At 45.3% G+C, this 72,089-nt stretch overlaps 1 long non-coding RNA gene across 1 annotated transcript; it reads left to right on the top strand.

Annotated features, from left to right (window-relative positions):
- Positions 1-21,380: 21,380 nt before the first annotated feature.
- Positions 21,381-30,727, top strand: LOC129494661 (uncharacterized). Its single transcript, XR_008661371.1, has 3 exons — positions 21,381-21,472; positions 22,396-22,639; positions 30,499-30,727. It is a non-coding gene; the product is annotated as an uncharacterized LOC129494661 (long non-coding RNA).
- The last annotated feature ends 41,362 nt before the right edge of the window (positions 30,728-72,089 follow it).

Here is a 72,089-nt window from a genome sequence, read left to right as displayed (position 1 = left end):
GCAGCACAAAACCACTGAGCCACCCAGGTTGCCCCGAAGCTTCTGGAACCTAAAGCTACACTAAACAGTCTGATTCCTAGCCAGACCACCATAAATCCTCACATTGAGAAACTATTTATCATATTTCTTGTTATCTGATGCCAACGTGTCTGCCTTACAAAACATGCCAAAACATAACAAAAACATAGTCTGAAGTGACAAAACTAGCACCAGAATAGCCTCAGTATGACATAGCTGTTTGGGGAACTATCAGACAAGGACTTTATGTGCATATGTTAAGGGCTCTAATGGAAAAGGTATACAAAATGCAAGAACAGATGAGTAATATAACTAGAAATGGAAACTAGACAAAGAAGAGAAGTTTAAGCCTAAAGCAAGCAGAAGAAAAAGAATAATACAAATTAGAGCTGAAATCAATGACATTGAAAACACGAAAAAAAATGGAAAAAAAAACAAAAACAAAGCTGTTTCTTTGCGAGGATCCATGAAACTGAAAGCTCTAGCTAGGTTAACCAATAAAAACAGAGAGAAGATATAATTTTCCAGTATTAGAAATGAAGGGGAGGTCATGAATATTGATCCCATGTGCATGGAGAAGAGACTAAAGGAATATTATGAAAAAAAAACCTTTATGGCCAAAATTTAACAACTGAGATGAAATGGATCAATTCTTTGAAAGGAAAAAACACAGAGAGAAATATATAACCTAAATATACTCGTGTATGTTAAAGAAATTGAATCAATAATGAACAATCTTCTGAAAAAGAAAATACCAGGCCAGCAGAGTTTCACTGGTGAATTCTACCAAATATTCCAGGAAGAAATAATATCAATTCCCTACAATGTCTTCAGTAAATAGACACTGATGATTGGGGGGAGAGGGGAGACAGTTTGCAAAATAACTCTATGAGACCAGCATTACCTTAATCAAAACTGAACAAAGACACTACAAGAAGAGATTAACTACAGACCCATATCTCCCATGATCATAGATGTGAAAATTCTTAACCAAGTAATAGCAAATAAATTCCAACACTATATAAAAACAATGATACAGTATGACCCAATGGAATTAATCCTAAGTATGGAAGTCTGATTCAACTTTTTTTAAAAATTTTTATTTATTTATGATAGAGAGAGAGAGAGAGAGAGAGAGAGAGAGGCAGAGACAGAAGCAGGCTCCATGCACCGGGAGCCCGACGTGGGATTCGATCCCAGGTCTCCAGGATCGCGCCCTGGACCAAAGGCAGGCGCTAAACCGCTGCGCCACCCAGGGATCCCTGATTCAACTATTGAAATCAATGTTATCAACTATATAAATGGATTAAAGAACAAAAATCATATAATCATGCCAAGTGACACTAAAAAAGCATTTGAAAAAAGCCAACACTAATTCATGATAAAAATACTCAGAATATTAGGAATAGAGAGGAAGTTCCTTAATTTGATAATGTACAGCTACAAAAATCCTATGGTAACATCATACTTAATGTTGAGATATAGTGCACTCTCCTCTCAAGATTGAGAACAAGACAAGAATATTGTCTCTCATCATTTCAATTCAACCTCATAATGGAAGTCCCATCAAGGGCAATCAGAAACGAAAGAGCCATAAAAAGTACACAGATTGGGAAGGAAGAAGTGAAACCAACCTTATTCTCCAGTGACATGATTATCTATGTAGAAAATCCCAAAGAATCAATAAAAAAATGTCCTGAAACTAGTACGCGATGATAGCAAGGTTTCAGGACACAAGAATAATACACAAAATCAACTGCTTTCCTATAAACCAGTAATGAATTTTACTATAAAAATACCACTTACAGTAGCACCCACAAAATGAAATATTAAATATAAATCTAACAAAATATGTTATAATATCTGTATGTGAAAACTACAGAACACTTATGAAAGAAATAAAAACAGAACAAATAGGGGATCCCTGGGTGGCGCAGCGGTTTGGCGCCTGCCTTTGGCCCAGGGCGCGATCCTGGAGACCCGGGATCGAATCCCACATCAGGCTCCCGGTGCATGGAGCCTGCTTCTGCCTCTGCCTGTGTCTCTGCCTCTCTCTCTCTCTGTGACTATCATAAATAAATAAAAAAATTAAAAAAAAAACAGAACAAATAAATGAAGAAATATTTCATGTTCACTGACTGGAAGATTCAATATTGTTAACATGTCAGTTCTCCCCAACTTGATCTATAGATTCAGTGTAATCACAACCAAAATCCCAGCAGAGTATTCTGCAGATATTGCAAAACTCATCCTAAAATGTATGCAGAAAGGCAAAAGATCTATAATAAACAACACAAAATTGATGAAGAATGAACTTGGAAGACTCTACTCCCTAATTTCAAGTCTTATTATGAACCTACTGTAATCAAGACATTGTGGTATCAGTGGAAGAAAATAGATTGAGCAACAGGATAGAAAGAGCCCCAAAAGAAACCTGCAGGAATACAGTCAACTCATCTTTGACAAAAATGCAAAGGCAACTTAATGAAGAAAGAAAGACTCGTCTTTTCAACAGGTGGTGCTGGGTCAAGTGGACACCTGTATGTTAAGAAAACGAAAAACAAGAACAAAACAAGAATCTAGGCACAGACCTACCACAAAAATTAAGTCACAATGGATTTTACACCTAAATTTAAATGTAAAATCATAAAACTTCTAGAAACGAGAGAAAATCTACATGACCCTGGATTTGAAGTTGAGTCTTTGGCTATCATAACAAGAGAAAAAAAATTAAAAATGAATGATCCATAGAAGGAGAAAAATGATGTTAATCTTCATTAGAATTAAAAAAAATTCCTCCACATATCACATTCGTGAGAGAATGAAAAGACAAACCACAGCCTGGGAGAAAATATTTGCAAAACACATATCTGAACTTGTATCCAAATATACAAAGAACTCTCATAGATGGGGTAATAAGGAAACAAATCAATTTAAAAATAGGAAAGGATCTAAACACGCTTCACCAAAGAAGACATACAGATGGCAAGTAAGCATATGAAAAGACGCTCCACACAATTTATCATTAGGAAAATGCTAATTAAAACGAGAAACCACCACACACCTATCAGAATGGCTTCGATCCAAAAAGCTGACAATACCAATGTCTGGCAAGAATTCTGTGCAACAAGAACTCTCATTCACTGTTGGTAGGGATGCAAAATAATACGACCACTTTGGAAGACAGTTTGGCAGTTTCTTGCAAAAGCTAAACATAGCCTTACCATACGCTTTAGCAATCTCACTCCTAGGTATTTACCCAACTGACTTGAAAACTCATGCCACACAATAACTAGCATTTAAATATTTATAACAGCTTTATTAGTAAATGCCAAAAAAACTGATATCAACCAAGATGTCCTTCAGTATGTGGGTGCACAAACAAATTACGATAGGTCCGTGTAGTGGAATATTATTCAGCAATAAAAGGGAATGAGCTTCCTGGCCAAAGACATGGTTGGATCTTAATACGGTTAAGTGAAGGAAGCCAGTCAAAGAAGGCTAAAAATTGGGCACCTGAGGGGCTCAGCGGTTGAGCGTATGCCTTTGGCCCAGGGTGTGATCTTGGGGTCCTGGGATCAGGTCCCGCACTGGGCTCCCCACAGGGATCCTGCTTCTCCCTCTGCCTGTGTGTTTGCCTCTCTCTGTGCGTCTCTCATGAATAAATAAATAAAATATTTTTTTAAAGGCTACATAGTGTACCATTTCTTTTATAAAATGTCCTGGAAAAGGCAAATCTACAGGAAAGGTAAATAGATAAGTGGCTGCCAAAGATTTGAATTAGGCAGAAGACAAATAGGTGAAGGACGGGCCATACTTTAGGACAGTGGAACTGTTCTGTATGATACTCTAACGAGGGATATATGACATTAGGCACTTGTCAGAACACACAGAGCTTTATGGCACCATACGTGAACCCCAACGCACGCAGATTAAAAAAAAATAATGTGGGAGTAAAGAGAATCCCAGGATGAAATGCAGAATGTCACAGAGGAATCTAATTATTTCACAAATACATGACACAACCTCACCGAAGGGAGTTGTGGTGGGGGAGAGGTGTTAATAGGGAACCTTGGAAATGAGTGAGGGCAGAGGACGAAGGGCAAAAGGAACTGTACATAAGCACTGTACCCTAGTTGAAATGTTGTTTCCCACGGAGGACGAATTAGCCCTTGGAACCACTGTGACATACACCGAAACTAAAGAATGAAGTAAATGATGGCAGAGAGTAGGATCCAACTTTCCCTCTGTTCTCTCTGGCGGGGGAATTATGGACCAGCCAGCAGGGGCTGGAGTGATAGGATCAGAGTCAGCAACATCAGGATGGACTCACGTTGCTTAATATGGATACAGATGGTCACAGAGAAGTATTTATAGATGTGAGTACACACAAGGGTGAGCACACCAGCTATGCGTCCTTGCTGTGTCAGCCGAGGGGCTCTACAAGACGAAACCCCAGGAGCATCAAGCATATGCAGCGCCATACATTTGTTCCTAGTACCATTCTCCACCAACAGTAACCAGGGCCCTTGGAGGAAAGTCTCACTCGAAGACTGGCAGGAAATGCCCAAGATGAGCCTGGGAAGTCTCATAATTCTAGAAATGAAGGCCTGCACACGTGTGCTCGCACACACATGCACACACACGCACACATTAATGGGGATATGTCAAAGGGACACAGGAGCCACTAGTAAAAGCTCCCAGTGGCCAATGTCGTGACAATTGGAACACAAGAAATTTTACGTGAGACTTAATTAGAGCCTAAAGTATTACATAAGGATCCATGAGTCACACTGATGTAAATAAATGGTTTAAGGGGATAAATAAATGCAGGGATATAGACAAATCTCTTGTGCAGAAGAGTCTCAGATAATTTTTGTGAAAAATCATGTACGGGAAGGGGGAAGAGGGGGGGAAGTCTGGAAAGAGAGGAAGGGGAACTGTAGAGTGGAGGAGCCCGAAAAGCACTGCCTTAGCCATGTGATCAAGCTGAACGTTATCAGCGATGAGTCCTGTTGATAACATGCACCCTCCAGATGAGGTGATGAAAACGGCATCTCATCTCCGAGATCTTCCTCTCCCAAGCCCACACGCCCGGTCCAATCACGAGGAGAACATCGGAAAAATCCCCACTGAGGGCCACTCAATGAAATTGCCCGAACAGAACCCCTCCAAACTGTCAAGGTCATCAAAAATAAGGAAAGTCTGAGAAATAGCTCAGGGAAGGAGCTAAGGAGACCCGACGAATGAATGCAACGTGGAAATATGGGACAGCCGCAGGGTGTTAGGTGAAAGCTAAGGAAGCCTGGGTGCCGCATACCTGGTGACTGATGCTAACGTAGTAATGGCTGAGCTGTGGCTTGCTGACGTGAGATGCCAATAACAGGGAGCGCCGGGGGTGGCTTCTATGGGATCTTTATGGGTTTTGTGTACATCTGAAAGTATTCTAAAATTTCAAAAGTTCATCTAAAACATGCTGGGAACCGCAACAAGGTTGGCGAGGGGAATATATATATATATATATATATATATATATATATATATATATATATTTTTAGGTAGAAGAGGAAGCCAAGGGGATCAGCATAGTGTATGGATGTTGGGCAGTGCTGGACGGATCTGGGTCTGAGGTCAATCCTGCTACTATCGGGACGGGTGCTGCTGAGCATCCGACGTAGCCTTTATTTCCTCATCTGTTAATTGGGTGCCATGTGATGATTACAGCGGAATTGTCTAGGGCATGTGGCACATATGCCATCTAGCTGTGGCTAGGGCTGGAACTGCCACTGTCATCACGACGTGACGCCTGTTGGTTTGGCCACCCTTGTGGATTATCAGCCTCCACTGGGGCCATGTCTGTGCGTCCTTGGATCACTGCCGCATGAAGAGAGGCCTTCCTGGTATTCAGCCCACGTCCTGTCTGCTGTCCTTCGAATGCGTCCCCTCTCGGGGAGACAGAAAAGCAGACGCCCCCCTTTCCTTGAAGGAAGACATGGTTTATGCAGTCAGATTTCTATGCAGACTCAGGGCTTCTCGCCTATCTTTTGCGTTCCTGTAAGCGGGTCCCGTGACTATTACCACCGAAAGAGACTTGAGGCCGAAATATTTATTATGATGTTATAAATAACTGTTCAATTGTTTTCCTTTTTACAAAAACAACAGATATTCGCCGTAGCAAGTCGATAAAAGGCTAAGAATCACAAAGAATGGAAAACCGCCCATAATGCCAATCGTCATAAAGTCTTAACCACCCGCTTTCAAAAACTAACGTGTGCCTTGTACACACACGATCGTGTTTGCGTGCCTAGATGTCGTCACACCGAAAATTTCCAACTGCTGCACGGAATTCCACGTAGAAATGGCTGTGCCATAGTTTATTAGTTCAATCGCTTACTTTTGGTGTTTGGGGAGCTTTATTTATTTATTTATTTATTTATTTATTTTTGTATTATAAATAGTTTGGTGATAAACATCCTTGTAATTATATCTTTATGTATGTTCTTAATTATGTCCTTGGGGTGGTGTGTTATTTGTCATTGTTACTTGGGATCACGAGGATCCTAAAATCAGCACCCTTCTTAGGCCAGAGGAAGAGGGAGATGGAAGATGAGAGGGAAGGGGGTTCAGAAGGAATATTTGCATAATTCGGGGTAAAACAAAACGAAACTTGTCTCTACGCGAGGATGGACTGCAAGTCCCAGTGTCTGCGCGTCTGTCTTATTCTGGTGGCAACCATTCCAGCTGCGGCACCTTTTGTCGTCAATACGCTTGGCTATTAATCTCAGTTATGCACACCAGCAGCGTGACTCATTGATCCATCTGCAAAATGGGCTTGTCTTGGGAAAACTCAAAGAAACAAATACACATAAATCTCCCTGCATCTGGTACAAGCCCAGTGGACAACGGATGACCTCCACCTGAGTGATGCTTGGGTCTTTCCCCGTCCCACAGCAAGGCATTTTCACTCTCAACTTTGGAAAGCTTATTATGCCCAGGCAATATTTTCCTTCTGAGAAAATCAAAAGCACATGTTTCTCCTTCTTCTTTCTGCGTCCTCACAGCTTCAGGCCTTTCTGAGACTCCTACGACCGCGAAGTCACTTCCATTATAATCAGGACTAGAACAGTATCTACCCTTGACAAATAGGGTTTTAATCCAGCAAGGGCTCCCCAATATCCCAGGGTCCAAAATGCTTTATTTGGCATTTTCGTAGCCCGTGTGTGGGTGAGGAAGAAAAGGCAGGATGGTATGCACAGTTGAAATCTAATGAGCCCTGAAAAATTCACCCCTTGCTTCTCCCCATCGCTTTTATGGAGAGCTACCCATTTTCAAAAATTTCAGTTTTACATCAGAAAGGACCTGAGAGGGGGCACCTGGGTGGCTCAGCAATTGAGCATCTGCCTTCAGCCCAGGGCGTGAACCCTGGGTCCTGGGATCGAGTCCTGTATCGGGCTCCCTGCATGGAGCCTGCTTCTCCCTTTGCCTGTGTCTCTGCCTCTCTCATGAATAAATAAATAAAAATAAATAAATAAATATAAATAAATAAATAAATAAATAAATAAATAAATAAATAAATATTTTTTTTTTAAAAAAGGAAAGGACCTGAAGGAAAGGACGTAAGCCGGGTAGTCAGGCATATCAGAGCACTACCCTATGACCCCTACTTACTTGCTTTGGGATCCTGGGAAAGTTAATTGAGGTGTCTGAGCCTCAGTTTCCTTAAGTGTACAGCAAGGTTGATAACAGCTGCTTGGCAGCGAGTTCATGGTCGTGTGAAATGCAGAGCGCAGGGCCCGGCCCACAGTAGCGCGTGCCCATCCGCTGGCTCTCATCCATCGCAAACGTTCCTTACTATGCCTCTGCCAAGGTTATCCGGGATATGCAAGGGCTTGGCAAGGCCTTGAGCAGGGTCACCTAACCCTTGTTGGGGACCGCGTCCTGATACAGAGGGACAGCTGAGCTGAGTTTGACGATCCAGGATGAATTAGGTTGATAGCGGTTCAGTCGTGTGACTGAGCTTTGTGACAAATCCGAAACATACTTTTATTTTACAAAGGTAGACCCTAAGGTCCAAAGAGATGGACTCACCCAAGACTAGCCAGAGTGTGCACGTCAATAAAATCTGCAGGAATCTGGCTCCCGAGCTCAGGGTCTTGCCCCTGGGCCACGCTGCCCCTTCCAGGCCCAGAACGTGGCCTTGGTGGTGCAAGTCCCAGCGCCGTTGGGGCGGCTGCAGCCCAAGGAAAGGAAGCCCCGTAGCATGACTTCCAGCTTCCTTACACCCCCTCCCTTCTTTTTTTCATGCCAAAACTCTTCCCTGTCAATGGTTATGCTGGGGATTTAGAGAAGGCAGGGACTCAGCTTTGCTTCCCATGCCCAGCCCCAGACGTGGGTTGTGGGAGCCTTGGCCACCCCCTCAGTCATCATTCCTTCTTCCGGGGACAGAGTTATGGCCCCCGGGAGAGGCCTGTTCCACCAGAGTAGTCAGTTAGTAATGAGCTTCATGCTGCTTCTCCGCCCGGCTCTCCAGCCCTTCCCCACCCCCGCAGCTCCTAAGTCACCTTCATCTGGCAGCTGGAGCCTGGGGGGAGTGTATGTGTGGGGGCGGGGGCGGGTGAGGTGGCCCAGCGGCAGGGATGCCCCCTAGGTCCCCTGTGGGTCCACTGGGTGTGAGCCAACCCCAGAGGAGGGGGCTTCTGCTCCGTGGACCCCTGCTGAGGGCAGACAGACCTTGGAGCATCAGATCTTGTGCCTCCCTCCCTCTTGAGCAGCCTGATGCCCACCAGGCCCTGGTCCTTCTCTGCAGGAATCCCAGGAGCCCTCTGCTGAGCTGTTCCTACTGCATGATAGGACTACACGCTGTCACGTGCATTCCAATAGGGCACATCAATAGCAGCACGGCCACCATTTACTGGGAACGTGCTACACGCAGGATAGTATGGTCATTACCTCTCTGTTCTGTACATGCTGAGATTACGGCTCAGAGAGGTTAAGTAGCTGGTCCATCTTCCCAGTTGAAAGTGATAGATTCAGGACTTTACCCCAGCAGCATGGCTGCGGACCCTGCACCCCCACCGACCGTCACGGAGGAAGAGGAGCTACCGTTTGAGCACTTACTGTGCGCCAAACGTTGGGCTGAGCCCTGGGCGTGGATTACCTTCGTGGCTTCCCTCAACTAGCCTAGGAGGCAGGTACTGTTATCATCTCTGTCTTAGAGACAAGGGCCCTGGGATTCAGAAAGGTTAAGAGATGTTTTAGGTCACACTGCAGACGAGGGTGGTGGATCTGAGAGTAAAGTCCCAGGCAGCCTGAGCCCGGAGTCCGTGCTCCTAGGCCCCATCCTATTGCATCTGTATTGGGATGAACAGTGTCCTCCCAGAGTTTACATCCGCCTAGAAACTCAGACTGTGACCTTGCTTGGAAATAGCATCTTTGCAGATATAATTTGGTTAAGATGAGATCATTCCGGATTAGGGGAGACCCTGGGTCCAATGGCCGGTGTCTCATACAGAAGAGAAAGAAGAGGACGTTTCAAACACAAAAGCACAGACGCCCAAAGAGGGAAGATGCCCGCATGAAGACAGAGGCAGAGATTGGAAGGATGCAGCTACAAGCCGAGGCTTGCTGGTCACCGGCACGTGCTGGAAGGAGGCAGGGAAGCATCCTCCCCTGGGGGCTTTTCGGGAGCACGGCCTTGCCAGCACCCTGATTCTGGACCTCTAGTTTCTAGACCTGTTGGCAGAACCAATTTCTGTGGTTTTAAGCCACCAGATATGCGGTTGTTTGCACGGCGGTCCTGGAAACTAAGGTGCCATTTGAGTACCATGTTATCTCCTTAAAAACAGGAGACTAGGCTTCGCGCTCCCATGGAGTTCTTTCTGGCCCCAAGAAGTATGATTTTATGGTTCTCAATTAAACCAAAGGTTCTGGGGCTCCTGCGGTAAATGGTGTTTGGGAAGCCATGGCTACGACGTCGGGTTTAGCAGCACGACTCCCTCCTCCACCATCACGTGGTGTTCTCTGGAGTCAGGAGGATGGAGCTGAGTTTTCCAACGGAGAGGTCTTGGATGAGTCAGTTCACCTCTTAGCCTCAAGGTTCAAATCTATAAAAATAGGAGCCTTGAAATCGTGAGGGTTGAATGAAGCAGTGGATGTATAGTACCTGGCACGTGGAAAAGCAAAATACGTGCATCAGCCCCCCGCCTCCACTTCAGGCAAGTGTGTTTGGAAGGAGGTGGCATTTTTGCGAGGACGTTCCCCACGGGGAGGGGCCAGGGCTGGCTGGATGTGGCGAGCAAGGATGCCCAGGCGGTGTCACGGGGGGGCCTGGAGACGCCTGCTGCTGGAGGGTGGGGGCAGCGGGCAGGGTCCAGGAGGCCAGGGCAACGAGACGACTGCACCCCAGGCCCTGGGAGAGATGCCACGGCAGGGGAGGGATCCCCCAGAAGCTGCGCCAGCTGGGCCTGCAGCTCTGCCGTAGCGTGTCGCCGTACCTTTCTATATTTAGATTCTATCTTTGTCAAGCTAGAAGACTCGTTTGACAGGGCTCTGGCTTTCCATGTCTGAGAAGCCACTCATCCACAGAGCTCGGGGTCCGGGGTCCGGGGGAGAGGGAAAGGGGAGGGGATCTGGCCCCTCTCCCCCGCTCCGAACAGATGGGATGGGAACAGGGCCCTTCCACATGCCCCGCCAGGATGCCTGAGCCTTGGCAGCCGTCCCAGGACACGGACAATGGGGTCTGATGGCAGCATCTCAGGCCTGGCTCTCCCCGGGCCGGAGGCCTCTCCTGGGCTGGCCCAGCCGCTTCTGCAGCCTCAGGAAGGGGGTCTGGGGAGAGAAGACTGCACCGAGGCAACTCCTGACAGCTTCTCGGGAAAACTAGGACACAGCTTGTGGGATCCCAGCCCAGCGGCCCTGCCACCTGACCCTTGTGTCTCTGCCAGGACCATTGTCTAGGGAGACAGAGGCAGAGCGGCCTTAGGAGCACGGGCCTGCTGGGGGATCCGGGGGGGGGTGGGGGGGCTAGGCGGCCGGGATGGCCCCGTCGGTTAGAGTCCCATGTCTCTCTTTCCGGGTGAGGCTGGCTTTGGAGGGAAGGGTAAGGACAGCCGGCCTCTGAGCACAGCCGAAACAGAGAAGATGAGCACTGGGTAGGGGAAGGGATCTGTCTGCCCATACATCTTGGACACAGACCTGAAAAATGAAGGAATCAGATCCTGAAGAGTCTTTCAGAGGTGCCTGAGCCCAGACTCGCGCCTTCAGAAAGATGAATTTCAAAACCACCCAGGAGGGATGCTTGAACGATAATCCCCGCCGTTCATCTCCTGGTGACTCTAGTCTGAAGTCGAAGCCACTTGTCCTCCCCATAAGCCCCCAGCTTCCTCCTTCCTAAGCAGACGACTTGCCCTGTTCCTTATTGAAATTAGGTCCATCTGGTGTCATCGCCCTCTGCTTCCTTCCTTTTTCTCTGAAGCTATGTTGATCTTCAGCCGAGCAGATCGTAAGCTCCTCAAGGGAAGGTGCCCTGCCTTGGTCCTGAGTCTGTGTCCCCATCACCTGGCATAAAAGCAAGAGGGAGAGAGAGGAGAATGGAGATGGAGGTTTCTATGGATATAAATACAGATACAGCTACATAGGGAGAAATGCAGCAGAGACCTAGGGAAGCATACGGAAAGCAAGCCAGAGGCAGAGCCCTCAGGCAGATAAAATCTCTGTTATGCACCAAGCACAGTGCTAGGCATATAAAATTCATTATTATTATTATTATTATTATTATTACTATCATTATTGGGGACACTTCATTGGGTTTTCAGGTCAAATTACAAAGGGTGCTAAATGCTAGTTGATAGGTGGATACTTGCCAAGTAACTCAGATGTGAACACATATAAGACCAGGAATCTCCCTCTCCCCTGGGCACCCCCCCACACACACCCATTGCAATAAATAAATAACACACAATTAAGTGTATTCGCTTTTGTCTTAGCTGGCCTAGCCATACGCTTGTATAAACATAGGTGGCTTCTTTTTCTTCTCTTTCTTTACCAACTCCCTCCCAATATTCAGCTGCACCCACTGACTCTGTATTTTGCCTTTTTCACTAACCATCAACCACAGCACCCCCCCCTTGTTGTCAATACACATAGATTCAGCTCATACTTTTAATAACTAAACAACTCTCCACGGGGTAGATGTGTGAGCATTATTCTCCTATTGACGGACATTCGCGTTGCTTCCAGACAGCGCCTTACATTATGATAAACAATTATCTAATAGGGATCCTTGGCTGTCTAGTCACACGTATTGGGGTTTTCATTTCTAGGTGCTGGACTCCTCCAAGTGGGATTGCTGTGGTAAAGGTTTACAGTTTTCTAAAATCTATTGGATCCTTCCAGCTTAATTTCTAGAAATGTTATAGCAATTTATATTCTCACCAGCAATATGAGACAATTTTTACTTGCCTAACCCCTCGTCAGCAGCCAGATGGAATCCATCTTTAATTTTCATGCATTGGACGGGCAAAAAAACGTTACTTCATTGTTGTACTTCTCTCATAACTAGGGGAGCCTACTCCAACTTTGGGCTTAGGTTGGCTGTTAGGGTTTTCTCTTCTGATAGTTCCCTGTCACATCCTTGGTCTTTTCCATTTTTGGAAAATTGGAATCTTGGATGTTCCATTTTTTTTTCCTCCCATGGGGATGATCCACCTTTTCTTATCTGTTGGTAAGGGATTTGGGCATATTATGCATATTACGCATGTATTCTTTAATTTGATCTTTAGCAGGATGCACCAAGGTGCCCAGGGGGCCGCAGAAAACTTTGAGGGGCACCAAGAGATAGTTGACACTTTAGGGAGAAATTCAGTGACAGTGAGCATCTGCTGGATCCTGAAACTACCAGGGTGGTGGAGCTCACCATGTCGGGACCAGATCACACTACAGTCCCCTTAGTGATGTCATATATAGGTGATGCTGGGCTTCAGAGGGTTGGTGCAATAAAAAAATAATAATAATAAACCAAGTAACATTCAAATCAATATGGAACAAGAAATGGAGGTCATGGTGTGCAGCCTGATTCCAAGTTTTCCACGTTTTGAGAAGAGGGGCAGTGTCTCCAGTCCCATACATTCCATAAGTGAGCAAGTAATTGCATTTGTTTAAAAATAAAATGATGCGGCTCCTGTGTGGCTCAGTAGGTTAAGCATCTGCCTTCCGCTCAGGTCATGATCCCAGAGCCCTGGGGTCGAGCCCTGCATGCGCTCCGTGCTCTGTGCTCAACTACTCTGCTCTTCCCTCTGCCCCTCCCCTCTGCTTCTGCATTCTCTCTCTCTCAAATCAATAAATAAAAATCTTTTAAAAATGAAACGATAACATCATCTTTCTTTCACACTCTGTTTGTAGGCGTATAAGGTGATAGAACATACATACTTATGAGATTATTTGAACCCAACTCCTCTATAAATGGAACTGTTGGGCACTTCTTTTGGCCTAGCAGTCCTGCGAAAAGTCGCTCAGACGTCAACGAGTGTATGAATCAGGCGTGTCTGGGATCTTTGCCTGGGAACAATCCAGTGACCTGGGTGACGACATCTCCGTGTGGGATCCTTTTCACAGATGAGAAACTGAGGCTCAGAGAGGTTATTTGATTTAAGATCACAGACTTAGAAAGTGACGGAGTCTGGATTTGAACCCAGGTCTGTCTTGCTCATACCCTGAGACTTTCTCACTCCAGCAATCAGATACCGATGCATTCGTTGGTCCAAATCGATATCATGCCTGGAGTCTTAGGGGAAGGCGACCCTTCTTCCCGAAGCACCGTCCTCTGACCCTGTCTTCAGTCGGGCCATGGATTTTATCTTTGACCTCTCCTTTCCACTGGATCCTGTAGCCCATGGCAATGTTCAATTCTTCTCTTAAAGGAAGTGGCGGAAACAGTCCTCGACCTTGATAATCCATTTAAGTCATTTTGTCACTATGCTCCTTTAGACCACAGACCTCTTCATAGTTGGCTGTTACCTGCCCTTCCTCACTTCCCACTATGATACCGGCATGGATTGTAATCTAGAACCCCATTCTCGGCTGACGAGGTATTCACCATGGTTACTGAGAGGACTTTTAGGATTCATCACAAAGGTCAAGGCTTGTTTTAGGGATCCCGTCCCATTGCCCTCATGCATATTGGAATTGCATGCACTAGGTGCTCAATGCATGCCCAGGACTCCATTGGCTCTGCAGGTCTGCCCCCCCACCCCGTGTCCTTCCTAAAACTCCAGCCCTCCATTGGTTTCCAGATGCCTCATGAGCACCCCTAACTGAATGAAGTTCTGAAAGGAAATTATCTATGTCAATCAATTGTCCCAACTGCCTCTGAACTCTACATGTCCCAGCCTCAAGCTCTCCTCACCCACCTCCCGCTCTTCTCCTTTTCTGTTGTATAACGGGAGCATGGAAATTTTAAATCTAGCCACAGCTAAGTTTGAATAATCCCTTTATGTGACCTTGGGCAAGTCATTTTACCTCTCTGAGCCTGTTTATCTGTAACTAAATGCAACAATAACAATAAAAATAACAATAAGGCATCGTATGGAAGTTATAAGGATTAAACGACGGATTTCACGAAGAGCATCTAGTGTAGGGTTTGGCACTTAGTCTGGCTTGAAACCTGAGTGTAACATAAGTGTTCACCTATCAGCATCATCTTCGTCACCACTGAGATTACTATCAGCTTCCCCACCGTAGACCTGCTCCTCTTTTTCCTGTTGAAAGAAAACATGCTTTAGTAAAGAAGAGCACCAGATTTGGAGTCAGAAGGACCTACATTGAACACCCAACCATATATCCACCGTATGACTTTGGGCACATGACTTCACCCCTCTGGGCCTGATAACCCACCTCCACAGACGGGGATTCCTGTCAACCACCTGTAATGGCATGTCCAGGGGGACCACCTGCGACCGCCCGTGGGAAGACACTTTATGGCTTATACATTTCAACACGGTCACTTTCAGCTGGTGGTTTCTTCCTGGGTCCACGGGGCCTCCGTTCTCATGGGAGAGAAGTTCAAAGTCTTCTTTGATGTCCAACCTGTGCCCTTCCCACCCCCTCCCCCGCAGGCCCGGCGCTCACGTCCAGTTCCTCATCTTGCTTGTGCTGGCCAGAGAGGCGCGCTGCATCGAGGAACACTTTCTTGGCATCGTGTTTGGTCTGGACTCCTAATTCACGGCTCACCCCCAGCAGGACGAGCGACTCGGTCCCACGGTCCTGCCCCAGCATCTCTTCCCACACTGCATGTTGTCGACTTGCCTGATAAGGTTTTCCAACAAGGTGAGGACACCTCCTGAGTATCTCCATATCTTAATGGAAAATTCTCCTGCACCTTTTCAGACACTTTATCTGTGATTAAATATTAACATTCCCAACCGGCGTATTTTTCATCGGAGAGCGTGAAATATTACAAGATCCTCTCATGTTGTCTATTCATGGGATGTCCTGAAGCCAGTGCCAGATTGGGAAGCTGATTGGAAATACAGAGGACATTGAAAAGAGAAGGTACGATGATGTTGGGGGTGGGGACGGAGAAAGAATGCACACAGACCCCCTCGAGACTGCAGGGACTGGCTTGGAGCCGCGCTTCCTTATCATCCTGCGATTGGCAGATACCTTGCAATGTTCCCAGATGCCCCCTCTCGAACTGCTAAGCCCCCTGAGATTTATTTATGTGACTCACACAACATGGGGAGCAAAATGCAACTGTCAGGAAGATATTACAACCAGGATCTGTTTTTAATGCAAAATCTTTAACTCACCAACTTATTCATCTCCAGAAAAAGGTTTCCCTGTCCAAACTCCTTGCATCAGAACTTGGAGAAATGTATGGGGGAAGAGGAAGGAGTTCGCTTTCCCCGGCTTTAACCGATAGCATTCACCGTTTGTTACGGTGCTATTCGTCTAAGTGACAAAGCCAGAAGGCAAACCTATACTTCTTTCTGACTTTTTATTGCTTTTCATCCCAGTGGGAACCAGCAGACAGGGAGAAAAAAAAGTCTTTTCAATGGTGAAATGTGCTTAAAGTTTTTTTTTTTTTTTCCAGAAGGAGGGAGGAGAAAAATGACCAACAAATATGATTCGAGTTTGTTATAGTCTGGAAAGAAATGCTATTGAAGCTGGGCTTCTGCAAATTCTCTGTGACTTCTGTGGATCCAGCGAGAGCTGCAGGGTAGCAGTGGGACCAAGGGAAGAAGCTACCGTGACTTGCATTTTGTCTTCCTCTAAGAGAGTGTAGCCCACGGCACTGTGCACAGAGGGAGCTGCCGTACAGGTGGTGAGGTCCCCATCACCAGAGGTATTCAATTTTATGCCACTTGGGGACGTTGTAGAGAGAACGCGAACGCTGGAGAATCGGTCAAGAGGATGGGCTATGAAAATCTTTCTGGGCCTTAGAGTCTGTGGTTCTCTAAAACCAGCTGAAGGAAGGAAAAGGGAGGGGGGGGGGCTTTGGTAGTGAAACTACAGGCACTTTCTGATCTCCATTTGATCCAAACAGGACTGGGTTTCGATCACTTTACTGAGTGAGAGGGTATATATCCCATTTTATAACAGGAGGGACTAATAATATTAACATTAGCAACAACCACAGTGATAATAGTTAATTTACATTTAGTGCTGGCTATGAGCCAGCCATGGTCTTAAGTGCTTTCTAAGCATTATCTACTTCATTCCTCAGAATAACCCTATAAGGGAGAAGCTGTAATTATTCCTCCCAACTTAGAGCTGGGAACTGAGATTCAGAGAGGTGGTGTAAGGTCACTGGAACCTCCTTTATTGATGGAAAAATTGTAGCCCTAAAGCATGTCTGAAGCAGGATGATCAGAAAGGATAAAGGGATTTACAGTCAGAGGATGAGCATCCTTAAGTTCCAGGTATTGAATATCAGAGTGTGTACATTACTGCAGTAGGTCACTTTATCTTACTTCATCTCACAATGACCACGAGAGAGTGATTATTTATTTATTTATAAGGGTTTTATTTATTTATTCATGAGAGACACAGAGAGAGGCAGAGACACAGGCAGAGGGAAAAGCAGGCTCCATGCAGGTTGCCCGGTGCAGGACTCGATCCCAGGACCCCGGGGTCATGACCTGAGCTGAAGGCAGATGCTCAACTGCTGAGCCCCCCCCCCAGGAGAGGGGCTGAGAGATTGATAATTTAATCCCCCTTTTGTAGACGAGGAATGTGGAGACCAGTAAGGTTGAGTAACTTGCCCAATATTGCACAGCAAGGTCAGGGTAAAGCCTGACGTTGTCAGGCCGATTGCCATGTTCGAGAGACCCTTCATACCTGAGTCCGACAGACTTCAGGGAAGTCAATTAACGTGCTTTAGGTCTTGGTTTTGCTCATTTGAAAAATGACACTATACTAGATGTCCTTGGCTTGTCAACTGTCCAGGGTTGTTCAAGTCCTAATAATGCAGATTAAAGTACCTTGTGAATTAAGTATAGAGTCTCTCATTATTGCAATCACTGGGTCTTCTGATTATGAGCTTGGAGATCCTCCTACCTGGTACCGTTTTTTTTTTTTTTTTTTTTTTTTTTTTGTCCTTAAAGCAGCAACTAGAGGCCGGAACCTGGAGCTTCTGAAGGTGGATCAGTGTTCTTTAAAGGACAAAGCCCTGGTGGGTGCTGGGTCTGTACGTGTAAGCAGGTAAAAGCAGCTGCTGGCTTCTCCGCCTGACATTGTACTTGCAGGTCTCAGAAACCAGAGAGGCCAGAGGACAACGCCCTTTGAGGGAGCCTGACATGATGGGCCCAGGGCCCTCAGCTTGTTAGCTGGGTTCCCTCCCACGCAAGAGACGGGGTCTCTGTGGCCTCGTTGGCACCTGTACAGGGTTTGTGGCAAAGCTGCTCTACGTGCCTCTGTCTAGGAGGCCCCACTTTGGGATTTTGCTCTTAAATCTTGCCTGTAGGTTTCCAGTCTGGAGGACAAAATCCAATTTCTAAGGTCCCTACAGGCCTGCCTTCTTTCCTCTCTGGCAGTCCTAAAGTGATCCCTTAATAAATTCCATGTTGAACAACATTTTTTCTTTCTTCTCAAAATGTGTGCTCTATGGAGGGAAAAGCCGAATGCTTGAGGTTCTCAGAGCCCTGGCGATGTTCTCCAGCACACAGAGCCCTTGGGCCGGGAGAAGCCCTAGCATCTGCCTCCTGCCTCTGCCGTGAGATCTTGGGGACGTCGTGTTCACTGCGCCATCTAACCTCCAAACGAGATGGACACCGGGTAGGAGAAGCGCGTGCCAGGTGGAGGCCGGCGGCGCTGACAGGCCCCAAGCAGGCACCCAAGCTGTTGTGCAGGGAAGGTTCCCTGGAGGAGGTGTGATGAAGCTGCCACGTGATGGGTGAGTTAGGGTGGCAGGTGAACAAGAGAGGAAGGGCATTCGGAAAACAGAACATGAAGACTCCTATCTCTGGGAAACGAACTAGGGGTGGTGGAAGGGGAGGAGGGCGGGGGGTGGGGGTGAGTGGGTGTCAGGCACTGAGGGGGCACTTGACGGGATGAGCGCTGGGTGTTATTCTGTATGTTGGTAAATTGAACACCAATAAAAAAATAATTTATTAAAAAAAAAAAGAAAGGATACTTTGTTCAAAGCACAAGGGGTGGTGGGAGGCCCGGTGCCTTGAGGACCCAAAAGCCATTAGGTGTGGCTGCAGCATGAGGTGACTCTCGAGGGATGGTGCGGCCAGGTCGCGAGGAGCCTTGCGCGCCGGGAGAGGAGCGTGCCTCTGTCCTAAGGGCGGTGAGGAGACGTAGGGGACGCTCATCCGTCAGAGGGTGAGAGGGCTCTGCACCAAAGAGGCCACTTGGGCTGCAGTTTGAAGGGCGACGGGAGGGGCCGTAGAGGCCCGTAGCAGCCGGGACCTGTGCACGCATCCCCAAGAGGAGGGACAAGGCCTGATCTAGGGTAGGGGCCGAGAAGAGGAGGAGGTTCCGGGTTCCGCTTGCTTCTTTGGGCTTCCCTGTGCTCATCTTTAAAATGGGGGGCTCTCTTTAAAATTCGGGGTCATCCAACGCCTTCATCACTTCACTCCTAAGTTTTGCTCCTACGACTTTTCTTTCCATAGACCACACCCACCCCCACCCAGTGAATGTTTCAAGAGGTCATGTCTATTAAGTTACATTTATTAAGGGATAATTAGTTTTCCAATAAGTACCAATTTTAGTTGATATAATTCCCACCAAAAGCAATTAAAGTCTGATTTTATTGGGGAAATATATGATTCCCGTTAGCAGTTTTGAAATATTGTTAGGAGATCACGGGCTGCCGTCGTGTCTCCTGGGCTCTTCTTGCCCGGGAGCGTGAAGCCGGGTGTACAAACCACTGGATGTGTTCCTCGGTGAGGCTCACCTCTGAAATTTTATGAGTCTGGGAAATAATGCTCTTTAACAAGTACTGGGTAAGTTGTAAATCAGTCTGCACGCGAGAGGGGTTGTGATAACTCATTAGGATGAGGTGGATTGCCCCAAACTGTGAGCCTTTGGACGCAAGAGGTAGTGAGGTGGGGCGACCCCCGTTTAACACATGGGTCACTGGAGGCTCAAAGGGGTTGAGTGACAGGTTCACAATGTCAGCAAGTTAGTGAAAATGGCACCAGCACACTTACTCCCCCTGCTTGACTTCGTGGGCGTCTGCTGAGTTTATTATTTACGTATTTTAAGATTTTATTTATTTATTTACCCAGAGAGGGGCAGAGACACTGGCAGAGGGAGAAGCGGGCTCTGATGCAGGACTCGAACCCAGGACCCGGACACCCTGAGCCGAAGGCAGACGCTCAATCACTGAGCCACCCAGGCGTCCCTGTTTATTTATTTTTCAAGATCTTATTTATTTGAGAGACAGAGAGAGAGAGAGAGCACGAGTAGGGGAGAGGGGCAGAGGGAGAGGGAGAGAGAGAATCCCAAGCCGACTCTGCACTGAGCACGGAGCCCTCGCGGAGCTCGATCCCAGGACCCTGAGATCATGACCTGAACCGACATCAAGAGTCAATCGCTCCGCTGACTGAGCCACCCAGGCGCCCCTGTTTATTTTTATTCTGTATTTGTGTAGCAATTATTTCTTTTGTGTGAGGGGGCATTCCCATATTATATATTAAGAAATTAACTCGGCTTAAAAAAAAGAGGGACGCCTGGGTGGCTCAGCGGTTGAGCATCTGCCTTTGGTTGAGGTCATGATCTCGAGGTCCTGAGATCGAATCCTGCATCGGGCTCCCTGCATGGAGCCTGCTTCTCCCTCTGCCTGTGTCTCTGCCTCTTTTTCTCTCTGTGTCTCATGAGTAAATAAATAAGATCTTTAAAAAAAAATAAAAAAAATTAAAAAAAAAAAGAAAGGAATTCGGGTTATTTGAAATGCCATGAGCACACAGAGCTCTGGAAATGCAGAGCCAACGACTGAGATACCGCCCCGTAGCTCATTACCTCATTCCGTAGGGCCGGGGCCTGTCTGTGGCCCAGGACTCTCAGGCCGCGGAGGGAAAGCCATGAACCGGGCGCCGCCCCCCTTCTCTCCTGTGACAGGTGGACGCGCAGCACAGAAGCGAAAAAGGCGCATGCAGTGTTGGAGGGAGGTCAGTGCCCGGCTCCCCACCAGTAGCCCCGCCGCCTGCTCCTGGGCAGGAGGCCCGCATGACTCGGTGACTCCGGTCACAGGTGCCTGGGGGGTGACTTGGGTCACAGGTGCCCGGGGGATGACTCGGCGACTCGGGTCACAGGTGCCCGGGAAGCGACTCAGCAACTCGGGTCACAGGTGCCTGCGCAGTGACTCAGTGACTCAGGTCACAGGTGCCCGAGGGGTGACTCAGTGACTTGGGTCACAGGTGCCCAGGCAGTGACTCGATCACAGGTGCCTGGGGGGAGACTTGGTGACTAGGTCACAGGTGCAGGTGGTGAATCAGGTCACAGGTGCCTGGGGGGTGAGTTGGGTCACAGGTGCCTGCGTGGCCCCACCTGTCACCCGCCCCCCGTGTCCTGCTGACACAGACATGTGAGCGGGGCAGCAGCGATGTGGAGGAGAATGCGACTGGAGACAAACGACCACAGTCACCGGCTCAGCCTCAGTTCCGAGTGTTCCCCGGGGCGCTCACCCTTTGGGGGCCGCTGCGGGGGGACCCAGGTAACTAGGATGCTGCTCCCAGGTCCGGGCTGCGTGGGCACAGGTATGGAGCGGCACATCCACGCGGACAGGTGAGCCCACCCTGGCTGAGTGTCCCACCCCGAGCGGGCCCCAGAGCCCTCCGTGACCCGTGAGGCCGGGGACACAGCCCTGCACCCCGCCCCTGCCCAAGCCCCTCTGTCCTCCAGGTGCCTGACTGCGCCCCAACCACCCGCTCCTCGGCCGGCGACTGCGTGACACCGGCTCCCGGATCTTTTGGGAACACTCGACTCAGCAGGTCACCGGTTTCTTATAACAGTATGTAACCCGGGGAGAGCCGGAGGGGAGGCAGGCACAGGGCAGGGGAGGGGAGGGCCAGCAGCTCTCTGAAGCCCATCCTTTTTTTTTTTTTAATTTTATTTATTCATGAGAGAAACAGAGAGAGAGAGAGAGAGACAGAGAGAGAGAGGCAGAGACCCAGGCAGAGGGAGAAGCAGGCTCCGTGCGGGGAGCCCGACACGGGACTCGATCCCGGGACCCCGGGGTCACGGCCTGAGCTGAAGGCAGATGCTCAGTTACGGCCGCCCAGGCGTCCCTCCTGGGTCTCTATGGAGGCTTCATTACACGGCATGAGTGATTAAGCCACTGGCCATTGGTGATCGACTCACCCTCTAGCTGCCCCCCCAAACCAGAACCGACCCCTCTAATCACAAGGTTGGTTTCCCTGGTAACCAGGCCCCATCCTTGGGTGCTTTCCAAAAATCCCCTCATTAGCATAAACCCAGTCGTGGTGGCAAGGGGCTTGTTCCGAACAAGGGGACCCCCCACTTCACCTTCGTGGCTTTGAAACATCTCAGGAATTAGGAGGAAATCGAATGGAACAAAGGATACTCCCGGTGCTGCGACCCCTCAGGAAGCCCCCAGCCTTCTGGGAGCTGCGAGCCAGGAACTGTGGCCCCGTCCAGATATGGGGGGGGGGACACGAGCATATCCTCGTAGATCCCAGTAACCGGGAGATGCAGTGTAGCGATATCCAAATACCCGGTATTTAGGTGAGCTGATAAATATTCCGTTTGGTGGAGGTCTCGCCGGAGGCTCAGGGTCAAGGCCGTAAAGAGGGCAAGACTCCGGAGGCCGGAGCTCTTCTGGGGCTCCCAGGGCCTGGTGGGGGGGTGCGGGGAGGGAGGGCAGAGTGCTGCTGGTTTCTTTTCTGAAACAAAATCCTGTGATGTTGGTGACAGAGAGAGAGAGAACACCCCGACCACCGTCCTAGACTCCAGGGAGCGAAGCTCGACGGCGGGGTGGGGGCCACCCAGCGGGGCCCACCCGGTTATTCCTGGGGTCCCTTCCCTGCCCTGGTCTCCCCCCATCGGCGCAACCACACATGGATCCAGAAAATCCTCCTGGCCACATGCTCCCCCGGCTCCCCATGGCCTCAGTGGTGATCAGACCTTCCCGAAGGGTCCACACACCCTGTGTTGATAGGTGGGTCCCCGCCGGCGGCCGCGCCTCTCCCCTCAAACCCCCAGTTCTCCCGCATTGCTCCCAGCCCAGCTGCCTGCAGGTGCCTGTACCCCCGGGACTGTGGCCTCCCCCCCGACGTCCCCCATCACCCACAGCCTGACTCGAGGCCACCCCGGGCCACCAGATCCGGAGCCCTGAGGGAAGGGGTCCTGACCGCGGGCCTCACTTCTTATTTATCATGAGAGACACAGAGAGAGGCCGAGACACAGGCAGAGGGAGAAGCAGGCTCCATGCAGGGAGCCCGATGCGGGACTCGATCTCAGGACCCCGGGGTCACGGCCTGGGCTGAAGGCAGACGCTCAACCGCTGAGCCACCCGGGGATCGGACCTCACTTCTTAATGCCCAGACCCCGCCACGGCTCCTGACACGGGGAACACGGCAGCAAAGGAAGATGAATGTACGTAGCAGCCGTTTATCGGCCTCCTCCTGTGGGGCGGCCGCCGAGCTCTTGACACCTTCTCCTTGGATTGTCATGAAGCAGGCCCCGACCCTCGGGGGGCCGGGCCGGGGCAGTAGACGGAGCGCCCGGCATGAAATCCTTAGGAGCTGAATTGTCGAATTTTTTTTTTTTGGAATTGTCTATTTATCCATTGTGTCGTGGCGGGGGAGGCCGGGCGGCCCAGGTGTGCGTGTGTGTGTGCGTGTGCGAGGGCGCAGCTGCTGTTTGCCGACAGGAACAGAAGTTCCTAACAAAATATTTGGGCCAACGTAGCTCTATTTAGGGTAACCGTGGAATTTATTGTCCAAGCTGGAACTTTTGGAATCGAACGAGGGCACGATTTTTTTTTTTTTTTTTGAGGGCACGATTAATAGGCAACCGAATCGGCGGGTTTAAGTGCAATGTCGGTGTGCGTCAGAACCACTTTGCAGGGCTTGTTTCTGATTCCGTAGGCCCGGGGAGGGGCACGAGGATTTGTATCCATGGCAGGTTACCAAGCGATCCGGAGAGGGTGGTGGTTGGAGGGAGGAAGAAGGAAAAAGAAACATGCAAGGGAAAGCAACTCCGGAGCCTGGGAAGAAATGGAAGGATCTGATTTCTTTGTCTTCCTTAGACTCCCCCAGCTTTTTTTTTTTTTTTCCCAGTTTTGAAGCAGTTGTTATAATTCACTTGTCTTAATAGAAGGGAGTGTAGTTCAGTAACAAATTTTACTTCCTGCCAGCCTAGTTCTAGAATAGACAAGAGCGTATTTCCAAGGGAAAACAAAAGCTTCTGTGGTCGGATAATATTTCTAGCTTAAAGGCACTGAGGAGGTGTGCATAACGAAATTCGCATCATTGAAAATTCCATATTATGTTTTCTGTAAACCCTTAATTTTTTTTTTCCTCTAGAGAACATTTATTATTTCGCACAGGTAGACTTTCCTGGCACCCGATATGGGAAATCTGAGGAAGTAAAGAGGTTTTTGTAAAACATAAATAGCCATTCAGACCCCCCCGAAACACATGAACATTCGTGCGATATTGTCGTCGTTTATAATGCACTGTAAAATGCATGGGACAGTTTGATTATCTCGTAACCCCGGGAACCGGAAGGAGAAGGCACAAATGGGTATGAAGACGGAGACTCAGAGGAGGAGTCCAAGATGACGCCAGGAAGAAACGGCAGATGCGAGATTTGGGGTTAGGTTTCCTGGCTCCCTGACCCCTGGTGGGATGCAGGGAGAAGCAAGAAGTTGGAACCTCTGAGCCCAAACATCAGGCGGGGAGATGCACGCATTTCTGTGTCGGAAGAGAGAATCTTGAGGGAGCAAGTCCCGTTGTCGCCAAGCTCGTGCCACGCGAAGGTAGATGTTCATCCCATATTAGCAGGTAATGAGAAGAGGGCAGAGAAGCCTGCTCTCAGCCAGGCCCCGGGGGGACCAGCGAGCAGGCTCTGGCCGGACGGTGTTTCAATGATATTCTGTTATTAGTTGGCAAATAGATGCTGGTATTTCTTCTAACTGCCTGGAATACGGCCCTGGCACCGCGCCTCCACCATGCTTGAGCCAAACGTGGGGCCCCAGCTGCTGTCACAAAGTTGGGTCTTTTGTTATATCCCTTGTCATTTCTAATCAGGACACGGGGACACTTGGCTGCACCATTCGAGGGCTCAGGCTGCCGCAGCGACCCCATGAAGATGCTCTGTCGTCTGGATACGTGGCACCAGGTCCCTGTTGGGCCCTTGATTTCCTCCGGAGGGAGGAGTTGGGACAAACAAAGAGAAGTGCTCCTTCCTTTGTTCGAGAGTGTTACATCTGGTCAGACCATTCAGCGTTATTCCATCTGTCCCACTTCACAGGTGGGAAAACTGAGTGGAGGAAGGGACGGTGCCTCTCAGATGACTCGCAGTGAGTCAGAGGCTGGGAGAAGGCCAAGCCGAACACCGAGACCCCGGGCCCGAGGGTCTGCCCATTACACTAGACTTTTACTCAAAATACTCATGGCCAATTCTTTGTCAGTGGCCATCTCCAAGAGATGTCAGGTTTTCCAGAAGAGTTAGAAAAAGAGAGAGTAGGAGAAGCGACAAGCCGGCCTGCCCCTCAAAGGAAATCTGGAAGCAACTGCTCCAGGAGGATTCACAGAAAGCTCTGTGAACCTATCCAAGTTTGGACAGGTTTGGGTTTCCTCCTGTGTTGGAGTATTTATCTCCGTAACCCTGTGAACGTGCAAAGGAGTCATCCCGGCCTCGTGAGCCGGAGACGAGGGAAGTAAGGCCTTGGATTTATTCTCCCAACAAGGCCCCGCTTGAGCCGACAGGTGTCCAGCAGTGGACCACGCGGGCAAAATCCCGGCTCCGGAGCGTGTAGCATCTACACAGCAGGTGACTGTCTTCCTGATTCTACCCTAAGTAATGGTGCTTACGGGGATGGAGAGACTTCTGACGTTACAAAGGGCTCCTCCATGGCTGCTCCCGCTGGAGGCACTCAGCAGGTCCCCGGGAGCCAGGGGGCCGGGGAGCGCTACGCTCGCTTCCTAGGAGGAGCTTGTGGCCACGGAGCGGAGAGACGTACGATGAGCCCTCGATCCTCGCTGAGAAGCGGTGTCTGATTCTTACAAACCCGGGGTCTAGGACCGCGTCTGCCACCGCACGTTGGACTGAACGGTCTGTGAACAACCGCGGTGATGACGGTGATGATGATGACGTGCAGGTCCCTCGGGGTTCTCCAGAGGAACAGAGCCATGTCTCACAAATGAAGAAACACCCAGGAGTAAGGCTACGCATCCGGGTCTCACCTGCGGCGGCCGCTGTGCCACACAGGAAAGGCCCAGAGGCTCAGTGTGTGTGCAGGCGGGCCAGGGGGACTGCTTGGGGGGAGCGAACCCCAGTTTGCACCAATGAAATCCAGAGTTTATCATACATGGTGGAGAGATGGATACTCCTGTCAGAGGTAACAGCTATTCAAAGCAAAAAAGATGGCCCTAGAGTCGTGTGTCACGAGCTGGGAGTTGGGCTGGTGTACACGAAGGTACATGACAGTCAGGAACTTGCCGTGTGGGCATCTGGAGCTGGTGGCAGGTCTGCACTGGACCCGACACGATTTCCCCTGAGTTGTAAGCATCATGGTGGAGTTTTACCAATTTACACAATAGTGTCTCCGCGTAAAGGATTCTGACACTCACACCCCGTAGCCCCCGTGCTCTCAGCGAATGGTCACCTCCACCCTGGCACGGGCAGGAAGGGACCACAGCTGCGGCGCGTTCCCATCTACCGTCCTAGACGAGTAGGACAACAGCCTCCTTTTGCAGGTGAGAGGTCAGGCCCAGAGAGGATGAGGGACCCACAAAGGGACCCTGAGGCAGAGAATGTCCACATCAGGGCAGAACTTGGGTTATTGTCTACCAGGGTCTTTTTTCCCTCCTTCCCCAAGAGATATTTGACACTTTTCTTCTTCTTCTTTTCTTCTTCTTCTTCTTCTTCTTCTTCTTCTTCTTCTTCTTCTTCTTCTTCTTCTTCTTCTCTTTGTCTTCGTCTTCTTCTTCGTCTTCTTCATCTTCGTCTTCTCCTTCTTTGTCGTCTTTGTCTTCATCTTCTTTGTCTTCTTCATCGTCTTCGTCTTCTTCGTCTTCATCTTCTTTGTCTTCATCTTCGTCTTCATCATGTTCATCTTCTTCGTCTTCATCTTCTCCATCTTCTCCGTCTCCTCCTCTTCCTCCTTCTTGTTCTAGATATTTTAATTTTTATTTATTTAGTTTAAAGAGAGAGAGAATATGAACAGGGGTGGGGCAGAGGGCAAAGCAGATTCTCCATTGAGCAGGGAGCCCAATGCAGGGCTCAGTCCCAGGACCCCGAGATCATCACCTGAGCTGAGGTCAAATGCTTAACTGACTGAGCCACCCAGGCGCCCTGATATTTGACAATTTCTGAAGACATTTTCATTGGTCACAACTGGGCAAGTGCTACCGGCCTCTGATGGGTAGAGGCTGGGCATGCTGCTAAGACTCCTCTGGTGCGTAGGACGGGTCTCCCCAGCAAGGGGTTCATTCAGCTCTCAGTGTCCATCACGCTGAGGTTGAGAAAACCTACCTACGCCACACCTGATGGGAGCTCTTGTCAGTTGGGGACCTTGAACACCATCTGGTCTCCTTCTTGCTGAGTTAGTCCAGGTCCAGTGAACAGGTGTGACTTTTCCAGAGTGGACGGTGCACTGTCGCTGTGCTTCCGTAGCTCCCAGTTCGGCCCGAACACTTCTTATTAGCCTCTCCTAAACCGGAGCAAGGGTCAGGTATGTAGACAGGGTCTTATGGGGAAAGTAGACAGACGTCACCCCAAAGTGAGATATCGCCCCAAAGCGGCCAGAGAGTCATATCACCCACACCCTCACCTGGAGGGGCAAGACCCCGGTGGAGCCAACATTCATGGTCAGCACGCGGAAACTCGGTGGCTACTTAGGGAATGCCCGCTCCCCTCCAGGCACCGTACTAAGCACCGAGGAGTCAGCCACGGACAAGACGTGGTCCCTGCTCTTTCAGCAGTTGCACGGGCGAATAAACACTCTCCACCGCCCAACCCGCGAGCATCTGGTGCTTGAGAAACCAGGCTCTGGACCCAGATGAACTAATGTTATATCCTCCTTCACTGCGTCCCAGCTTGGGGAGGCTCAGGCGAGTGACTTAACCTCCCGGAGCTTCAGTTTTCTCATCTGCAAAACGGGAACAATAATAGCGTCACCCCCATAGGACTGAGCTGCGCAGCGTGTGAAAGTGAGAGCAGCAGATGCAGAAGGTGTTATAATTATAGACAGGAACCCTGAATTCTTGTCTTGCTTCTCCTGCCCGCAGCTCGGGGAGCCTGGAGAAGCTACTCTCCTTTTCTGGTTTCCTGTAAAACAAGAGACTAGAGGAGCTCCCTGTGGATTATGAATCTTATCCTCTGTCCTCCGAGGAGGCGGCTCTTGGGTCTACACTGGCCCTCCTCTGGGGAGCATGGCCTTCACCCCACCCCAGGCTGATGTTGTTCAGGCCCTCACATCACCCACGACCGAGCCGATGTGGGGGTGGCTGGGTCCCTGCAATTCAGCAGAGCAGAGACGATGGCAAAGCTGTGACTTCAGGTAGGCCAGCTTCCCGGGCTGCCCACTGGCTGTCCCTGGCTGCTTGGCATGCATCTCAGAGCCAGCCTGCAGTGATCATGAACAAAGCCATTAGACGGAAGATGGTAGTGTTTTTATTTTTAACAAAATGACTCATTCTCCCTCCGGCTGTGAGCTGTTGAAGGCTCAGGGAGGGAGCAGGAGATGTTAGAAGTGCGAGTTCAGGACACTTTGGCCCTTTGGGAGCCAGCCACAGGGGATGTCATACACCTTTACTCAGCTTAATAGGTCCCGGGAAAAGGTGTTTAAAACGAAGAGGAAGGCTCTGTGTTGTGGTTTGAAGGGCAAGGGGAAGGAAGGGCAAACACACAGCCAGTGATGGTGGCGGAATTAGAACCCTGGCTACGAGAGGAAGCGGTGTGGTCAGGGGCTGGAGGCTCTCTGGAACTGGGTTCACCAGATGTTGGCTTAAATCAGGATGTTTTTTTTTTTTAAAGATTTTATTTATTTATTCATGAGAGGCATAGACAGAGAGAGAGGCAGAGACACAGGCAGTGGGAGAAGCAGGCTCCATGCAGGGAGCCCGATGTGAGACTCGATCCTGGGACTCCAAGGATGACTCCCTGGGCTGAAGGCAGCGCTAAACTGCTGAGCCACCCAGGGATCCCCAGGATGTTTTTTTTTTTCTTTTAAGATGTATTTATTTATTTGACAGAGAGAGAAAGCATGGGTGGAAGGGGCAGAGAGAGAGGGAGAGAGAATCTTGAGCACAGAGCTGGACACGGGGCTGCGTCTCACAACCCCGAGAGCATGGCCTGGGCAGAAATCAAGACCCAGACACTCAGCCAACTGCTCCAGGTGCCGCAACCTGGAGCTTTTAAACTGCCTTCTGCAAAGTCACAGGAGTTCCCCGGGAGCACCCCCCTCGGCCCCTCGCCCTGCGCTCCTAGTTCTCTGCCCTGCTTCACCTGGACAGGCCTCTGCTTGTATCTATTGCACAGGTTGAAACCTCAGGAGTTAACACAACTGGGTCCAGCCCTTGCACCAAACACTCTATAGGTGCGAAGTCCTTTAGCTTCATATCAACCCTACGAAATATTTACAATTACGATTGCTATTTTGCACTTTACAAAATGGAGGCTTAAAGCCAAGGTAAATCATCATCTGCCCCGAGTCGCCAGGCTAATAGGCAGCTTTGCCAGAACTGGAAATCAGACCTGTCCGTCTGCAAAGCCCATTTTCTTAACCACAATGCTACATGGCCCCCCATGCTGGGTTTCCACACAAGCTTTCATTTCCAGAAAGTGTTCCATGGTTATTTTAAAAGGAACAAAATGAAAGTTTGAAAGTGACTGATTAGATGTTCTGAGATCCCTCCCAGCCCCAAATTTCCAACTTTTATGATTTATAGAAGGAAGAAAGCAGAGGCCTCGTTACAAAGGTTGATAGTAGGAGACAATAGACGAACCCTAGGATAATAATAGCAGCTAATACCTGAGCACTTAATAGGCCCGGCGACTCTCTAAACCCTTCATACACATTAGCTCATTTAATCCTTGCACCAGTCCTCTAGTAGGTGGTATTTTTGCTATTCCCATTTCTAGACGAGGAAGCAGCACAAGGTTATAACTCATCATCAAGGTCACACACATAGAAGGTAAGAGGCCAGTTTCCAGAGTCCGTGCTCGTGGCCACTGCTGCTCTGTGGGGATGACTAACACTGGGGGAAAACCACTTTCCTTAATATCAGCCTTTATTTTTTAACATCACACCAATGCAAATGTATGTAAATAGACATGCAGATCAGCTGCTACCCTGGCATTGGCGCCAGCTTCCCGTCAGGGATGTTGACGCAACAAAATTTGGCCATTGTCGCTGATTTGAGCTATCATAGTGGTAGACATTTCAAGAATTCCCCACATTTCTCAGGCTTGGAAGAAATAAACGCGTACTCCATAGCTCTGTACCCATGCATGCTGGAATTCTGCATCTTCTCTCTAAGAGGCATTTTCCCAACCATGGATCGTTGGTATCCATTGAAAATGAGATGACGTCTAGCACTGCCTTGCCACCCTGCTGCATTTGGGCCTTGCCGCCGGCCTCCCCCCAAGGAAAAACGTGCCTTCCCTTCTTCGAGAGGCAGCAGACGGGGTGACGGGGTTTTCTCAGGATATCCCTGGGCGTCGTTGGCCTGGCTGGTCCTCCTATGTGGCCTACCTTCTTCGCCACGGACTCTTCCTCCCCGAGCTGTGTTACTTTCTAAGTCTGAATGCAGGAGAGCTTGTGTCTTTTTTTTCTCTCTCTTACAGAAAGAAAGGGAAAGGAAACCGCATTACCTGGTCCTTTAAAAGCGGACATGCACATTCAGGTTGGAAGACCAGCAGCCTGGGGACCCCCGGGGGGCTCTGTGGGTGAGCCTGCCTCCGGCTCAGGGCGTGACCCCGGGGTCCTGGGATCCAGGCCCACATTGGGCTCCCTGCAGGGTGTCTGCTTCTCCCTCTCTCTCCCTCTCTCTCTCGAATAAATAAATAAAAATCTTAAAAGAAAAAAACAAAAAACACCAGCGGCCTGATAAAGGACAGAGGAAGTAGGCTTCACTGAGTAACTCCTCCACCTGCAGGGTGCCCTAGGATGACCATGCCACATATCACCCGGAGAACGACAAGGGGTGCTGTCAGCACTGGCATTGGGACCACGGGGTGAACTGAGACCGCGGTGGGCAGTCCGGGAGGTATGGTCACACTTGCCGAAGAGGTGTCATTCATTGTCTCTTCTCCAAAGCCCCGAAATGTAAGGTGACTTTCTCTGTGCTGAAGCTCAGAACATAGGGACCGTGCCCAGGGTCCCCTAGCAAATGCATGACAGCGCTGATTCCAAAGCCCCGGCTCAAGGCTGACATCAGGGACGGGGACGCTTGACAGGCCGGCCACGTGAGAGCTGACTCTGGAGGTTGCTTTGTGTCGGGCTGTTCTCCTCCCTGCATCCCTGTCCCGGTGCCCCCCATCCTTGACCTGCATCCCTCTCCCGGCCCCCACATCCTTGACTCGTATCTCCCTCCCAGCCCCTCATCCTGGACCCGCATCCCCCTACCTCCCCACATCCTGGACCCGCATTCGCCTTCCATGCCCATCCTTGACACGCATCCTGCTCCAGGCCCCCCCATCCTGGACCCGCATCCTCCCCCCTAATCCTGGACCAGCATCCCCCTCCCCCCAATCCTGGACATGCATCTCCCTCCCGGCCCCCCCATCCTGGACCCGCATTCCCCTCCCCTCCATCCTGGGCCCGCATCCTCCGCCCCCCCCATCCTGAACCAGTCCCCCTCCCGACCCCCCCCATCCTGGACCCGCATTCCCCTCCCCTCCATCCTGGCCCCGCATCCCCCTCCCGCGCCCAGGTCCTGGACCACGGCAGGGCCCAGGTGGGGCGCGGTGACAGCGCTGCTCCAGCAGAGGGCAGTGTTGCCATGCCGGCCAAGGCCAAGGGCGCCGCGAGGGCCGGGCCCAGGGGCCGCGCAGCATCCCTGAGCCCCCGGGCTCCCGGCCGCCTGCTGGCCCGCGGCTCCCCGGGCTCCCTCCCGGGCTCCCATTCCCCTAAGGCCCCCGCGGATGACCGGCTGTCCCCGCCATGTGGCTCCTGCCTGCCACCACTCAAGGCCAGGACAAGTTCAAGAGCTGTGCCAACCCGGGCAAGAAAGAGCCGGGGAAGCTTCCAGGCTGGAGCCGGGCCCTGTCGCCTTCTCCCTGTTTGCTCAGGATGACTCCAGGGCTGGGAGCACGGCTGACATCCGTGCTAACCACTTAATCTTTCATAAGAAATCCCTTCCAGGGGTAGCTGAATTCTGGATCCATGCCAGCTTAGATGATTACATTCCCCCAGAAAACAGGAGCTCTGAGGGCTGCATTCTTTTTTTTTTTTTTTTTTTCCGGCAAGAGTTAGGGGTTTCAAGGATGCACGGTAGGCATTGGTGGGAGGGAGACAAAATGGTCCACGGAAAAGAAAAGACCAAGGTTTGATGAGAAAAAATAAACCTCAAAGTGTCACCCACTAACCATATATATATATATATATATTATTTTTTTCCTTCCCTTGGCCTCATTCAAAGAGAGATTCATTTGTAGTTTTTGTCTGTAACTAAGAATTCAATTTTTGCTCTTTTAAAAGAAACCTGATTTACAGGGGGTGTGAAACAAAGCAGAAAATGATAAGAGGAGGGAAAAAATAACAATTCAAATGGAAAAAGGAGAAAGGAAAAAAAAAACCTTTTAACAATTTCTCTCATCTAAAGTGGAGGGGACCACGTTTTTATATTAAGTTCAGCATTTTGTCAGGAGGGGATGAAAATGCCCTGTGATCCTCAAACTAAGAATTGCTGGTGATTTTAAACCCTCCTGCTGGCTCAGATCTTAATCAACCAGAAAACCTCAAAATGACAAACAAACAAAAGACAGCTTTGCTCTCTGAGGTTCATTAGCTCAGGCCAAGGTTGAGAAGACGCGCTGGAAGCAGGCGGGCTCCAGAAGTCACTTTGCGGGCAATTCTCTCCCCCACCCCCGGGCCCACTGCCAGGCCTCCTCTCCGACACCCAGGGCCTTTCTCCACTGCTCTCTGGGCTCCTACTCCCCGGGGTCGGAGTGGGTGTGGGAGTGGGAGTGGGAGTGGGTGGCAGGGAGAGGACGGGGGCTGACGGCAGGTGGGGCGTCGGGGGCTCTTGGGGCTGCTGCCTCCTCGGAGCCCACATCCATGCCTCTGCTTCCCGGATGTTGGCAACATCACGAGGACCGAGGACCCAGGACCCAGGACCCAGGACCCAGGACCGAGGACCCAGGACCCAGGACACAGGACTCAGGACCCAGGACCCAGGACTGAGGACACAGAACACAGGACTGAGGACGCAGGACTGACGACCAAAGACCCAGGACCCAGGATTGAGGACCCAGGACTCAGGACCAAGGACCAAGGACCCAGGACCCAGGATTGAGGACCCAGGACCCAGGACACAGGACTCAGGACCCAGGACCCAGGACCAAGGACCCAGGACCCAGGATTGAGGACCCAGGACTCAGGACCAAGGACCAAGGACCAAGGACCCAGGATTGAGGACCCAGGACCCAGGGCCCAGGACTCAGGACCCAGGACCAAGGACACAGGACATAGGATTGAGGACCCAGGGCCCAGGACTCAGGACCAAGGACCAAGGACCCAGGACCGAGGACCGAGGACCCAGGACCAACAACCGAGCACCGAAGACCAAGGACTCAGGACCGAGGACCGAGGACCCAGGATCCAGGGCCGCAGCGTGTGATCCGGGCCCCACGCCCTCATCCCCCTTCGCAGCACCCGCCTCTTCCTTGACTCCCTCCTCCCCGGAGACCCGGGCGCCCCCCCACCACCCCCTTCCCTCTCTGCCCTCCTCCCCGCCCCCACTCCCACACCCACGTGCCCTCCCCCACAGTCTCGCACACTCACATACACTCTCACGCACACTCAGAGGCTCACATTCTGGCACACTCATGCACGCCCACTCACACTCACGCTGCCTCCCTCGTGCATCCTCACACGCTCACCCTCACACCCATACACACTCACACGTACTCTCCGTTCCCCAGATAGTCACACAATCATACACACACACTCATACACACACTTTCACGCGTGCTGTCTCCTACTCTTACACTCTCACAGTCACAGCCTTTCACACACACCCTCATGCTCACACGCACTCACACCCACACTCTCACATACCCTCACACCTGCCCTCTTTCACACACACTCCTACTCTCTCACGTCCTCACAGTCACCCTCACTCTGACCCACCCTCACGCACACTCATACACTCTCTCTCTCACACACACACACCCCCCTCCTCCTTTTTCAGGGGTCCAGGTCTGGCTCTCAGTATCTTCCCCTAATACCTTCTTAGCTCTTCTGCAGCCTCTCTGTGCATGACCGCCAAAGAAAACCTCCTTAAGTCCATTCCTGAAGGTATAATTCCTCTCCCAAATCCTCCGGCAGCTCACTACCACCTACAGGATAAAGTCCTAAATCCTCAGCTTGGCATTCAAGGTCCCTCATGGGCTGGCTCTCCCGTCTGGCAGGCCTCTGTTAGCGTCCCGTGTGTCCCGGGTCCCTGTGCTCCACCGTACACCCTAGTCCCCCTCAGCAGAGCCAGTGTATTTTCTCAACTCATGGCTCCCCCGACTTAGCTGATCCTGTCCGCATCCTGTCTACTCATCCTGCTTCAGCTTAAAGACCACCTCCTGGGGAATGATACTCTTCTCACCCCCCATATCTCTGCCCCAAATGGAAGTAAATCTTCCCTGCTTGTGACCTTCCACAATGCTTTACTTGCAACCCGTATCTTTTAATTGATCTAATATCTACGATATTATATTTTTTTGTACTCATGGGTCTTTGTTTTGTTTTGCGTGAATATGTTTTTTTATGCTCCTGGGTTTTTTGTTTTGTTTTGTTTTGCTTTTTTTGTCCCCTCTCTCTCTTAAGTGCACATTCCATGAAGATGGGGAATCATCTTCATTCCACACATGGCTTAATTCAGTGCCTTTCATATGGCAAATCTTAAATGGCAATTTGTTGAACAGATTAATGAATACTTTTAAGAACCCATAAATGAAGGAGTTGAATCCAACTTGCATGGATGCGTGAATAAATGACTTTGTGCATGGATGAATTAATGAATCTGTGTACTTATGCATTCAAAAATACTATAGGAGCCTACTATGCAAACTAGTCCAAAAACAGATGAATGCTTACATGCATAAATGAGTAAGAATATGCATGCATGAATTTGAATGAATGACCGGGAGGCTGGATTCCTGGTTCTTGGGTTTGTCTCTCACAGAAAAGTCGACAAAGTTTCCTTCACATACCATGGTTGTATTGTACTTTCACCAAAATTTCTTGAGTACAAGTTGATTTTCACTAATTAAAAACCTTGCCCATGTTCATAGCTTTAGCCAAACAAATCCACCGTCTTTCTATTTTGGCTCTTTAGGTGAGGTTGGCCCACACTTCACCGTACCACTGATATCGTGCATAAACAATAAAATCAATTTCTGGCATTTTCTCAAACCTTCTCTTTCTGCATCTTGACTGGGCTTCCTATTCAACTCTCGGATCATCATTCTTTTTGGATTCTAGCACCCACTAGTTTCTATTGAGTATGGTCTCCAAAGACCACCCCATGCCAAGACATCCAATGAGAGGATAATAGTCTGATCATATTTGTACTCAAGTGGTTTGGCTGTTTCCCTCAGAAGGCAGTAAATGATCCATTCTTAAGTGTTCCCAGAAGGATGGCATCTTTACCTCTCTGTATCACACAGCGGCCAAATCTATGGGTTTTACTTTAATCCACAATGGAGATTATCTGCACTCTAAGTTCTTGTTAGAGGATTTTATTGTGAATCGAATGAGAGCCAGCACTTTTCAGAAGCTCGTTTACGATATCTGATGTTTGATAGAGAAAGTCTAATAGACATGCTAACTATCCATTCATCTCTAGTCTCTACTGGAAAGGAAATACCTGAGTCACATTATCTCAGCCCATGGCAGAAATGCTTTCCCTGAGTTACGACTTAATATTTTGCTCTTTGCTTTTACGGAGGGTCGATAGGAAAACTGCCCAGAAGAAAAAAGCATGTCTGTATTTTTCCGAAACTGTGATTGAAGATTGGATCCACTATTTAACTCAATGGACTCCAAACTCTCTATTTATATTATAGAAGGAGTCCTAAAACTAAATAATGGGTCATACCTTGAAGCTAAGTAAGGAGCATGTGGGCTGTGTTCCGTCATGATGTACATGCCCCAATGAAAGGATATGACATAGTCAGTGATTGATGTGGGCCATAGCTGACACAAAAAATACCACAGCATGAGATTTAGGACATGAGACCAGGCTTCGGTCACAAGGTATTTATTGGACAGAATGGGAACTCAGAGGCCACAGATGTTTATTTCCCTATTTCCCTGGCTTATCGCCAGGTATCAGGGGTGGGAGTCCAGAGAGCATTCTAGAACAGAGGTCACACAATTGTTGCCTATAGGCTGGCTCCCTGTTTTATAAATAGACACAGGAGAACATTGCCAGAACACAGCTACATTCATGTGTTTATGCATCGTCTATGGCTGTTTTCATGCGGTAGCAACAGAGATGGAGTAGTTGCTACAGAGACTTGATGGGCCACAAAGCCTGAAATATTTACTATTTGATCCTAAAGATAAAGGCATTGAGATGGAGTCAAAGTACATGAGTAAGTATGCAAAGTTTGTACATATTTTAAAGTTCCTGCACCATCTGAGGTGCAGTATCCTCAACTGTAGAGCGGGATTACTCATTCTGTATGTATTATAGTTTTGGCAGGACTTCCTTAGAAAATGTGATTGTAAATAGGCAGCTTGGTAGCTAGTTCTGTGTGAAGCTTGAGGAGGACAGGACGACATTTACACGGACACAGACATGATCTTCCAAACAAAAGTCAGTGCTTCGCTTTCTCTCCAGGACAGCCACTCTCAGAAGAATTCTCTTCCAAAGCCATGGCCTACAGAAAGACCATTTTCTTGCCAGGAAGGACAATTGAACACGCTGTCAAGTCCTTCTTACTGCAAAAGAACTAGGCTGAGATAATCTCAGGTGGAAGAGCACGATGCATTTCTTCCAGGGCCTCATATGTCAGGTATGATTTTAATTTCAGATAACGTCCAAAGTAGATAAGAAGCCCATTGGTAGTATGAGCAGATTTCCTGGTGCTGCCGGTGTCTATGGTAGCACCATCCCCCTCCCACACCACTGCTCTAAGCTAGGGGAGACCTCACTGAGATGAGGGTGTACTCAACCTTGCTTCCTGGCCCTCCCCTCTCATTGCTTCCTAAAGCTGGGTTCACCAATGGGGATTACCACTTGAGACTCAAGTTTGCTCCAGTGCCTGAGTTAAGCTGCTTCTCATAGCTCTTCATCCCCAATATCTAATATCGGTATGTCCAATGCACTCAGAGCGTTCAAACAGACCTGCTCCATCCAACAACACAAATGTAGAGGACAAGACCACACCATATGGCACATTGCAGACATTCAGTAAATTCAATTCAAATTGAACTGAACAAAATTGGGTTTGAGTCTTGCTGGGGCCGATGATGATTATGATGATGATGATAGCAGGAGTATGGTGGTAGTAGGATGATGGCAGCTACACTTAAGGGATCAGAGTGACGTTTTGCAAATTTGAAATGTACTACACCAAGAACTGGATAAATGCTCAAAGCCTGGCCTGATGATCACACAACCTGGTGACACTCAACTGAGGTGACTATGTACATAAGGAAAATATCCATGTGGGAGACAAAGCTCTTCTTTATTAAAAAAAAAAAGATTTATTTATTTATTTATTTGAGAGAGAGTGAGTTGGGGGAGGGGCCTAGGGAGAGGGAGAGAGTCTCAAACAGACTCCCCAGTGAGCACAGAGCCCCATACAGGGCTTGATCCTACAACCCATGATATCATGACCTGAGCCAAAACCAAGAGTTCAACATCAAACCTACTGAACCACCCAGGTGCCCCATGGCTCTTCTTTATTAACAGCTGAACCAATACGCCACACCTCCCAATGATGAACTCTGGTAAAAGCCGACTTGCAGCCCGAGGCTTAGAAATCTAATCTGTTCTATTTCACTCCTTTCCTTAACTTTGAGGTGGCTGAGTCTGCAGAGGAAGTTATGGCACAAGATATTCACTCAGCTATTGGCATGCATGGAGTAGGGTAGACATACCGACTTGGCTTATCTTCCTCCAAGGAGGCAAAAGATGCCCGGATGTGCTTATTCCTCAGGAGCAGGTCGAGGCCTGGACATGAACATAGAGGGTTCAATGTCCTGGAGGTGACCACACAGATCGACTACTAATGGATCTGGCCGAAATAAGAGCAGAGGAGGCTTGGTTTTCCTCGCCCTATGATTTACCATGCTAGAATATTTTGCTAAGCATTTACAAACATGTTTTTTTCCCCTTTAACTTTTACAAAAATCCTGGGAGATAAATCAAATCATTTTGCAGGTGAGGAAATAGGTTCAGAGTGATCAAGTGATTTGCCTGAGGTCACTCCCTTAATAAATGATTGATCTAGGTCTCAAACTCAAATCTGTCTGGTTCCAAAGCCCATACCCTTTCCACTACACCTTTACTACTCACAGTGTGATCCATGGTCCAGCTATTCAGCATCACCTGGAAGCCTAGAAGCATTTCAGGGGCAGAGGTGTCTCAGGCCCACTCCAGACCTACTGAATCTGAATCTGCAATTTGACAATATCTCCAGGTGATTTGTATATGTGTTGAAGCTGGAAGAGCACCATGCTACACTACACTGGCTAGCTTCTGCCATTATTCCCTTTTTACAGAAAACAAAACTATTTATTGTGGTCATACCATGCATAGGAGGCTGACTAGGATGTGGGTAACTGGACTTATGGGGCCTATTGGGTGGGAAACCTAAGACCTGTTTCCTGAGGACCCTGGGCACTTTGTATTGATTGGTCTGCTCCCCTTACTGGATACAATGTCTCAGCTGCTACCCCATCTTTACTTCCTTGCATTCGATCTGAGGTCATGAAATCCCAGCAGATGTTAGGCAGATTTTGTCTAAACATCTCTATGTGTGGCCACCCCAGACCCTCAGAGGAGAAAGAACCTGTTATATTTCCCCTTGAGGAAAAAGAATACACAGATATGTCTGTAGAACCCTGATGAAATGAAGTCCCATGATAACCTAAAAAACGAGTTTGTTGTGAATTTATAGTTACTTATTTTCCTTTTTCACTTTTGATATAGTTTTGTTATTTCTCAGTGTAATTTCCTATGGCAGATTAAGATCCATAATGTTCCAAGATACTGTGATTCATGCATAAGAGAGATTTGAAATGAAAGATACATTTGTTGACACTTACAGCTCAGGCACTTGATAAATATTCTCTCACTATAGCCTCAAAACAACACTCTGAGGATAGAGGAATTATCTCTACTTTAGAGATGAAGACAATAGGTTCAGTCTCTGGTCCTACCATCAAAACCAGTTTTAAGTGTAGACTGGCAATTTTCTCATGATGCATCTGTTTGAGTTGGGTGATAGGTAACATAGTAGGGGTAAAGGATGCCTAGATAGAAATGAATAAGACATAAGGTCCTAAATCAACCATCTTATTTAAATATTTTAGGTTAGAGAAATTAATACATCTAACTGGTAGGTATTTCGTTTTTGGTTTTGTTTTAAAGAATCATGCACATGTTAAAGAGTAGAAAGCAAATGTTGGAATTTTGAGTGAATTTATGACAAACAGAAGATTTGGATAACTCTTCAAGTATGTCCTGAAACCCTGGGGATAGGCTTTTCATCTTCTCTCTGCTGTTAGCAATAACAGCAGCAGCATAAGTAGCAGGAGGAATAGTGCAGTGGTAATAGCCTCAAAGCTACTATATTCGTTATCTATCAATGAATAACAAATGATCCCCAAACTTATAGGCTCAAAAAATCACACATTTATTATTTCAGTTTCTGGGGGTCAGGAATCAGGACGTGGCTTGATAGGTTCTTTGCTTCTTGTTCCTACATCCTGTGATGACACTCTTGACTGGGGCTGTAGTCTCATTTGAAGGCCTGATTGGGGGCAGCCCCGGTGGCGCAGTGGGTTGGCACCGTCTTCAGGCCGGGGTGTGATCCTGGAGACCTGGGATCGAGTCCAATGTTGGGTTCCCTGCATGGAGCCTGATTTTCTCCTCTTTTCTCTGCCTGTATCTCTCTCTCTCTCTCTCTCTCTCTCTCTCTCTCTCATGAATAATTTAATAAAATCTTTAAAAAAATGAAGGCCTGATTAGGGAAAGATCCCTTTGCAAGAACACTCAGTGTTTGTTGGTGGGATTCGATTTTTTATAGGATGTTGGATTGAAGGCCTCAGTTTCTTGCTGGCTGTTGGCCTGAGGCCACCCTCAGTCCCTTGTTGCAGGAACCTCTCCAACATGGTAGCTGGCTTCATCAACATGTGTAAGATGAGAAGGCAATAGAGAGAGCCCGAAGATAGAAATCACAGCCTTTCATAATCTACCCATAGCGGTGACTTTCCATTATATTTGCTGTATTCTATTTTCTAGAAGTGATTCACTAAGGGAGGGGATTACATAAGGACTTGAGTGCCAGGAAGCGGGAATCATTTGAAAGATACCCATCATAACTATTACTCACTGAGGGTCTTTGATGTGCCTGGAATTCCGCTAAGCTCTTAATTTACATGATCTTATTTAATATTCACCACTTTTAGTTGAAGTGTGGATTATAACTCTCATACCCACTTTACAAAGGGGAAAGCTGAGAAATCTGATGACTAAGCAACTTGCCCAGGGTGACATAGTGTCAGTGTCAAGACAAAAATCATGATTTGTGTGATACTAAAGCCCACATTCTGTGATGAACTCTTTAAAAATGTTATTGTCTCTCATAGGGTTTTTGTAGGGAGCAAGGGCCAGAGGCTCCTTTTCCAGCCAAGTCCTTGGAACTTAGAGGTCTAACACATCCAGAGGGCTCAATCCAGGGACATAGATACTTATTAGAGAAACAATTTAGGAAGCAAACAAAGTAGGCATTTATTTACATGAATTACTGTCCATAGGAACATCTGGTGTTGGCTGAAGCACAAGAGAAGAGACTCTGGGGAGGAAGAGAGGGATCAGAAAAATGGCAATGAATGGAATGGTCACTGACTCATCCTCCCTTGGTGGACTTTGTTCGAACATCTCTGAGATAGGGATTAGGACCAAAAAACTAAAGAAATAGTTCTTGAGCAAGATTTAAAAAGTCACTGAACATAAGTGGAACCAATTTGGGAGCCGTAAGTCAAGGAGTAGCACAAAATTGGTATATTTTAGTAATGAGGTGTTTTTAAAAAAAATTTTATTTATTTATTTATGAGAGAGAGAGAAAGAGCCCAAGTGAGGAAGGACAGAGGGAGAGGGAGAGGCAGACTCCCCACTGAGCAGGGAGCCTGTCATGGAGCTCCATCCCAGGACCCTGGGATCATAACCTGAGCCAAAGGCAGACACTTAACCACAGCAAATGATTAACCAACTGAGCCATTCAGGCATCGCAGGATGAGGCTTGTTTGTAAGGGACACATAGCTCAATCATAATGGCCAGCGGGTTGGTAGAAGTAGGGTAGACTTCAGCTTGGTTTGATTCACTGGCTCTATCATGTCACCAAGGCCCTGATTTCTTCCTGTTAATTTGATCTGTCTTCTACAGTGTTAATTTTATCATAAATCTGGCCCCATATCTATTTTTTTAAAGATCTATTTATTTATTTGAGGTGTAGGGAGGCGCAGAGGGAGAGAAAGAATCCTGAAGCACACTTCCCACTTAGCGGGGAGCCCCAATGCGAGGCTCAGTCCCAGGACCCCAAGATCACAATCTGAGCTGAAATCAAGAGCCAGCTGCTTAGCCAACTGCGTCATTCAGGCACCCCACACTGGCCCCATTTCTTAATCATAAACTGACTATTGGAGTAGCCACAGCTACATACCTCTTTGACCATATCTAGAGACTGTCTCTGAGAAGTACAAGCAGCCTTGTCCAGAAACACTCTACAAACTGCTCCTTACTTCTTACTGATCTGAATTTTGTCACCTGTTAATATAATAACTTTGGCCTCAGTGTGAGATCACGGTGGTTAGCTAGAATGAGATATTTATTGGTTTCTTAGGTCCAGAGGCATTAAAAAGCCCCTTTTTGGGCAGCCCGGGTGGCTCAGCGGTTCAGCACCACCTTCAGTCCAGGGCATGACCCTGGAGTCCTGGGATCAAGTCCCACACCGGGCTTCCTGCATGGAGCCTGCTTCTTCTCTGTGTGTCTCCTTCTCTCTCCCTCTCTCTCTCTCTCTCTCTGTCTCTCATGAATAAATAAATAAAATCTTTTTTTAAAAAGCCCCTTTTTAGGGGCACATGGGTGGCTCAGTCAGTTAAATATCAAACTCTTGATTTCAGCTCAGGTCATGATCTCAGGGTTGTGGGATCAAGCCCCATATGGAGCTCTGAGCTCAGTGGGAAATCTTCTTGAGATTCTCTCCTTCTCCCTCTGCTTCCCACCCCTACTCTCTTTTTTTCTCTCTCTCAAATAAAAAAAATTAAAAAAAAGATTTATTTATGAGAGACACAGAGAGAGAGACAGACAGAGACACAGGCAGAGGGAGAAGCAGGCTCCCCACAAAGAACCTGATGTGGGACTATATCCCAGACCCTGGGATCATGCCCTGAGCAGAAGGCAAATGCTCAACTACTGAGCCATCCAGGCTTCCCAATAAATAAATATTTTTAAAAAGTCCCTTTTCAACCTAATTTGTTTATGTCATCTGTTTTTATTGTGGGGTTTGATTGATTCTGACTTTGATTGAACATCAACTCCCTGAGAATGAAAGTACACTTATCTGCAAATTTTTATCCTCAGACCATATCTGGACACACAAAAAATTCGAAGACAGAAAGGTTTTTTTAAAAGAACACAGAATATGGTATCAAGCCATATTCTTGTTTTAGCCATTCGTCATTAAGTGATCTTGGGTATTCTTTGACTCATTCAGCTAATGTTAATGATCTTATGTGGGGCTGTGTGCCATGGGCTAGCTCCTAGGACTAAGCACGTATTAAAAACTCAATGAATATGTCAGTTGAATGCATTAATGTCTTTTGATAATATAAAGATCAAGTCATGCAGATATCACTGATCAAAATATGCCCTAAATAGTACAAGGTGCAATTCCAAAATTCCAAGCCAACATTTTCCCTTCTCCTATGTCTATACTTATTAAAGCCTCAATCCCCAACAGTGACTATAAGGCTGTGGTCTCCACATCAAGTGAAAATCTTCTTAATTGCAAATTGATTGAATTAATCCAAATGATAGCAGAAAAACATGGAAAGGAAGGACATCCTTGAGAAAAAAAATCTAAATAGAATGCACAGAGTAAAACAGAATGGTTAAAGCGAAGTTACAAAGTGCATTTGGACACCCATGAAATCAGGGAAAGTCAATGCCCTGTGCCGCTGATGGGAAGGGCCATTATACATTATGGGTTGATTCTATATACATGGAAGGCTGCGTTATTTCAAATTAATCAAGAGAAATATAGGACACTAGACGCTAGCACATTTTAAAAGGCACTATATTCAGAGAGCATCCATCAAAAACAAAACCACTGCACTGTCATAAAGCATGCCTCATTACAACGAAGAGTGTGATGACAGTATGATCTTATGGGCAGGAAATGACCGCTGTTGATATCAGCATAGTTCAGGCCACTTCACAGCCACAACATGGTGTGGGTTTTCGTGGACAATAACCATGACATCACAGAAGTCTAAGTGGCAGTGAAATTTTTTTTTTCCCAGATAGGTTTGGCTGATAGCAGTATTTAAGCACTAACTTGCAATTATGCAAATATATGTATATTACACCTTAATTTAAAAAGCAATTTTAAGAGAACCAAATTTCAGAAATACAGTTGCTCCAAAGAGTGCAAGTTTTCTTGTTTGTCCTCTTTCCTTCTCACTCCTACTTATTATTTCTTTAAGTCTATGGGGATGCGCTTCTTAGGGGGGTCAAGAAGCACCCTGAAATTTCATCCAGCTTTATACATGGGAGAAAAAGCATTTTTTTTGAGAGAGTATCTCATACTCACAAAGGGTTGTGTAAAATATCTATTCCCCCACCATGCCAATGTTAAGAATTATTACATTAATTGGAAGAAACAATGTACTGTGAAAAGATTCATAGGCTTTTGAGAGTAAGAAGGATTTAAACTCTAGCTCTATAAATTTCTTGAACAAGTTAGTAAACATCTCTACTCCTTAGACTCCTTATTGCCCTGTAAGGTTATTATTTAAATCAGTTAATCAAATAAGCTAAATAAATATTTAGAGCATCTAATTCAATATGTATATGAATGTAGGAGGTAATTCAGAAAGTGAAAGCTGACATTATTATTATGATTTTTCTTTTCCTTTCTTTCTATTTCTTTTTATGTTTTTTTGTTTGTTTTTCAGAGTGGTAACCAATGGGATCTCTGAGTTTTGTATTTAATGGAGTCAGGAGTGACCAACCCAAGTCAACCAAATGGGCACATTTCTCAAATGAAATTATTGGGGAGTTAGATTCACATCAGTTTACCCTATATGTGCTTAAGTAATTTAGCATATAAATGCTAGCTATAAATTAGTAATTTATGGCATATATTTAGGAAGATAGCATCAGGTGTTTTTCCATGTGCCAAGAGGTATCTGGAGACCGGCCCATGCACTCCACCTTGGATCCTTCTAAATCGGTAGGTAGAAAACACTTCGGTGTTCTGCAAGTGCATTATGTGGCCTTGAACAAATCATTTAACTTTCCTGGGCCTAGTTTCTCCATTCATAGCATGAAAAGTCCTAATGCTTATTGCTCCAGCTACCACACGCTTTTCCTTCTCTCACGGCTTTGTTATACCTTTTCTGAGGAAACTCTTTGGATCAAGTCTGCAAGGCGAATCGTTCTATTACTCAGTGTGTCTCAGCTCTTATGTGCAGAATTTGTAAGTGGGTAGCTTCAACGGGAGCTTTCTTATTTCTATACGAGTGTCTGAGTGACTCAGCTATGTATACTCTTTTGACCTGAGAGAAACTCATGCTTGGGATTTTCACCAGAACTTATTAAGTCTCATTTACATATGACTACCAGCAGCAAGAGACCAGGCCATGTCCCCTGACTGCCCTTCAAAAGGTTCTGTGTACCAACGACTCTGCTCTTCTTTTATCTAGATACCCATCCACCTGGCCACCCACCACCCACCTTTGGCCATTTCTGTAATTCTCTCCTGTTTGGCTTCTTTGTTGAAAAGGCCTTCAGTCTCCCATCTCTCTATTTAGCCATATAACTTAACCTAAACCGTTTTTGACAATGAAAAACAAGACTGGGTTTATTAAAAAAAAATCTTCTTTGATCTTTAATCATGGCTGAAGATAATTCAATCTGGTCTTCATTATCACGGTGGTTTCTAAGCAGCAGCTGCAGCTCCTGACTCAGATAAATGCTTGCCCTGTATTAGTACAATAAAACCAATGCCACAGAATGATATTTTTTTTCTCCTTATCTTGATATCATCACAGAGAATTAATGCCCCCCCCTTTTTTTTCATTACTGCTTCATTGTATGAAATATGGACTAAATCAAACCTCTGGTCAGATAGTTTCTTCTATGATATTGAAGGAGGTGTGGGGGACTCAACCACTGAGATCAACGGGTGAAAACTACAGTGTGGAACAATCAGTGGAGAATGTCTGATGTGTGTTCACAAAGAGAGGAGACAGATGTTCTCCATTTAAAGTTTCCTCCTTAATCTAAGCTGTTCTATGTCCTCTGTTTTGGTCAATGGCATTTATCTCCTCACTAATATGGAGGTCCAAACTCCATCTTAATAATGGTTAAATGTTCGAGCATTATGAAATAATGTTTGGCTAGGAGAGAGATGGAATACCTGCATCCTACCTGACTCCATCTATTCCTTTTCCTTGCAAGAATTCCCAAGGGCAATGAACACATAAACAATGATAGCAAGTCAGAAATCAAACTTTCACTTTCTTTCTGGCAAGGCCTGTGCCAGAAGCCTAAATCTGATCTCTTCGTTAAACTGGACCAGGATGGGATGGGGGAGGAGAAAAGGAGATTATTTCTCTCATAATGTACAAATCTAAACCTTACCCTGAGTCTAGTAATTTTTAATCTTGAGTGCATATTGGAATCACCTGGGTAGCTTTTACTACCTGGGTCCTACTCCCAAAGATTTTTACTTAATGGGTCTAGGATGCAGCCTAGAGAATGAGGAGGTTTAAGAGTTCCCTAGGTGATTCTAGTATGCAGCCCAGGTTGAGAGTCCTGTTCTCAGGCCATCAGACACTGAAGGGACGATTTCCTAGAGCAGTATTTCTCCAACGTGAATGTGCATAGGAATCACTTAACATCTTGTCAAAATGCAGACTCTGAGTTAGTAGCCTGGAATGGGACCCAAGAATCTGCATTTCTACAAGCTCCCTGTCCCTGCTGCAGGTGGTTCACAGACTGCACTTTGAGTACCAAGGTCCTAGGGTTCCTGATAGGAGAGAGAAGGGGAAGTTGCAAGTTTGATCTGTTAACTTACTGACCTGGGCTGCAATGAACAAAAAGAATGGACTGCATGACAGTTTTGAGCATGACCCAGTGGCCCTGCCCTGGGGTATATTCTCTCTATCTCTGTCCTAGAGTCTCAGCTAAAGAGATTAGTCACTCTTTCTTTAAAGCAGGGTGGGGGAGGGAGAGGAATCCCTTCCCAACAGTGTTTGCAGTAAGAAGATGGATTTGAGATTTATTCCTTGTTCCTTTTTGAATCAATCCATTGCCAACTTCTGCTTTCCTTCTCTGAAAATATTTCCCATTTTCTTCTCTTCATTCCAGCTATAACTATTTCATTTTGGTATCTAACCATCTAGAGTTATCTCTCTGCCTCTAGTTTCTTTGCTGCCAAAATTTTCTGCATGCCCTTGTTAGATTAATCTTATCGGGGGATGATTCATTTATTTACATAATCTATGCCCAATAAAATCTAAATTTTAGCCTGTCATATAAGTACAGCTCACTGGACCCCCAAATAGACCATATCCTAATCCTGCCACACTTGCCATTTTCCGAATATATTATACATGATTCCATTCATTCATTCCTTCACTCGCATGTGTATTCATTAATTCTTCCATCCATTCATCATTCATTTATCCATTCAAGATGGCATTAGACATGCAAACAAAGAATTGTGACACAGTGTGATATGATCTGAGAGTATCAGGAAAGGCTCATAGAGGAGGTAATGTTTGATCTCAGTCTTCCAGGAGAATGGCTTTTAACGTGGATAAATCAATTTTCAGTCCAAGAGACAGTAAATGCAAGCTTATAGAGGCATGAAACAGAGGTCATCATGTTCAAAAGGTACAAATATTTTGTATTGTAGTTTTAGGAGGCTAGAGTGTACAGGAAAATATAGTGAATGGAGTAAAAACTCAGGCAAAGAGACTAGAGCTCCAAGATATGTTTTAGGCAGCAGGGAATCTAGAAAGATTTTATCCTTGTAGAGTTATATTAAGATATACGCTTGGGGATCCCTGGGTGGCGCAGCGGTTTGGCGCCTGCCTTTGGCCCAGGGCGCGATCCTGGAGACCCGGGATCAAATCCCACGTCGGGCTCCTGGTGCATGGAGCCTGCTTCTCCCTCAGCCTGTGTCTCTGCCTCTCTGTCTCTCTCTGTGTGACTATCATGAATAAATAAATAAAATCTTTAAAAAAAAAAAAGATATACGCTTGTTCACCTTTTGGCATTTGCCTTTGTTGTTCCTTCTCCCTAGAATATTCTTTTTCCTCCATTTTCCCTGTGAAGGTTTACCCACTTGTGCTTGAGTTGCAATAACCTCTCCCCACCAGAGAGAATCCATCTTTCTTTCTGTACTCTGGATTCATGTTATTCAGGTGACATGTGTCTTTTTGTCTAGATTTTAACATATTTTGACAGCAAATATTATGCTTTATTAATCTTTGAATCTCTTTACCATTCAACATCTAGGCTTTCTTCTGGCACATGTTAGCTGTTCAATAAACAGTTGTTGAATTAAATTAAACAGGATAGGAAAAGCCATGCCATCAATTATGGCTTTAAGCATCACCATCTCCACTCTTCTTATATTTGACTTGAGTGTTGATCAAAGAGTATTTACTGACAAAACCATGTATTCACTCCAATACTGTCTCCACAGAGACTTTGCTCAAAAGCAAAGGGTTGGGAGTTAAAAGGCCTCTTGCAACACAACCAAATTGATGGCTCAATTTCTTCTGTCAGGGCTTCAAGTCCAGATGCTGAGTACCAGCACAAAGCACAGCTGGATCTTCTTATGTCAGGTTGAGATGGAGAAGTATGAGGATAGAAATGGCAGCAGCCATTCCACTTGCTTTTGCTACTAACTCTTCAGGAAACAATAGCTATCTATCAGGTTATTCATTAAAACCAAGTGCACAGAGCATAATAATAGTAGCTATCATTTCTAGTGGGCTTAAAATTTAGATACTGTGATAAGCATGTCCTATGAAAGTGTGAAGTGTTGCATATGATATTCACAATAACCCTGCAAAGCAGACATTATCCATTCCTTTTTTTTAGATGAGGAGACTGAGGCAGGAGATGGCTAAATAGCAGGCCCGAGGTGACATAGCACTGGTGAGTGTTAGAATTAACAATTGAGCCCTGTCTGATTCCTCATCCCGGGTACTTAACAATTCTATCATATTGTCTCAAGGAATTAAAAAGGATGGCCTGAAAGTTGGGGAAGGTCTATATAGGTGCAGGGAGGACATGAAGAGCTTCATGCCAACCAGGAGTCTTTAAATCTATGCCCCTATTGTCATCAGCTTTCATTGATGCGATAGCAGCGGGACACATAGGAGCATTTGAAAATGTTCCTATTGATTGGAAGTGAATAATTATTACCTTCTCTATATTACAGATTCACTATCAGAAAGTAATAGCAGAAATGCTAACCAAGATTAATAGCTGCGTTTCATTATTTTTAATGCAAACTATTGATTTTAAAGTGGTGTAAGGTATGGCAGTTTATTACAATAAAACAATAAAATAGACTATATGAAATAATTGAGAATAATCTTTTCCCTTTTTGCTGCGGCTAAGGAACATAATGTGCTGTGCATGTGAAGGCATTTATGGCAAGCTCTATCCAGTGATGGCAGCTTAAGCACTCTATAAAGAAGCACTTTGGAACCAGAGTATTATAAATAATCGACAATAAAGCTGGTAAATGGGCCTTTAATTTGATTCCATTATGTCACAGGATCACAAGGACCAAGGGGGCCCAGCATCAAAAACACTAACTGCTGAGCAGCACACAAAGGTAAGCACATCTGATGGCATCAAGATGGCCTTTCCACCTGAGGAATTTCCAGGAAAAAGCTTGGTCCTTGGCAGTTAGGTGTGGGCTAATATTTTACCTATGAGCCAAGCCAATGCATTCATGGTCAACACCACCACCACTCCCAACACAAAGGGTCTTCTAACAGTCTTCCTCACTGGGCATCTTTTCTCCAAGTATCCCCTCTACTTCCACTCACTTTAGCTATTTTCACAGTTAATAAATAGCAGATGCATTCAGAAGCAATTTCCCTCTGGAGTCATTCTGTTGATTGGGGTTGTAGAGGCTGCCAAAATAATGTATGGCTTCATTTCCAGAAATAGACCATAAAAGATGCAGGAGGTGATAGGCCAACTGTATATGTTGTGTAATCAGACCACACCTAGAACAGTGAATACAGGTCTACACCAATTATAAAAGTAGATTAACACTGGACACACTGAGTAGAGATAGAGATGGGGAGATGAAGGTGAAATCATGACAAAAGAATGGCAGTTGGAACTTTGGCTGTTGACACTAGATGAGACTCAGGAAAATGTAAGAACTGTCAACAAACATTTGAAGGATTGACATGAAGGAGGATTTGGGCTTGTCCTGTGAAGCCCTAGAAAAGAGCTATGTGCTCTTCGTTAGACATGGATTCAAGCTCTACTTTTCCACGTTTAGTAGTGTGACCCCACACAGGTGATTGAAACTTTCTGTACAATAGAGGTACACACACGCTACAGGATTGGGAAGGGGTAGATTACGTTAGACAAACCACATCAAGTGCTTAGCTCAGTGCTCAGTACAAAGCAAGAACTCCATGAACACTGACAACAAACATAGTACTGTACGGCAAAACTGAAAGGCAGGTGGCACCCCTTCTCGAGGGGCTGCAGTAGGCATAGTTGACACTCATATTGGGGTCATGGGGCCTTGAACTGGCTTCATAAAATTACCCAAAGCTTCCTGGAGATCCAGTTTGAGGGCAGAGTGGGAAAGCCAGACCATCCCTATCATTTAAAGCATAATGGTTTAAAACTGTGAAAGCCAAATTCAGTTCAATTATAGAGGCAGCCATGGCGCTGGAAGCAGTGCCAAGGGAAGGGATAGACAAGGGAACAGAGAGAACATGAGAAGAAGGGGTAGGAGGGAGAGATAACAACTGGTTCTTAAGACTATTCATGGGTCATCGCAGCTCACTTTGCTGGCCTCTGATTACATAGTGGCTAGGACAGGAGGACTGTAATAGTCTTGTGTTTAGTGTGGACAACAAAAAGCCTGATCTGAGGTGGTATGGGGAAGAAATTTCTAATTGAGAGGCCACACACTATAATGGGTTTATGGAAGAAAGTTGAATACTACTTAAGAGCACAGACTCTGGAGCCCGTTGGCTAGATGCTAGTCCTGACCACTCCAGTTAGACTTACCTCACCTCTCTGTGCCTCCACTTCTTCAACTGAAAAGTGAAGAAGTGATAATAATGAAAGGGATAATAATGAAACCTACCTCTTCAGGTTGTGAAATTTTAAGGAAATGATGCATACAATGGTAGTTACTATTGTAGTTAGAATTATCCAAAGATGGTATCAATTTGTATCCACATTTAAGTCTAGGGTCAGGAGCTGAAAGTAGATGCAGCAAAGCAAATACATTTCTCTGGAGTGAGAGTCTATTGTCTACTCCACTATTTACAGCAGAAAAAAATTTAGAATAGGTTTTTGTTTTTAAATGTCAGAGACATCTGAGAATATGGTCCAAATACAAGCATATGGTCCAAAAGGAATCATTTGGAAGGAGCATTCCCTTCCTGAATGAATTACGTGTGTGTGCTGATCACAGAGGAGGCTGAAAATATCCAGAACAATCTTCACGCCTGGTCCAGGCAGAGCTTTGGATCCTCTCTTTCCACTCATCCTCTTCCCAAACTCATGGAGATACTGGCAGTGGGATCAGAGCTGTGTTCATTGCAGTCTGGACTTTTTTCTTTCTCTACCTACCTAAGAAGACCTATTAGATCCCATATCTTCTAGGGCCTTTCAAGACGTGGTTACCCCCCCTCCCATCCTACATTGTTCTCCTCCTTCTCCAAAGTCCTTGAATTGATAAAACACCACAATTCCTGTGCCCTTTACCTTGCCTCCATGTGCCCCACACTACTCACCACTCACTAAAAGTCTCTAACTTCAAACTGGAGTATAAGCACTTTAGGTGCAAGGACCACTCCTACTTCATTTCATCTCTCATAGCCTCTAGCACAAGTTAACTTGAGTGTGTAATATTCCTTGTCTGGACCACAATTTTCATGTAGTGAGAGGTGGTAGGAGTCCATTGAACAGATTAAGAACGTGTGGCAGATAGTTTTTGTTTTCTGAACAATAGCTACTTCCCTTGTTCCTTTTAATAGAGTGCCAGCACCAAGCCCAAAGTTAGAATGGAACATGATCTAAGTTGATCATCTCAAACCCACTCTTTACTCTCCCAGGCTCTCTTGCAGCTAAGGATGGCTTGTCATACAGATTTGGCTAATGAGATAGAGGTGAGGTCTCCAGAGTGGGGCTTCTAGGAAAACTTGTTTTCCTGATTAAAGGAACCAGAGGTCCATCTTTCTTTCCTTCTTCCTGAGTGGAAGGGTGACGTGCAGGCCCTGGTGTTGTGAGCACCTGAACCAATGCTAGCAGACACCTGCTTGACATTTGCAACATGAGTAACTAACATAAGCCTCTGTTTATTTAAGCTATTCTTAGTCAAGATTTGGGTTACTTGCAGACAGAAACTCCGCTAACCTATATAGGGAAAGGGGAGTTGAATGTTATGCTGAGGAAACCAAATAGGAAGAAATGACAATAGTGTTAGGGAATTAATGGACAAGACAGAGGTGAAACCATGGAGGAAAGTTTGGCCAAGTCGTAAAGACTACAGCAGGTGTTCTCAACTCTGGCTGCACAGTGGAGTCACCTGGAGAGCTCTGCAAACTGCAGGATGCTCAGGCCTCTCCCCCTAAGATCCAGAGTGAATTGATTGGGAGTAAGGAAAAGGTGTCTGTAGTTTAAAAAAAAAAAAAACAGCAACAAGGACATAACCCCCTAGCACTGAACATCAGGGCTGAGGACTATCATCTTGTAAGGTCTGATGCGGCCAGGCCCTGGCCTACCTGTCCACCTTCCCATCTCCCTCACTTAGTAGGTTCTGGTCACACTGTCCTCCTTGAGCTTTCTCATGCCCTACTCATGCTCCAGGCTTTACTTAGACTGCCACTCTCAGACTCCACAAGACCTCCCTTGGTCTCCTCACACCGACCTAAGCTGGGTGTTCTATCTTATTCTCTCTTATAGTAGTGTTTGTTCTTTAACCAGATAGTTTGAAGCTATATATTTGTGCGTTGTTTGTTTACTTACTTACTTACTTATCTATTGTGGGAGCTAAGACCATTGGCTGTTTCAATCACTGCGATATCTCCCAGATACCTCGTGCACAATGCCCAGCATACATTGAGTACCAGAAAATTATTTGTAAAGTGAATTAATAAAACAAAGACCCTATGTCCAGGATTCAGCTGTATAATGGCAATTTTTGCGGTCACTCGAGTGAAACAGTCACATTAGCGCTTTATCAAAGTGCTCCGGTGTGCCTGTGGAGGCAGAACTAGGGTGAAATGGGGAAGGGAAACTAGTCAGCAGATTAGTGCAGCATCGTGGGAAAGATGAGGACAGAAGCCTGGGCAAAGACACACACTCAGCTCTAGGTGCCCAGTCCCCAGCTCTGGGGGTGTTCCATCAACCACCCCAAGGATATTTGGAAATGGGAGAAAGGGAGGGTTGGGTGAATACTGATGGGAGAGAGGGTTTATATAACACAGATCCAACAGAGCAAGAGATCTCTAGATTTCCAAAGGGAGAAAAGGATGCAGAAAGTGCACAGGGGGGTTGTGGTAGATTAACTTTACCGACTTCACAGCACCTTTTGCAGACATTAAGAATTTCCTGAGTCCCCAGCTAGTGCATGTAGTTGAGGACAGCAGGTTAAGGCAGCTTGTGGCATTTTGTTTTCTTTCTTTGCTAGTAAAGGGAGAATTTAAATGAGTTTAACCTTTGATGATCTGGCGATTGTAAAAATCAACTTACCAAAGTTCAGGCAGTGTCAGATGCACAGACACCCTTTCTGAACAGCTCATCTTCCCAGACCTTTCTCTGTCAAATGTCAAAGCCCAAATGAGCTTGTTTGGAAGGCAAATTACATGTTGCAAGCAGTCATTTCCCGTAGCTGGCAACTTCTATTCTGAATAATTAAATAATACAGCAATAAAAAGACTCTGGTCTTCAAGACTAAACATAAGGGTGTGTGTGTGTGTGTATGTGTGTGTGTGTGTGTAGGTGTGTGTGTGTATGTGCATTTAAAAAATATATATATATTTAAATTTTTTCTCATAATCCCTAGATGTTGGAGGAGGGCAAGTCTTAAACCAGACATCAATAATCACCAGAATTTGTCATTATTTAAGGGTTGTGGTCTTTCTGACATAAAGGCTGAGTTGTGAACAGATTTAATGTGACAAGAGAAGAGACAGAAGTATTTTTTTTTTCTTTCTGGAAGGAGAGAAAGTGTCAGGGCACGGTACTGAGACAGAGTAAATAAATGGGTAGAACTTGGTCTGTGAAACCAAAGAGAAAATGTTTTCTGGGAAGGCTGGTCTTCGTCACCCCCATCTTCATCTTCCTCTTCAGTATCCACATAATAAGCCTTCACATTTATATCACGATTTAACATTTGTAAAGCACAAACACATACAAGCGGAGCAGGTCTTATTGCCATCACTTAATATATGAGAAAACTGGAGGCTCAGAGAAAGAAAGTGGCATATAAGGTAACCAAACTAGTAAGTGGTAAAGGCCAGAGAATGAGGTCAGTGATACCCCAAGTTATCTGGTATCTGACAGACACTGTGATGCAGGAAAGGCAGTAAATCACTGTAGACTCAGAGAGAATATGCATATGTCCAAACTCATCAAAATGCACACATTAAATACTTGAAGTGTTTTGTAAATTAAGTATACGTTAGTAAGGCTGGAAAAAAATCATGAGCTCTGAATCTAGCTGAATGGCCCTCAGCCAGTCAATCTATAGTGACTCTTCCCAACACTGCTTCTTGGTTCAGGTGCCCAAAGCTCTCACCTGGATGGCTCCAGCAAACCTGTCCACTGCTCTCCCAGCCTCCTGTCTACAGCTCACCCCCCTCCACCCACCACCACGTGATGAGAATGCTCATTCTAAAACAAGATCAGATCATGCCCTTCTACAACCATCCGTCATCTCATAGTCAAATTCTAACCTCCAAGCATACTCACAAAACTACTGAGATCTGGAGCCGTCTATTTCTGAAGCTGGCCTTTCCCAACTCCTTTTAACTCCTGGACCACTGAGTTCCAATTGTGCGAAGAGTCGTAGTATGTAAAGTGCCCAGAACAGCAAGTACTATAGACATGCTAGCTGGTGTATTCCTGTTATTATTATTACTATGATCGCTGTCATTATCAGCACTCTCCTTGAACTACTTGGTTTCCCAGCAAGCATCACGTTCTCACCTCCTCATGCATACACACATCTCTCCTTCATTTGCTGAACTGTAACACTCCCAAGAAAATTCTGGAAAAACTTCCTTGACTTCATCCAGCTGAAAGCAGTGACTCTTTCTCTTCCAGTCCTCTTCCAGTAGAGTAGTCACATTTACCATATTGTACTGTAATTCTTTTTTTTTTAAGATTTTATTTATTTATTCATGAGAACACACACACAGAGAGGCAGAGACACAGAGGGAGAAGGAGGCTCCATGCAGGGAGGCCGACAAGGGACTGGATCTCAGGTCTCCAGATCAGGTCCTGGGCTGAAGGCAGTGCTAAACCGCTGAGCCCCCCGGGCTGCCCTGTATTGTAATTCTGTTAACATTTTTCTGGCTCCTGCTCCTTCCCTTACCAACAGAGCTTGACAACCACAGTACTTGGCATGGCTCGACGCATAGTGCATTCTCAGTCCGTGTTTGTTAGTGAGTCCATGATATGGCTGAGGCTAAATGAGCCTGCTAGGTGCCTATTTCTTGGAGTCTGTTTTGGGATTTTAACTATGCAAAATGACCTTCATTTTTCCATTCTTGTTTTGAAAACATTAACTGTAGATAAGCTCCTTATTCTCTTCAATTTTTAGCCACCATCTTTCACACCAGTTACTAAGCACAGGTACTAAATGCCCCTGGCTCTGATCTTGTGGCTCCCTGGGGATGAAGGCTGCTGGGCCAAGTGGCTCAGGGGAAAGACTAAAACTGAGTAGCCCTGAGGAGTCCCCATACAGCCATTCCAGTCAATTAGGGTCTGAATGTGAGGAAGAGCTACAGGTGCTGTGGAGGAGAGAACTAGCCCCTGCAGGACTGTAGCACACACACAGTATCACACACATTCATACACATGCAGACACACACGCACACACACACACCATACTTTAGAAGTCATTGCCCAGATTCTGCTTTCCAACATTCATTTCACAAATATTTTGGCCCTATTCTGTGTACCACCAGCCTCTGAGTTAATAACCAGTAGTGAGCAAAACAGGATGCCCATTGAAGCAAGTAGATAAGTCCAGAGATAACTGCCATAGGGTCATGATGAAGATGATGGTGATGATAAAATTAGTGCTCATTTGTTGAGAGCTTACTCTGTACCAGGCCCTGTGCTGAGCACATCATGTGTATCTCCTTGTTTAGTCTTCCTGATGAAGGTACGAGGTCTGTGTTGCCATCCGGGTTATACAGATGAGGGAATCGAGACTCAGTGAAGTCATGCGACATGATGAAGTTCAACTGTGACCCAAATATTTATTCTCTCTAACTAATTTTAGAGGAGATGGGAGTGAAGGGAAGGAAAGGAAAATGCAGAGGAAGGGAATGAGGGAAAATGAAGACCCCTTTCTTCTGGAAGGTGAGCAAGTTAGGAAATGCTAGGAAGTCAGAAGTAGCCTGAAGTCCTGTGGGTAAAAGCACGTCTCGGCCATCCATGACAACAATGGCTGTTACCAGGCCAAACATCAGGGAGGGGGAGACACAGCCACCCCAAAACCCTACCTGTAGAGGCAAGGCCTGAGGTCAGACCTAGGGGATGCCAGTGTTGCTGTTCCAAGGTGCATGGAAAGATGTGCAACAGCATTGGGGGGTGGCAAAAGAGCATCATGGTCAAGAGCATTTCTTAGAAAACACACCTATCGTGGGTAGTTTTTTGACTTACATACAAATCATTAAAATCCTGGGTTTTTACAGTAGCTCTCACTTTACTTTTCAGATAAAGGAACTCAGAAGGCCGGAGACTTGTCTTGAGACTCATAATGAGTTAGTGGCTGAAAAATGAGTAGGAAGGCAGCCCGGGTGGTTCAGTGGTTTAGCGTGGCCTTCAGCCCAGGGCCTGATCCTGGAGACCCAGGATCGAGTCCCCCATCAGTCCCACCCTGCTTGGAGCCTGCTTCTCCCTCTGCCTTTCTCTCTCTCTCTGTCTCTCTGTCTCTCTCTCTCTCTCTCTCTCTCTCTGTGTGTGTGTGTGTGTGTGTGTTTCTCATGAATAAATAAATTTTAAAAAATGAGTAGGAGCACAATTGATTCTCTCTTCCTCTATAGGAGGAGGGTTGCTTTTGCCCTGGGTCCTGGCCTCACTTGCCAAGACTCTCTGATACTCCCAGCGGCTTGGCCCACAATTGCTGTCTTTTCTGTTTCCTCTGCCTTCAGTCCCTGTGCTATGCCTACCTGCCACCATCAGAGTCTGCTGATCCTATCTCCTCAGGTTGCCTCTGAGAGATGGGGCATGGAGCTCCTTGTCCCCAGTGGTACTTCTTGGAGTGAGTCTCTGGCCAAAGCAAATACCAGTCCTGTACTGAGAGGGACTGCCTTCGGAGTCCTGACTGTAAGGTTCTGGAAATTTTCCTTCTTTCTCTGTCCATCTTGGCAGGCTAGGAAGTCCCTGCTGAAGGAATCCAGCTCTGGGACAGTGACATTTTGATAAGGCAGTACATTTTGAAAGAATATATTCCTTAAAAGGTACATGATAGTCAAAAATACAGAAATCAAGCTATAAACTACCACATTGTAGAAGAGGGTCCTTTTCCAAATAGCTAGGAAACCAATGAAATTCATAGTTGTCTTTGATTTTAGAAAAAAAAAAACCTCCCATGATATGTTTTCAATATTTCATACATGCTCTTTAATTTTGATTTTTCTTCACATTTAATTATAAGGCCATTTGGATTAAGCGTTGTTAAAGTCAGAAGTAGTAAAACAATAACCAGAACCACACAAACACGTAGGTATCAGGTATTGAAGACTTGCTAAATGACAGATAGGCTTTAAGATTTCATTGCAAATCTAGAATACACATAGTGTTGTTCTAAATTCGCTGATGAAAACTGAAATACTAACAGGCTATGGAGTTCACCCCAAATCACGCAATTAGAAGCAGAACTGGAATTTATTTATTTTTATTTTTTATTTTATTTTTATTTTATTTAGAACTGGAATTAAAAAAAAAACCTGGAATTTAAATCTAGATCATTTAACTTCTGAGCCTGCTCTTCCCCATCACAATTTGCAGCATCATCGGCATTAGAATCGGCGTGAGAATCTTGGTGTTGCCCAGGTTCCTGGGCCCACTCCCAGGGTTTCTGAGGCTGGAGCAGGACTAGAGAATTTGTACTTCAACAAGATCCTAGGCGATGCTGATGCTGCTGGTCAGAAAAATCCTACTTTGAAAACCACTGTCTTGTAGGGTCTCTAAGTAACATCTTTCACGATTATGTGACTTAATCCTCACACAACGTATGAGAAAGGAATTTTATTATAATCCCTATTTTATAGAAGACAAAAAAGCATTTTGCCTAAGGTCATCCACTGATAAGTGACAGAGCCTAAATTCAAAGCAGAAAGCTCTGCATTCAGAGCCCACACACATACTACACCATTATGCTGGAGTGATTTCCACATTTTCCTTGATTATATTAAAATAGCTTATTATATCTCTGCTCTTGCTGCATGTAACAGCACTTGCATTTTTTTTCTACTTTCCATTCACAATTATAAGATAGGAAGGTCAAAATACAACAAAAAAGGCAATCACTTGGACAAGCAAACCCTGCTATACGGAGAACAGAGCAAAGCTGTCCACTCTGAACTGTTGGCTGGCATGCAGTGCCACTAGGTGGTAGCTCAAAATGTTGAATGATCAACTAATGCACAGAAATCCAAATTCACATTTTTTTATACTGTTGAGTGAAGTTTAGAAATGGGTGTAGAAAGTTTGGGTCCTCCTAAGCCTTGGGCATCAACCACACTCTCCATGTGAAAGACTTAGTGACCATGTCCACAAAGGATAGGGTCCATGGTTTGTATAAATACTTTCCAGTCTTATGTTTCTCCCCAACCACACACTCATCCTTCCTATTGCACAGATCAACCCAACTCAGTGGAAGGAAAGAAAACTGGTGAACATCATTAATAGTTGATAAGTTTATTAGGAACTCTAGGATAGGTTGGTTGAAAATGACTAGCAAATCATTTTCTTTCTTTCTTTCATTCTTTCTTTTTCTTTCTTTCTTTCTTTCTTTCTTTCTTTCTTTCTTTCTTTCTTTCTTTCTTTCTTTCTTCTTCTTTCTTCTTTCTTCTTTTTGCCATAGGGTAGAAGAGAAGTTATATTGAAATTATTTACTTTTGTTTTGTTGGTGAAATGAGGAAAGAGGGAGTTTTATATTACAATTTAGCCCTCTACTTGGCCATGATAGAGAATTCTTTTCCAAATGCTCAGGCTTGGATTAAATGAGATCAAATGAGATCATGCTTGGTAAACTGTAAAGTGTAGTGCCAGAGGGTAAGATTATTATGATGAAACACAGTGGAGTGAAATTGGTCAATTTTCTAGCTTTGAAGACAGACAAATTGAAGTTTAAGCGCCAGTTATGTTAATAGCAATGTAATTTTCAAATGAAAATTAACCTCTCTGAGCCTTTTTTTTAAAACAGCAAAATGTAAATTTTAATCCTATTTTATGAATGTAATTGTGGAGTTAAATTAGGAAATGAAATATGGTCAAGAAAGTATTATAATTGGCTTTTATTTTTGAGGAACACTGGTTTGGGAAATTATTTTAAAGGCCAAAGATGGATTAAGATTGGCAAAACCATTGTCATTTTGGACCGAAGTGGTATGTGAAAAATCATGAATAAAAGATTAATTTTTGGCCAAAATCTGGCCTTCGTTAAAATTTTAAATAATTCATAAAGTAAGAAATTGCTGGATGGTATCAAAATTAAGGTTTTAAGGGACCAGAAGGATTTAAAGTTGTACCCAGTAAACCTGCACAAAGGGTTTCTGAGAATCTCAAGGGCGTCTGTCCCACAGCAGCATAAAAAACAACACATGGCTGAAGTAAAGGGAGGCATGTCAGAAGAATTGTAGCTATTGCTTCTCTCAAATGGTTCTACATTTCTATACTGATATGTAGAAAGCCCATAAAGCTTTTAAGGGAACTGGATTGCCAATGTAATACCAGCTTGTATTGGAAGCGACTGAGATGGTCCATGTTTCTGAAAAGTCTCTAAGCCCTCAACGTGCTTACAGGCAGGAAATAGGCTAAGGAATTTACTTACTTGTGAACAAGGTTTACAATCTCTTATAAAATAGTGAAAACAACTCAGAGGATAGAGTCAAGATCCCTGAGGGCCAAGTGAGAAGCTAAAGATATTAATGATCTTGAGAGCTACGGGGAGTAGATCCAGACCTTATTCAAAGGACATGACCTTCTCCTAGATCAGGGGGGAACCTGACAACATGTACCAAGAACTGTGACAGCTATAGTCCTTCCATTTCTCCCGTTTATAGTGGGATTGTCCTTCATGTCTTTCATGTCCTTCATTCGGTCGCCACTCACCATTGTATGTTGGGGCAGTGGGGGAAGGTTTTGCCTTTTTAGGTCATAGATTTTTGGATAAAGAAGAGTGATACATAAGGAGATGTATCTGAGGAGCTTCAAACACATCTGGACTTGGCTTAAATAATAAGATTCTGGACGTGGTGTCTAATCCCAAAATGGCTTTGGTCAGTGTCTCTTCTAAAACTATAGAAGAAAATAAGGGGAGAAGCCAACTATTCTGACAGGAGAGGATCTCCTGGATACTCTTTGGCAGTCCTGCTGATCATGGGTCCCTGTGTCTTGTGGAGTAGAACTTCCACTATAGAGATGCCCCTCAGACTGTCTTTCCACTTGGTAAAAGTTCCTAGATGACCGGGGGACTGCCATGGTAAGCTCCTAAGGGTTGCCTTTCAACGATTCTGTAGAGTAGTGCATTTCTAAAATGTACCACATGCTTCCTTTGATTCTTGAAATAGTGAATTCTGAACATCAATTCTGTGTTTTCCTATGACTGGGCTTTGTTCATGCTCTCCTTCTTCTAGACCAATCCATCTGATTTCTACCTGTGCAAATCCTCCCATCCGCCAGAAGCTCTTGAAATACCACTTCTTTCATGGAGAATTTCTTGATTCTTGCTCTCCAAATAACTTAATAATAACATATAATTATCATGATAATAGCTATCATTTACTGAGCAGTTGCTATGCGCTAATTATTTTACCTTAATTACATGATTTAATTTTTACAGCAGATAAGTGTTGTCCTATTATTATTTTACCCACACAGATGAGTTGGAAAGCTATAGATTTTTGCAAATGAGGAAATTGAGGTTCAGAGATTTACTGAACCTTCAAGAGTCATAAACTGAATGACACATCCAAGTAAAAAGTTAGAATGAGTCTTAAACTGATCTGCTCCCAAATCAGAACTGCTTTCCATCTCATGTATAATGATCTGTCCAACCACAGGGAGAAGGTGATGTGCTTTTTCCTCTCTCACCATCCCCCTACCTAGGATATTTCTCCATTCCATACTAGCTCACCTTGTGAGGCTATTTAATGTGGGGATTTAAATAGCCAGACTGGCTGGGTTAAATGATGACCCTCCCTTTTATCAGCTATTAGATTTTGGGCAAGTCACTCAATATCTCTTCATGTCAGTCCTTATTTGTAAAATAGGGACAATAAGAGGAACCTACCGCCCTAGTGATTGTGAATAGTAACTGTATTAATTCATGCAGGGTTCTTAAAACGGTGCCTGGCACATAGTAAGAACTCAATACGTGTCAGCTATTATCGTTTTATTCTTTCCCCTTCCCTCTTTCCCTCTCTCCACGTCTCTCTCTTTTCTCCTTATGTTCTCGGATTAAAAAAAAATAACAATTTGGCCTCGATTGATGAAGCTGAAAAGTAAATAAATAGCAGGTGCAAGCAGAAAGCAGATGGAATTCACTCTGGGTTTCCTTTCCTGTTAGCTTTGGACAGGTTTGCTGTTTGCATAACTGTTCTCTGCCTTTTCCCAAACAGCCCCTTATCAGTCTCTCTGTTTGTTATTTAATTCACAAATTCTTTTCCCTTCCTTTTCTTCCAGATATCCCACCCCATCCTTTCCCCCAATAATAATAATAGTCGTACTTTGTATTTGCTCTGTGTCAAGCACTCTCCATGCTTTCTCTTATATAAGATTCATATGGTCCCTAAGATAGAGATATAATTATTTCTTTTTTTTATAGATGAAGTAATTGAGATTCTATGGAGATAATTTCTTAAATGTCTGCTTGTGATTATCTAATATTATGTGACTTAAAAAAATAAGGCGAGTTTCATATTGTTGATGGAAAATTTTACCTTCAGAAATTCTCTCTTGTTGAAAACAGAGGAAATGCCACTGTGTTTGCTGAATGTGTATGTTTTAACAAAAACTGTAGCTGAGCCAAAAGACTAATGTCTAGGAAACAGGATGCAGATTGAAGAATGTTTGATTCATTGGAAATAATGTCCTCAGTAAGAGAAAGGAGTTGAATCAATTCTAGTGAGATGCCCCCTTCTTCACCTGGTCTCAGGAGGAAATAAGCCAAAGAGCAATGAGCCCTGCATACAATATAAGGGCTTCAGGGAGAAGGCCCAGTGTGGAGCTGCTCCTGCTCCAGTGACGGGTGTAGGGATGAGGTTATGAGGTGTGAGCATTGTGCCCCAGGGCTACTGCATCTAGTACTGCCCTCAGGTTGCCAGTGTAGTGTCCTGAGACCCAACTCATTTCCTCCAGCTTTTCCCAGGATAGAAATGTTGAGATATTCTTTAGTTATTTATTTCCACAGACCTTTGATTTCTTATTGGTTCTCTGTTTCCTCATATCTACATGTGCACGTGGCTTTGCAAACTCCGTTCTTAGCAGGCCTGAGTATGTATCCATCAGTTTTTGTCTTGATTATGCTAGATAACAATCTCAAAATCTTACCAACACAAATTTAATTTTTTACACTTCTTGAAGGTTTTGGGTCAACCACAGCCCCAGAAGACTAAGCTGGATTCCACATGTTTTCTTATTCTACAATCTAGGCTGAAGGAGGAGCCACTATCTGGGACATGCTGTTTTCAGAGAGGTGGCCAGAATGAGAGAACCCAGCCAAACCACGCGATCAAATTGAAAGCTTCTGTTCATGTGAGACTAGAATCATGTTTGCTCTTATCAGATTGGTTGGGATATGTTACATGGCAAAGCCATGAGAAATGGGCCTGGGGAGCATGGCAGGGGTGGGGAGGGAATGAATCATTGTGAACAGATAACATACAATAATAAAGGATATTAGACTTGCCATTTTAAGAGACCATCATCCTCTGACTACAACTATTGTCAGGGTGAAAATTCTTTTTTGTTTTTTATTTATTTATTTTTTTTAAAGTTCTTTTTTTATTTTTTTAATTTATTTTTATTTTTATTTACTTAGGATAGTCACAGAGAGAGAGAGGGAGGCAGAGACACAGGCAGAGGGAGAAGCAGGCTCCATGCACCGGGAGCCCGATGTGGGACTCGATCCCGGGTCTCCAGGATCGCGCCCTGGGCCAAAGGCAGGCGCCAAACCGCTGTGCCACCCAGGGATCCCCAGGGTGAAAATTCTTGATATAGGTTCCAATTCATTTAGGATAGCCCAAACTATGGATTGGTTTTCTTGGATCAGGTGTCCATCCTTGGGCCAATCAATAGTGGTCAGGAAAAGGGGATACACTAGCATTATGAGAAGAGCTGTGGCCAGAGACAAATTATGTAAGAATGCATGATAAAGATATGCAAATTTACTAAGCTTATGTTAACTAGATGTTGACCTATTGCTTTTTTCCTTAGCATTAACCTCATTATTATCATCACCTTCACTTGTAACACCTCTCTACCTTTGTTACCACCACCATTAGCATCATTATCTTTATTACCTTTATGGCTTTACCACCTTCACCAGCATAACCACCTCTATCATCCGTATTCTTCTTTGGGACTTGGTCATCTTCATCATCTGTACCACTGTCAGTATTACATTTACTCTAAGCATTGCAAATTATGGCATTCTCCTCAACATCCATCCTTCCTCTTAACTACTATGTAGAACACATGGAGTTTGAGAAGGAATTAAATTCTCCCCTGCTAAACAGGTTGGAAGTGATTCCACTAAGCCAACAAACACGTTACTATGATAATAGTTGTTTTGTCTTATTATACTTACTAGTTCAAGAAGAATAAGTGATCCAGGTCTGTCCACTAAAAGTCGGATTCATAACTCTGTGGATCGGTTAAGAGAAAAAGACGACTCATCCCTCACTGGACATACATCAGGAAGTACATAGCCCAGGATATTTCTGGAAAGCACCTTGTGACTATAAAAGGAACCAACCTTAGGATGAAACCATGGTGAAGTAGAAAGAGTGACAGAGATGCGCTTGGTGTTTTTCTTGTTGACATTGTTGCTCTATTGGATCAATTCTGACCTCAAGCTTGCCCTGTGTACATTTTTGTATTTGATGCAATAAGTTTCCTTTACTGTCTATGTCTGAATTTGTTTGGCTACAAAAACCATCCAAAATTATATAATCAAACTAATGTCCTTCACTAACTTCATCAAAACAAATATCACTAATTCGATAACTCTACCATTTCAATGTCTGCCTCTACAACATCTCTAGAGTCCTTGATTGGAGATCAAAGTACAAATATGAAGGAAAGACATGCAGAAACATGGTAAGAAGATATTCTGTTTTCTGTTAATATTTTTGGCATTTAAAAAAAATCCTCCTGTTTTTCCTGCATCTTTCATAACAGTAAAACTGTTAGTTCTAAAAGCAATCTAAAAGTAATGCATAATATATTTTACGTTCCAAAACTAATAAAGTGATTTTATATCTGAAAAAAAATTCTAAACATTACTCAGTACTGAGTGTATAGGCAGCAATGCATTGGGGTGGGAAGTGTACTGGATGGGCTTCCTCCCTAACTAAGAATCTAGAAACCAGCCTTGTAAGAGTATGAGCCACTAATTTACAGGTGACGTTGGGCAAGTTCCTTTCCCTGTCTGGACCTTAGTGTCTTCATCTCTAAATTGATAGGGTTAGTCCAGGTTTTCACTAAGGAGCCTGAGATACTAAGGTGGATTTTAGGTTTTTCGAGCAGTGGGGGAATGTATTTTAATGGATTTAGTATTTCTGGGCAAGTCATGCATTTTAGTTCAGTAACTTATAAGTTTATAAAAATAGAAGTAGAATCATAGTCTCTTAGAGTCACAAAGGACTATAGAGATCACCTAATCCAACCCCCTTACATCTGAGATAAGGAGACCTGGGTCTAGAGAGGTTAAGTGACTTATCCAAGGGCACTCAAGCAATTTCCTGGCCATGCCCTTCACCTAGTCCTTATGACCTTAATTTTATCTGATTTTCTTGAGTTAATCCTGCCTTAAGGTCTCTTTTAAATTGAGAATTCCCCAGCAATAGGCTATTTTGTTTTTCTTCCTAACATAGCAAATTAAACACAAGGCCATAAGCTCTTCAAAAATGGGACTATGACTCGGTTATTTCTGCAACCTCCAGTCCACTTAGCCTGGCAAGTTGAGAAAATGAAGCCTCAGTGAGAAATAAAGTCATTTCAACATTCTTCTGCTTCTATAATGCTTTCTCTTAACCATTCCAAGATGAGTTGGTTGTGTGACTTTTTAACCTTTAAAGAATTCAGTTGGATACTGACTGAAGATCTTGGACTGTATCCCAAATATTTAGATGATGGTAGGAAAAAACTAAGCAAGTCCACTTAAGTCACCTGCATTTGTATACCACTGGCTTACTTTACTTATCTCAAACTTGCCTTCCACTTTTTTTTTTTTTTTTGAGAGGGATAGGGAGAGGGGCAGAGTGAGAGAGAGAATCCCAAGCAGGCACCATGCTCAGCATGAAGTTCAACATGGGACTTGATCCCACAAACCTGAGATCATGACCCGAGCCAAAACCAAGAGTGAGATTCTCAACGGACTGCCAGCTAGGTGCCCCTGCCTTTCACTTTTGACATACCTGTCAGGTAGTCATTGATAATAGACATCAATGGTTATTTGATTGTTTCACTGTGAAATTGTCGGTTAATAAGCTATTACCCTCCCTTGTTTAAAGCAAGGAGGGGGCAGGTCCTCTATGACCTTTGCTGACCTCCAGAAGCTGAGAATCTGAAGGGAGATTTTATTTTGCAATTACAAGGAATAATGCAAATAAGAGCCATTTGAAAGGGACTCCCTGGAGTCCTTCCTTTGGACTGACATCTGTGATGGAGGTCTTCAGTTTATTCTGCTTTGAGTGACCTGCAGGGGTCACAGTAGGATCACACACAAAGTCCCACACTCTCCTTGCAAGAAAAGGAAAAAACATCTGTGAATTTTCATACTTCAGGATCTCTGTAGGGACCTAGAGAACCATCTCCTGCTCAGTCTTCTCTCCAAGACTAGCAGACCAAGCTGAATATAGATGAGCTTGCATCTCTGTGACCTTCTTTGCCTCTTCTCCCCTTTTAGATATAAGCAAGGTCAAGGCTACAGAACATGTATCTCACAGAGTGCTCTTCCTGGATGTTAGCATGTCAGGAAAGCAGCTATGGCTTTGTGGATTGAAGGTCAGGAGACCTGGGTTCAAGCCCTGGTTCTGGCATTTCCTGGTTCTATCACTTTGCCACTCAGTGTCTGTTTTATTCATGTCTTTGGTGGGATAATGCCTACTTCATGGGGTTAGTGTGACTGCAGTAAATGACACAGGTGAAATATTTGGTCCACAGTTGATGCTCAACAAATAGTATTGATCATTGTCATAATTTTAACAGCTACCAGGTTGTGAGAAAATATTGCTTAAGACTATTAAATTCAAGAAGAGCATTTGCCTAACTTTAGGATGCAGAGAAATGTCACTTGGGGAGCTTATTATAACACAGATTCTAGACATTAGCCCCAGAGAGTTAGATTCAGTAGGAGTGAGTCTAAGAATCTACATTTTTAACATGAGCTCCAGGTGATTCTGATGCAGGTGGTTCATGATCCACACTTTGAGCAAAATGTTGTGAAGAGGAAAATGAGCAGCAAGCAGGCCTAGCAAATATTTGTTGGTGCATTGATTGACTCATTGGGGACGCTAGCTCTCACCTGTAGAGACTGAAAGTAAGCATCATTTTATCCCCGTAGTAATCAAGAAGTCTCTCCATATGTCTAATTGCATCCTTGCCTGCAGTAACCAAAGCCTGTCCCTCTTAGTAAAAATGAGAATGAATGATCAGCAGCCCCATCATAAAAACTCCTTAGATATTTGCTGTGAGCCGTCATGTCATTCCTTAGTCATTGTGTTTCCACAAGACATCTCTTTTATTTGCAATAATTTCAAGTCCCTACAGAGGTTCAATAAATGATCTTTAATGAATCAAGCCCTAATAAAACAGGAATAAGGATCAAAGAATACCAGAAGTCAATAGGACGCTGGAGATTTTTGAACATAAACTTCTCGTTTGACAGATGAGCAAAGTAAGACCTATAGTATAGGTCACATCACACCTTGGTGGTAGGACAGAGGTTTAGATCACTGGTTTCCTGCATTTCATTTCAGGATTCTCATTGCTACACGGCTCAGGTTCTAACACATTTTGCTCCAATGAACACCTACCCTTTGCCAGGCACTGTGCTGGGCACTGTCAGGAATGGGGTTAAGTGTTGACCTAAAAACACAAAAAGCAAAACAAAAACAAAACAAAAGAAAAAAAAATAAAACAAAAAGCAGTCCCTGAATTAAAGAAGAGCACTGTCTGATGGAGGAAGCAGAAAGCTAACAGATGATTGACAACGTAACAATTGAGAAGTAGGCCCAAGACCTAATAGTATCTAAAAAAGCCTAAACATGGTCTTTTAATTCATTTGATAAATACATATTTATGGCAGGCTTACGTACTACATGCCAGTCTTACGGTAGGCATTTGTTACATAATGATAAGTGGGACTTCCACCGCCCCAGTGTAATAAGCCAAGCATGGAGCCTGATAAGTCAAACCCTTGAGCTCATGGTCTACAGGTCTTCTGCCCCCATTCTCTCTTTAAGCAAAGACCAACTGGCCTGCAGCCATCTTGGGAATTTCAAAAGGAAAATAAGGCAAAGATTCTTTCTTACCTAACAAAAGTAAAGACATAATCCCTGTTAAATCAAACTAATCTTTCCTTACTCTCCGGAAGTCCAACTGCTAAGGATCCCCAAAGACGGATGGCCCATCTTGAGGCCATAATTACACTTGCCACAATTACGTTCCCAGCAGTCACATGCTGGGGCAATGAGGGAAGGAAACACATTCTCATTGCCCCCACCCATGTTAAATGTTGAATTATCTTACAGTTGATAGTTCCCCAGATTCCTCGACCTTTAAATGTTGAACGCTACATGCCTTTTGAATTTTAATCAATTTATTTTTTTCAACTGGAAATGTCAGACTTCTGTATAGAATTACTTGGTGCTGCTGATGTGACAAAGACTCAAAGTTCAGTGTCTGAAGTCATGGAATAGCAGAGGAACCCGCATGCGTCAAGAGACATAATTTGCAGGCAGCCAAATAAGGCAGTGAGAGGACATATATTTTTCATTAGTTTTCATTTAGAGGTTCTGGGACCTGCGTTTGTCTCCTATGCCTTGGCATGAATACAGCTAGTGGGGATTGCTAATGACTTGGGCCACGTCACTGAGAAAGCTGAAGAGGGAGTGCGATTTCTTATTTATAAAGTGCCTACTGGGTGTCTGACGGGGTGCCATCATTTAATCCTCGTTCAAACTTTGTAACGAAAAAGTTATAATTCCTATTTTTATAGAAGAGGAAACCGAGGCTCAAAGAGACTTGCTCATTACCGCAGAGCTTGCGAGGAATGAACACTGTTTAAGGTGTGAAATGCCGAGCTTCAAAATGCATGCTCTCGCCACGACGCTGACCTCCCGGCCTCCTCGGGGACCGTTCCTTCACCCATTTCTTAGAATGAGCATCAGTCTTCAGATGCACTTCACCCAACTGGCTGGTTCCTGTCCCCGGATTTCCATCTGCTCTGGGCTTAGCCGACTGAGAGCCTTCATAGTTGTGCACTTTGGTATTCAGATAAATAACTTCTACAGTATTTGTTTTTGGTGGAAAAAAAAAAAAGTCATGTCTAGCATGTTCTCCACCATATGGTCGCCAGCTTGACCACCAGGAAAGTATTTGTTGAAGTTTTCTCTTTTTGTAGTGGTCTCTGTCTCTCTCTCTCTTTCTTTGTCTCCCTCTTCCCTCGACACGTGGTCCAACATTTATCTCTAGGTTAAGAAAATGCCAAACCAATCTTAGAAATTCATGGGGCTCCCCGCTTCCCTGAGCCACGGTAATTTCCCCGGCTGGCTAAATAAAGCTAACATTTAAGTCACAGAACAGGCCCCGAGGTAATAACGGAGGAGTGGGACTTCACTAACCACTGACTAGTTTCACCTTTTAAGCAAAGGCTGTTGACCAAGTCGGCAATTCCGCAGCCCTACCCCTCCCGGGTGCCCACCCTCCGTCTAGGGGGTACGTGCCCAGCAGGCCTCACAGACTGTAAATTCCTGGGCAGGAGTGGACTTGTCTCGGGCTGTCACTGCGTCCGTGCTCTGGCTCCCCACACAGGGAGGTGCTAAAAGCTTCTTTAAGCAGCTGACACCAGACAGGCCCAGGCCCCTTAGCTGACTTGTCCATCAACTGGTCCCCCAGGAAAGAAACCCGCCAATGCCGCACCCTCTCTTCCCAGCATCATCTGTTGCCGCTTCCTCTATGTCCTCGAATCACAGGGTTTGACTCAAATGCGCACAGGGGCTGCGGAGATGACATAAACGTGTACATCAGGCAAGAGAAGCGGGGCAGATGCTGGTGTAAAAGGGGCAGCTGTTACACGCGTCGGCAGAGTGTGTCCAGCAGGAAGGATGGCCTGGAGCTACCATAAATTCCAAACTTTCAGAAGGACTCTGATATATATGTGAAATCTGCCCATCTTAAGTATTGTTCCAAATGTCCTGAAATTAGGCATATGGCTATAGAAACCTCTCTTCTTTAGTCCTGCAGTTCTCTGTCTTCTGTTGTTTTCTGACCCTTAGATTGGCTTCATGCTGTTTCCTATATCTAGAACTCTTGCCCCTCTGACCCAGCTGTCCACACTCGAAGACGCCACGTCCTCTGAAGGAGGCATAACTGACCCAGTTGCAACTGACCTTTCCTCTGAGATCCCACCGGATGTCTTACGGACTTCACTCAATTGTCATACTTTGTAGATGTGTAGTTCCTTGGCTCTTATTAATCCCATATCATCTGTCTCAAGGACGTATACTTAATATATATCTTTTGAAACAAAACTGGAATAAACAAATGAATTCATGAGCAAATAAAAAGATAGTATGCTGCGATAGAAAACCAAAAAATAACCTATGAACCTCAGATACAGACTTTGGTTTTTACACTTTTTTATTTTGGGGTTGTTGTTTTTTTTTTAATTTACTTATTTATTTAAGGATTTTAATTCTTCAGCAATCTCTATACCCAATGTAAGGCTCAAACTTACAACCTTGAGATCAAGAGTTGCACATTCTACTGACTGAGCCACTCAAGCACCCCGGGTTTAAGCTTCACATCTACTTCTTACTAACTTTGTCATCTTGGAGATTGTATTCTTGTTGCTTGAAAAGAAAGTCAAAGATGTCTACACTGCAAGGTTGTTGAGATGATTAAAGAAAATGAGGTTCAGAGCCTGGACCTACACTCTCATTATTCCTCCTGCAGTGTTTTTCAAACATGGCTGATGGTAGGAATTACTGAGCCATTTGTTGTTAGTCATCCTGATTCCAGACCCCGCCCAAAGCATATTGAATTAATATCTCTAGGGAAAGAGGTTAGGGATGTGTATTCTTATAATCAGGAGGGTTCAGATAGATAAAACACACTCTTTGTTACCTTTTCTATATTTTCAATAGCAGTCCTCTGGTTGTGTCAAAGTATTTCAACCTGCTAGGGTCAGCCACCCTTACTACTAATATTTAAATAAACATGGAATAAGTTCTCAGTTTTTTCCATAGTTTGGTTGTAAAGGTGTGTCCAAAGTAAAAGCAGCCATTTGAGGAATTTTATATTAGAATCTTCCTTTGAAAGTTATTAAAGATTTTATTTCCTGATTCCTTATGATCCCATTAAAATGTTAGCACCATAAGACCAGGGATTTTTGTCTGAATTGTTTGTTGCTATATCCCTTGATCTTAGGACAGTGCTGAAACATAGACGTTCAATAAATGTTTTCTGTTAGTACCAGGTAGCTCAGTTCACAGCACTTATGCTCCAAGAATAGGCTCACATTTTGAATATTGAATGCTTTTTATACCTGACCCCTCAGTCTCAGCACCTGGAATAGAACCATACAAAGGTCACTTCAAGTCCCAGCTTAGAACCTCAATAGCTGAAAATGCAGCTGAGTAGTTGATGGTTCTCACACTGTTTATCTTCTCATTAGTCACTTTATAGACTGTGTGTCCAAGCACATGCCTTCATGTTGTATAGGACCGAGGGATGGATAAGAAAGATGGAATACAAGTATTAGTAAGGCCATTCACTGTGACAGGCCCCAGAAATGTGTCTGATGACAAATAAGTAAGGAATCCTGAATTTTTCTTTGTTAAGTCACAATGGAAAAGTAGTAGAGATGACTTATTTAATCAATTGGTATTTTATTGTTAAAAAAAAACACCCAACAATTGTCGGAGTGGCTGGGTGGTATAGTCGGTTGAACATCTGACTCTTGGTTTTGGCTCAGGTTGCTATCTCAGGGTCATGGGACTGAGCCCCTCATCAGGCTCCACACTCAGCCTGGGGTCTGCTTGAAATTCTCCCTTCCTCTCTTTCTGCCTCTCCTGCTCTTGCTTGCTCTCTCTCTCTCTCTCTCTCAAATAAATAAATCCTAAAGAAACCAACCATAAACTAAGAAAGGAAAAAGTATATTGTGTTGAATATATACTTTTGTTCACACAATTCAAGGGAGCAATATTATGACAACCCTCTGATTGAATCAGGAGTTATCTGTCATTTTATAATTTATGAAGAAGAATTAAGTATGTAGGGAAATGAAAATGCCCTTTGCCAAAGGAGGAGGAGGTAAGATAAGAATTAGCTAGCGGGTGGCCAAGACCCAAAAAACCATAAATAAATAATCAAAAACCAAGTAAATAGATTAATACATAAATAAATAAAAAGCACACATATTTCAGGCTCAGGGAATACTGAATATGTAGTTGAATGATATCATGGGGAAAGATAATTTAAGATTTCATAGTCAGTTGGAATAAAAGACCTTTAGTTATTTTTTTTTTTATTCTAGTCTGATGTGTCTGGTAGAATGACTTTTTTTTTCCTCTTTTTTTCCAATCCTTCCCTTTAATAGAATTATATGCCTCTTT

Source organism: Nyctereutes procyonoides, unplaced genomic scaffold, assembly GCF_905146905.1.
Source record: "Nyctereutes procyonoides isolate TBG_1078 unplaced genomic scaffold, NYPRO_anot_genome, whole genome shotgun sequence".
NCBI lineage: Eukaryota > Metazoa > Chordata > Mammalia > Carnivora > Canidae > Nyctereutes > Nyctereutes procyonoides.
The sequence above is the reverse complement of the archived record's forward strand: the minus strand, read 5'-3'. Positions and strand labels throughout refer to the sequence as shown.